This window comes from Protopterus annectens, chromosome 8.part0, assembly GCF_019279795.1.
Source record: "Protopterus annectens isolate FY-2018-M chromosome 8.part0, PAN1.0, whole genome shotgun sequence".
NCBI classification, from domain to species: domain Eukaryota; kingdom Metazoa; phylum Chordata; order Ceratodontiformes; family Protopteridae; genus Protopterus; species Protopterus annectens.
Window position 1 is genome coordinate 130,264,664 of NC_056741.1, and position 72,089 is coordinate 130,336,752.

Below are 72,089 nucleotides of genomic sequence, written 5' to 3' on the forward strand. Positions count from 1 at the left end.
CATTAATCACACTGGCCTGCATTAGTAGTATGGTCACTTAACTGTGGTTATATACTACATATCTATATATCTATACCACGGCCCTGACTAATACGTTGCCTTCATTAATAGTTTTGTTTAAATGAATGAAATACCTGTCTGATGCATGTTCAGATTAGCATGGAATTGTAGTGCCTATTCCTGATAACTTCTCTACAGTTGTTTTTATGTATATTACCATTAGCTATTGGTATTGTTTGTTTTCAACACTTTGTTGCTTTACTTGTTGATGCTTGCTTTTAAACACAAGCTTCATACCTGCCTCCTACCACTATTAGGTGCCAAGGTGTTTTTATGTTACCATAGTTCTAATTCCCTCTACTTTTTCTCCTGTTCCCCAGCTCTCTTGCCCTGAATTTACCTGTGACCTTGCCTGGGAGGACACCTGACCTACCAAAGTATATATACTCATCCAATTGCTCAAGCATCCATCCAACTCTGCTGCCTCTCAGAAAAACACAAGAAAGTATGTGCATCTACTGCTAACCCTTAAACTACTGTTAGGTTTCAGTACACTCCCAACTAGGAAAGCCAGCAGCCTACACTCCCCGTCTTTCTGTCTCCCCATTGTTCCCCCTCACCAAATTCCCTGAGTACTTATTTTTCTGATAACTTCTCAACAATTGTTATTAATTGATACCTATTAGCCCTTACTAGCTCCCTTCCCACTCCAGTCCCACTTAGTCCAGAGATTCCCCTGCTGGGCTAGGTGCACTTCAGCATTTGTTCTCTCCCCTCTAATATAGACTTCTATTGAACTCTCTTCTTGCTTTATCTCTATCTTCCAACTTTCCTTAAACTCTCTCTCCCTCTTAAAACTTAGTGTTCACTCCCCCTTCTACTCCAGCTTCCCTCCACTTACCCTTTGCCACTTACCCTTCTGCTGACAATCGCTTCACTGATAGGTTCTCGATCTCCTCTTGCCCTCCTGGGTTGTGTATCCTGCTCCGTTCGCCCTGCGGGCTCACTCTGCTCCCCTACCCTGCCCCCATATCCCACCCGCCCCTGACACCTCTACCTATACCCCTCCTAAACCACACCCACTGCCAATCCACACTAATCAACCTCCAATACTGCAGTAACACCCATCTCCTTTTCCCACCCAAATTGAAATATTTTCTCCTCCCCAAGATATCTCCCCCAGCCAATAGGTTACCACTTCTACCTCCAACACATACACAAAAACCACACCCTCTCTAATCCCTACATAACCCTCCTCTCTCTTACTAATTCTAGGTATTTATCAGCTTCTCTATATATAATTGTCTCTTATTTACTTATATAACTCTCAACAATATTACACCTCTTAATACCCTATCTCAACATGCTCCCAAAACCCTCAATCATCTCCTTTTCACTTCTACTACTTCTTCATCTAACCTATCTTCATTACCTCACACAATTCACTACTTCCTACCACTCACAATCCTTCCATGTAACCAACCATCTTAACTCATCTCACTCACACTCACACTTGCATATCTCTCCCCATCTTTATCCTATCAATAACCTTCTAGTTTTCCCATACAAACTATTCACACCTCAAAAACACTCCATCCCCACAACAACCAATAAATGTCTCAGAATCATAATAGATCCCAATCCTTTCAGTAAGCTGTTCAACTACCTCTCTGACCCAATCTTTCATCTGACCATCAGTATATTATCAGGTGATATTCATCCCAACCCAGGTCCCCCCACCCCAACTACCATAAACAAGTCCATATTCCTTACTTAATTAAACTCCCAAAGTATAGTTAACAAAGTCCCAAACCTCCACGCCTGGCTCATACATAACAAACCTGACATCCTATCAGTTTCTAAAACCTGGTTAAAACCTCATATAAAAGACTCTGAAATAACTCCACCTAACTATTCTATTATCAGAAAAGACAGAGCCCATAAAAAAGGTGGAGGAGTAGCTCTCATTTACTCATCCTCCCTGTTAGTCACTCCCTACACCAAACCTATTCCACACTTTAATAACGCTGAACTTCTCCTAACTTTACTTCAAGTTAACAAACACAAGATTTGTCTAGCTTCCTCTACATCCCCCCAGGAGACAATATTTCTACACTTGAAGACATCCTCTCCTGGCTCTCCAACAACATTAGCAACAAAACTATTATCTTAGGAGACATGAATATTAACTGGGCTACCATTCAGTCTCCAACAAACTCTCTCAACATCAACCTCTACAATTTTTCTCAACTAATAAACTCCATAACACACCCCTCAAAAAATCTTTCCACTGGTAGTATTCTAGATTGGATCCTAGTCTCCCATCCCCACTATTTCTCTGATAGTGGCACTCTTCCAGATTCCCTCAGTGACCACTTACCCATCTTTACTCACCGTCTCCCCTCAAACCTACATTGCACCCATAATTACATTACTACCTGTAACCAAAAAAACTTTAACCCAACAACCTTTTCAAACTCCCTTAAGTCAATAAACTGGAATTGTCTAAAACATCATCTCTAGATAGCAGTTCACCACTTTAACTCAACATTCTTAAAAATACTTGACTCCCATGCTCCCTTAAGGACAAAGCGAATAAAGATTAATTCCATGCCACGGCTGACCAAAAATACACTAGCATCTATGCGGCACAGAGATAAAGTCTGGGCACACTACCAGAAAAACAGAACCCCATTACTTCATATGAATATAAAACACTTCGAAATAAAGTTAAAAACTCATCATCTCTGATCATCAAAACTACTTTTCGACACTCCAAAACAATAATAAAACAAATCCTCAGAAATTCTGGAAAGGTATTTCTACCCTTCTTAACCCCAGCAAATCAGATACCCTTCCCAGACCCAAATATTCGAGATTCAGATTTAGCTACCCAATTTAACTCTTTTTTCATTGAATCTATTTCTAAATTAACCTCTTCATTCTCTACCACCACCACATTCTCCAACATATTCCCACTCTCCACTAGCAACACTCTACCCTGCACTACTACATGTCCCTCATTCCCATCAACTAACTCTATACTATCTACCTCTTCTCCATCTCAAACTTTCTCGTCATCTTCACTACCCACTAACACCCACTTTTCCCACTCTCCTCTATTCTCACTAAAACCAATTCCCACTTCTACTATAATGAAACTCCTTAGGAAACTAAAGCCATGTACAAACGCTCCTGATAACATCCCTTCTTACTTTCTCAGTATAGCTGCTGATGCAATTGCCTACCCCATTAGCATTTTAATTAATCGATCTATACATGAATGTATAGTACCTCAAATCTGGAAACATGCCTTTATCATACCCTTACATAAAGGTGGCAAAAATAACAATGTAACCAATTTCCGCCCAATCGCTATCCTGTCTCCCATTTCTAAACTCTTAGAAAAGTGTGTCCAACTTCAACTCCTACCACATCTCTTAGATAATAACCGCCTAACACACTCACAACATGGATTCAGACCAAATCATAGCACCGTGACAGCCCTCCTCTCCTTCCTTGAAACTGTAAACAAAGCCCGTGACTCTGGCCAAATTGTATCTACCCTACTTCTTGACCTCTCCAAGGCATTTGACACCATCTCACATAGCCTGCTTTTAACTAAACTTTCCGAACTTAACCTAGGTCCTTCCTCTTTGACTTGGTTCTCCAGCTACTTATCCAATAGATATCAAGCAGTAAAATGGAAGAAAACCACCTCCTCACTTCTTAATACCCCTACCGGAGTTCCACAAGGCTCCATACTGGGTCCCCTTCTCTTCAATATATTTATAAATGATTTCCACAAATCTATCCCATTCTCAAATATCATCCAGTATGCAGATGATTCAACTATTATCTGCTCTGCCTCATCCATTCCCACACTTCTAAAACTTACACAAGATGCCTTTTCAACCACTGAGCAATGGATGAATGATAACCACCTAGCTCTCAATGCTTCTAAAACCAAATTAATGGTATTTACCCCCACTAAAGCCACTCCTTTCAATATGAATACATTCTCAATCATGAGTCAAAATAACACACATCTGGAACTGGTGACAGATACCAAGTTACTTGGGGTCCATATTGATAACCAACTAAAATTCAACTCCCACATACAACTAAATATCAAAAAAACCCACCAAAAACTAGGTATGCTCTACCGACAAAATCATTACCTTACACCTGCAACTAAAATCACTCTTGCTACTTCCTTTCTTATCCCCTCCCTTCTCTATGGAGCTCCACTCCTAACTAATCTACAGTCCTCTGTAAAAAAACAACTCTCCTCCTGCTACAACAAAATTGCCAAGTTAAGCTACTAGCCATAGGTCATCAACCCACCACTGTCTCTCTCTCCAAAAACTAAAATGGCTAGAGCTACCTAATCATCTAACCTACACACAATTAACTCTCGCCCACAAACTCATTCTCAACCCCTCCCTTTGTCCCTCACTTTCTTCTGCCTTTAAAATGCATCTGCCAAATAGAGTATTAAGATCTCATAATCAAAATCTATTAGAAGTACATAAACCAATTCATCCCCCTGGAAAAAACCTACTATCCTACGGCCCAACACGCCTCTGGAACTCCCTTCCACCTTCCATTCGCACAATCCCTAACCATTTGATTTTCAAAAGATCTCTTCATTCGCACCTAGCATCCCAGTGGGAATGCTCATGCTCCCACCCCACATAATTAACTCTGGCTACCTCATCTTCCATCCTTCCCCTGATTCTCCAGTAATTCTTCCTTTTTCCCTAACACTCACACTCTGTTTCCTATGTAATTTGCAAAAATGTACTACTCTGATATAATGTACTAGACTGCACTTCTTAAGTTTATGCATCATAATATGAATTTACTTCCAGTATTACTTTGTAATGTTACTTTGTTAGTCTGTATCATCTATATGATCCATCATAAGTATGCAGAATTTCTAATGTATGCTGAACTTTTTTGTAATTATTTGCTTGAGCTTTTTGCATTGTATAACTATCATTAATAACCTACTGTATTGAGATTGTTATGGAGCTTTTCTCCCCAGGACTCCATTGAAAACAGGTTCATTTTGGCCCAATGGACTATCCTGGTAAACCAACTGCAAATAAATAATAAAAAAAAAATCAGTGTAGGCTGTATGCATCATCTTGCCTTCATCCCCAGCTGAAGTGACTGCCGCCAAGAAGTTGACCAGGTTGAATGAGTAGGTATGACATACCCTTCACAAAAGTAAACTGTGTGGGATCATGAGTCAGCAGATTCCCATATCCTTGTTTATTAGGTGCACGATGATGCATTCCATAGCTTCGCATAACAGACTTGTCAGGCAGTTGGGGCAGTATTTCCCAGGGTCTGTAGTAACACCTCACTTGTGAAGAGAGGTGACTGTAGCAGTGCACAATTCAGTAGGAATAAAGCCTGAGGTGAGGCTGTTCTTGAACAGGGCACACAAGTAAGGTGTCAGGTCACTCTGTAGTTCATGTAGAATACAGCCAGGAATATTTTCAGGTCCCATAGGAACTCTATTCTTGGCCTTGGACAATTGTGTTTTAACCTGTGCTGCAGTAATACTGTGTGCCTGGTGGTGTACTGCTATTGTGATTGGTGCTTTGGGGGAAGTGAGGGGTAATGTTTGCACTCAAGATGCCAGTCAGTATATTGGCATTATTTGTTGGCTCAGTCTGGGAGGTACCATTGTCTAGTAGCACAGAACAAATCTTGGTATTGCCATGTAGATTCTTTACATAACTGTATGAGCCCTTGTGGTTGTCTTTACTATGTGATCCAATTCTGTTCTCACAGCTAACTTTGTAGTATTTGATGAGGGATCTCTACTTTTCATTGAGGCTGATAAGGGTTTATTTCTTGTCTTGGGACTTCACCTTATTCCATATCGGTTCCCTCCTTCTGTTGTACAGTTTCTTTATGACAGGGGACCACCAGATCAGATTCCTTGTTTTGGAGGTGAGGCTCCTGGTTGTATTGGGTAAGGTGGTATCCATGCATTTGTGTACATATTCATAGTGCATTGTTGTTTGATTCAGCTGTCATGAAACTAGTCTCCATTTGCATGGCTGCTGGGAGGTTAGCCACCTCTGATTTTATGAGGCCATAGTTAGCTTTGGAAAGGCTTTTCATGGTGGTTACCTGTGCATGGGGATAGGAGGGCTGTGGATTTCCAATAGTGATTAATTTGTGTTCTGATATAACAAGGGAGGAGTTTACTATTAGTGTAGAGCAACAGTCACCCATGTTAGGAAGGACCAGGTTGATGTGATGGGTATGTGCATTAATACATGAATAGCTTTCCCAGTTAATGGTGGGGTAGTTAAAGTAAACCAGTATGATAGTGTAAAGTTGGATACTAATATTCTCCAGGGTGCTTATGGTCATGGAGTGTGAGTCTTGGGACATGTATGTATACCTATAGCAGGCTACAACCTGAACCACTGTCTTACCCAATGTCAGCTACGTGTGCAGGATCTGTAATGCACAGTGTTGGTCTACCATCCTGGAGGTGAGTGCATCCTTTATGAATATGAAAATACCACCACCTTTGGAGCTTCAGTCCACATTCTGCAGCCAATTGTTGTGGAATTAATTATAGGCTGGTACTGTAGGGGTGCTTCCTGCTGCCTTTAAGCAGGTCTCTGTTATAGCACAGATGTCATTGTTCCACATTTTAAGGAATACTTCTAGTGACTGCATTTTCAGATTTAGAATTCAAGTGTGCAGCAGCATGACCCTCTGATTGCATGTCTTTGTAGCTGTCATATATTTCTGTATATTTATGTGTATATATATATATATATATATATATATATATATATATATATATATATATATATATATATATATATATATATATTTCTATACACACATATATATATATATATATATATATATATATATATATATATATATATATATAATATATATATATATATATATATATATATATATATATGTGGCTATAAATGTGGATCTCTCTCTCTCTTTCTATATATATGTGTGTGTGTGTGTGTGTGTGTGTGTGTGTGTGTGTGTGTGTGTGTGTGTGTGTGTGTGTGTGTATGTGTATGTGTGTGTGCGTGTGTGTATTGTGTATAGATTTCTCTGCATATATGCATCTCCATACATATATACAAGTATATATAAACTACCTGACTCATTCTACAGACTCCTTTCCCTGCTGTTGGATGACTGTACTAACTGATATGTTTGGAATGTCATCACTATTTTGTAGGGCTCAGATGGTGTAATGGTACATTGCTTTGATCATAGTTTACAAGGCTCTGGGTCCAGGACTTGGCAGGTCTTATTATTTTGTTGTAAGGCAGATCAATTCTGCTGTGGAGGGAGGGATAAGAACAATAATTACAAGATGTCCCTAGTTTGGACCCCTTCACCCCCATTTACACAGCCTTTGGTCAGATCTGTTGCAGTAATACATTTTCCCTACTGTTGAATGACTGTGCTGCATGGTATGTTCGAAAAAACATCAGGCATATTTACAGCTGAGATGGCTTAATGGTAAATTGCTGTGACTGGTGTGTGTGGGGTCCTGCGTTCAAGACTTGCAAGGGCTGATTATTTTGTTACTGGGCAGAACAAGGGCTGTTGGATATAGAGTGATTAAGGCACTTTTAAGCAGTTGTAAGCGGGTTTGTGTGATGGTAAACAATGCTAATTTCCTGCTTACAGACAGCCTTAAAAGTGCTTCATCTGTGTAGATATTGCTTAGTGCCATACAAACAGGCTTAATCCTTCTTACTACTGCGTAAAACAGCATAATCCCACTTACTCTCATGCTAATTGTTTTAAAATAAAAGAAAAAAGGGGTGATAGGAAAGTGGTGAAAAAGGGGGCATGCAGAGGGAAAGACCATAGGGAAAGTAGCTAGGGATGTGCAGGATGGGTGTAGGGAAGGTCCTTAGCTGTCCATTTCTTCAACAGCAACAGCTGTGCATATATACTAAATTTGAGGGTATATTTAGGCACTCAAACCCCTGAGAGAGGAGTGAGGACAATAATAATGTGTTGTGAAGCCAATTAGACCAGATTACATGCGTCCAGTGGACACTTGCGAAATGAACTGCTATGTATGGGGCAACATGTTTTTAAGGAACAGATTGCTCCTTTTTTTTTTTTTTTTTTTTTAAGGTAAGAGTGGGATGTTTGGGAAGGATAGTGGGTATATTTGGGGAGGCAGGTTGGGTAGGAAAACAGACAAGACAGCATACAGAGGCAGTATATGACCCATGTGGGGGGGTAAACACCTTGGATGAGAAGTGTTGTTTGGTAATCGGAAGCCCATGAGCCCCAAATAGATACAGTGGGACTGAGGTCCCCATGCATGGGCAGTCACCACTGCATCTTCACAGCCCCAAAGGTGGCTGTGCTGGGGGCTGAGCATGAGGGGCAGGTTGACCCTCTAAATGCACCACGCAGCCCTCAAACTGGTATAGCAGATCTTCAAATTCCTTGTGGAGCTTGCTACATACCAAACCCCCAAACCTGGCTTCAGGTGACAGGATCCTGTCTGCACCCATGCCCGGGAGGGGCGAGCCCCATCCTCTGAGGTGGTTCCACCTGAAGGTGGTGCAGGACCAGTGGACGAGGAGGTCCTGGGGTGGGTCTCAGATGTGATATGTCCAAATGCCATGGCGAGATGAGGCGGGAGAAGCAGATCCACTGGGATCAGCCTTGTCTGACGTGCTATGGTGTTGCAGTTTTAGAACATATGTTGGTTAGTAATGGTTAACACATTTCAGGATTAGTTATAACAGCATGCATGAGTATTCCCATTAACCCAATATAACACATTTGGAACATTTGCCTATCAAACAGAACATATACATATATGGAACCACAGTGGGTATTACACCAGCATGCAGGTTACATTGATAGCAACAGGCCACCGATGATGGTATTTGAACAGGGAACATAAACTGAAATAAATTTCAATGTTTTTAGAACAACAGGCCACATACCAGCAATAGGTTTGATGGAAAACATACCCATTCATTTATGTGTTTACATTATTTGTTAAGATATGGTGTGGGGGGAGTGATGTCTGTTAACAAACGTAGATTCTTGCAGTGGTCACAGCTTTAATGATCATTACCCTTCTCATTACTCTACAGGTATTATTACGACTATAACCATGGGTTGGGCAGTGGTATATTTGTATACAGTATAATTACAGTCTTCTTATAGCTACTTTGAACTTTCTCTTACATGCTAGACCTGTGCGGGGAATTTTTGTAAATACTACATGACTGTTTCTACCCATATTCCCATGGTCAGGGTTACATATGTGAACTCATACTCTGTGTGTGTGTGTGTGTGTGTGTGTGTGTGTGTGTGTGTGTGTGTGTGTGTGTGTGTGTGTGTGTGTGTGTGTGTGTGTGTGTGTGTGTGTGTGCGCGCGTGTGTGTGCTACTGACACACTCTGCCTTGATTTCCATCTGTCACCCTGGTTGTTGTTAGCAGGGACCTGTAGCTCTGACAGCATGACACCTTTAAATATATCTTGAAGGAGACCACTTGGTGTATGCACTTATCTTGCTGTCATTTGCAGCCTTGGGCTTGGAACATGGTTGTTGAAAACAGTGTAACTCCAGCCTTCTTGTAGCAACTTTATACCTTATCTTATCTGGGAGACCTGTGGACGGAATGTTTGTTAATACTACCTGACTGTTTCTACACATTTTCACAAAATTATGCCTACAGCTTACTGCCACTCCCAGGATTCGAACCATGGCTGTTTCTGCTAAAAATATAATAAGTATGTGTTTCATCAAAGGGAGCTATTGAGACACAGTTGTTTCCTTCTTTGAATGATTTCTTTCTCATTCTCTCTGTTTTGTACAATCTGACTTTGTATTTACAACATTACATACATGTTCACATCACACAGTGTGGAAAACAGTGGTTAACGCAACATTATTATATCAGATCTTGGTGCATGACATTTGTAATATCAGTTAATCTCGTGTTGTAAAGGTACTAACTTTGTCAGATGAGACTTGATAGTGTAATGCTTTCAGAGCTATAGTTGCTATGTATAACCTGTATACATTTCAAATAATACCATACCAGAGTAAATACAACCAGTCCAGGGTTTAGATTTTTATTCATAGGCATTTACATTTTATTAATATATGACCTATATGAGACTATTACTGTAATATTGTCTGCTTTATTCAGTTTAGACCGTACCCAGTTTTAATAATGCCAGGTGATATTCTACTCCTTTATATTTATTTGGTATGTATAGCACAAGCTAGATTGTTACTCACCAACCTCAAAATGCAGCCTTTGCAACCTACTGGCATGGGCTTCATGGTTTGCAGCCCGCTCAGCTGGAGGCGTAATGGAAATAGAGAAACATTTATGCATACCTTTCTATCACATACACAAGCTGGACTTTGGTAAACACTTATTGTTATTGCTATGAATACTTACACACTGCTGGGACATCACCCCTCTGTCTTGTTTTTGGAACCACTGTTCCAAGAGCTCCCTCTTCCTCCACTTCAAGTAGGCATAGTAGTACTGGACCTGCTCACCAGTCCGAGGGATACCAGTGGCACTGGTGAGATCACGGGTGAAACTTTCCCAGGCTTCAACTGTGTATTGGGAGTCCTGGTACTGTTCCTGCAGCAGTCTCACTTCATATTTTTTTTATGAGGAGTTCTACCATGACCTTCGACTCCTGTATGCCCCAGCGCTGGACCCTAAAGTGCATGCCTTTACCAACGCTTGCCATTCTGCCTACAGTGGGGTGCTATAACCAGTTATGAGTTGTATTCCCACCTGCAAGGTTTAAATAGGGCTAATTTCCTGCCCTGTACCATGATTGGACAGTTTTGAAACTGCTGAGCTAAGCTAAACATCAGGCATACACACTTAGCAAGGCTGCCCATTGCTTAATAGGGTAGATGCTAAGCCCTGCTTACCAAGGCACAAATCCACTTGGATATGCTAAATATTGTTTAAACTTTTAATTTCAGTGACACCTCACATTTGGAGCTGCTACACTACCCTGGTTAACATATACATAATATATTCACTACCTATTTATAAAAAATACATTTTGGATGGGTTTCACATATGAAAATGTATGGCCTGCTGTGGAGCTCAAAATGTGCCTGATTGCATGCTAGGCGAATGCTGTAATAACTACGCTATTCTAAATTCACTTTTTTTTTGTGCATAGTTCTACTTCTTTCAAAGTTTAAATGCTGCTATGCATAACTGAGTGATGGGCAAACCCACGCAGCTACACTTAAACCTTATTCCAGACTAATAAAAAAAAATAAATTAAAACCTTTAATTTTTTAATTTACTTTTTGGCTTTGTCCAGATTTCTTAATCTAACAGGTTGGGAGATGTACGTTTTAGACTTCATACCCTTCGGATGATTCATGCTAATGCAAAACCTGTTATTCTATCAACTTTCTAAATTTGTACTAGCAATATTTATAAGTTGTCCCCTTTCTCCAGCTTTTACTCTATTGGGTTGGGAGGTGTGCATTTTAGACTTCATACCCTTCGGATGATTCATGCTAATGCAAAATCTGTTATTCTGTCAACTTTCTAAGTTTGTACTAGCAATATTTAAAAGTTGTCCCCTTTTCTCCAGATTTCTTACTCTAGTGGGTTGAGAGGTGTGACAAACGATCTCTAGCTCTTTTTAAATTGCTGTATGGCAATTCTGGTGTGCAGGGGACGTGTGTTTTGTGAGAGCATTGCTATCAGACACACCCCCTGCACTCATACATAGAGCCATGTCCGTATTACAGCATGGCAGTGCACCTTCATGAATATACATGGCACACTGCTGTCCTGTATGGTAACAGTCCCTTTCATGCAGGAATAAGTTATTCCTGCATGGAAGTTTGCTGAATCCCTGGGATGATCAATTAAATAATTGATCAAACATTTAAGAATATTAAATCAGATATTTCCAGTTTACATACTGAATTTAAACCAAAAGGTGAAAAAGTACCAAACTTTAAAATGTAAAGTTTTCTTATGTAACAATTTATCTTTAAGTAGAATATTTTCCCCAAATGTAACTCTCATCTGCTAAAGAATAGTAACCGGTAATAATGAAAAATCACTCTGATGGTACTGTTTTCTGTTAATTTCATATTTCTACATTCTATGTCTGTGATTTTTTCCATGCATACTTCTTCCCATTTTGTTCTCTTATCCCTTTAATACTATGGATGGTGTTAAGAAATAATGATAAAGCAATTGTGCTGTGAGAAATAGCATGGTGATAAATAGCATGGCTGAAGTGTGTCACATACCCTGATGAGGAGTAGGCCTGCGCATATATGAATAGATCCTGCACATGCCAGGTACAGCACTACATAGCAAAAGCCTGGCAGTCATGAATACTGAAATCACAATGTTTGCTGGTCCCACTGTAACAGATCATGTTACCAGATACCAATCGCAAGTGGGTCATATGTTCAACACTATGCATGCTGAAGGATGCATGAAAGCACTCCATACATGCCAGACAGGCTCAGCTTACAACTAATGCAAAGGTTATGTATCAACATGCCCACTAATTTTATTTTAACCATGGGAATGAAGTGAGATGAGACGACAATCAGAATGAAGAAAGTGCACGCAGCTGAACATGCACAAGGACATGCGTCCAGACAGGATGCCATGCACCTGTGAAGATCAGAGAAGCGACTTTTGTGGCAGATATTTTGCAATAATTAGTAAACACAAAGCAGGATTTTTGCCAAGTTAAAAATTTAACAGCACACGGATAGCAACATGTGATGCATGTTTGATGGTTGTTAATGCTAGTAACATTAATAATGAAGTTTATTTGTTAGAAAGTTTGTTATATTCCCACAAGATTAATGGTGCTATTGTTTGTGAAACATGGTTAAAGAACTGTGACTGGAAACCAGTTCTTTCAGGGGTATATATATTTTTTTACTGTAATAAATATTCTAACAAAAAATCAGGTGGATGTGTTATGATAGGAATTAAATATAGTTATGAGCGCAGTGATTATTACATGGTCAGTGATAACACCAATACTATAGACTATATAAATATGACAGTAATGACAACCCTGGCACGTATAACAATTGTTGGAGTGTATAGACCACCAACGTGAAGTGCAGATGACCTAGAGGAATTCATATATTTTTTGCTGAAACACAACAGGGAAAAATAATAGTCACTGGGGAATCAAATCTACAAGAAACAGGTTGGAATAATATTAATTAGACAACATCAGTAAGGAAATTATGTTCAGGAACAACAATTGCTTCAGATTGTAAAAAAAATAAAAAAAATAAACTACCAGCAAATGGAACATACTAGACATTTTTGTATTCCTAAAGAACTTATTGTTACTTCATGTCAGGTTATACCACAGTTGATGTGCAGAGATCATGAGATTATAAAGGTTAATTTGTTGCTACAGAATTATGCATAGCTGAAATCTAAACCAATGACCAGCAGATTAATTACAAACTATATGTAAGAAAAACAGTCGCTATATAAAAGTAATTGGACAGATGCATTCAGTAGAAAAACTGTAGAAGGAATTTGGAAATGTTTAACAGCAGAATCTAGGCACTCGGTATCAGGAGGATATATTTCCATAAGAATGAGATATTCAGGGTGAGAGAAAAAAATATAAGATATGGAAAAAAGCTCAAACTACAACTTTAAAACATAAACTAATACCAGATATTTGAAATTTCAGACTTCATACCCATCAGAAAATATATGATATCACATAAACTGTTATTATATCAACTTTCTACGTTTTTAAGTGCAATGTATACAATAGATCCTTATGTTAGGGCCTTTGACACCCTCCTTTCATTTTTTGGCTCTGTCCAGACTTTTTTGCACTAAGATGTTGATATGGTTCATATTAATTCAGCTCATGTTGTTACTCAGTTGAAGAACTTTGGTCCATAGATTGAAATTTTTAGTTCTATTATTTAATATTTTCCTTATAATTCTATACTCTTTTAAGATCACTTCTTTTAGGAGATGTGTAAAGTCATTAAATTGGAGTGGCTCAGAACTCTTCCGCTTTCTAGTGATTATTTTCCTTGTGATTGCAAGAATAGTCTTAAAATATAAAACTGGTCTTTTTTTTTTTTCTCAAACGGGAATTGCAATAGTAAACATCACCTTACTGACTGATAATGACACATTATTATAACCAGAATGTTGTACAGAATTCTTAACATTTTGTTGGTAAGTTTTAAAAATATATATACAAATAAAATATTGGTTCAGTTAACTCTAATATTTTGATTAAATCTCCAACAATAGGTTTTAGATTAAATATACATACAAATAAAATATTAGTCCAATTAACTCTAATATGTTGATTAAATCTCCAGCAATGGTTTTTAGATTCCTTAAATACTTTTGAAATGATATGAGGACAAGCAAATGTCCTATGTAAACTGTTCCAAGTGTAAATTTTCCAGTGATGAACTAAAAAAAGACTTGCCTACTGGCGTTAACACTGAAAGTTTAGAGATATTACCAAAACTATTTTTCCGGTATTAAATATGTCCATAACTTATTACAAATGTATTCTTTATAATATAAGATAACTTTTTACATGTCAAATATTGTTATATGAGATTTATTTTTGTAAATATATTGACAAAAATATATTAATAATTTAGGTATATCAAACCAATTATTTTATGTTATATAGCTGAAAAGTTTACAACAAATAAAAATGTGTAGATTAATTGTTCTACCAAACAACTTCACAAAGTGCAAAACCAAATGAACAACAAAAACAAAAATAAATAAAATAAAGAAATTAACTCTTCCCAAGCAAGACATGTTTATTGCCAAAAACATCATTTACTTAATTGAATTCATTTTGTATCACATACAAATAGAATGCCATTTTTAAAACAACAAATAAATCCTTTATCATTCCACTCAGTTCATTTTGGGTATTACACCTGATAGGTAAGTCTTTTGTAATAGCAGATAGTACTAAAAAATAAAACCAAGAGTTAAAATTATTATGTGATAATGAAAAATATTAAAATTTTTTCCTTCAGGATTAAACTTACCTATCTCGAGTTGGTTGGTAAATTAATCTTGTGTTGTAGATAATTATATATTAACAACAAAAAATTCCAGTTTAGTAGTAGTAATTCTTCAGAATGCTTAACTTTCTTAAAATTAATAAATGATACACACACACACACACACTGAGAAAAAATGCAAAAACTACAGTATCCTGAAACATCACAACAAAGAAACCTATATATAATAAGATATTTCTAATCTGTATCATTTGAAATTAATGAAAAATTACTGTTAATTGAGCAATATTAACAGAAGTCTCCAAGTCTGGTAATTTGATTCTTGCTATACTGCAATGTTTTACTTGATGTTTATATACAATTTTAGCTTTCCTTGAAAACCTTAAACACTTTAAAAATATGTTATTAAGCTTTTTGACTTTTTTAGTTTGGAGAAGACAGAACTGTAGTTTGAATAATGTAAGGAGTCTTGGGAAGTAATTCCATTTTAATGTGTTGAAGTCACATTTTTAAATGAATAAATGTGTTTATTCGGTACAGAAAGTAGCTTGTTTATTTAGTCTGAAATTCCTTCATAATTTCTATTTCTAGTTTATTTCCAAAAGTTCCTTAAAGTAATTCATAAATATATTAATTCTCCAGTTTCTTTACCAAAATGTTTTAGCCTATTTTTAATTTCGACCAAATATTTTCTGAAATATTTAAGAATGTTCCAGATTATCTGAATTTGCCTGATTAAATTTGATAATGTTCATTAAATGTCATCAGCAAATCACATTACTTTTAAATAATAACTTTTGCCAGATTTAATGCCTTGAATATCTGAAATGGATCTAATTGTAATGTCTAAATTTCATTTCTTAATGCAATTAATAAAGGGTAGCTTGGGCAACCTTGTTTAGTTATTTCCTTTATCTTAAAATAAAGTCATACAAGCTCTAATTTAAATAAGCTTTATAACTTTAGTAAATATTTTAATTAATTTGATGAATTCCTCAGGAGTTTGTATAATTCTAATATTTCAAATAAATACTCCAATTTAGTTGAATCAAAAGCCTTTTCAGTGTTTACACTTATCAAGACTTCATTTTATTTTTGTTTACTAAATTAATTAATGTTAATATTCTTTTAATATTATTATGAGTTTGTCCTTTAGGTATAAAACCAGCTTGATTTTTATCTATCAGAGAGTGAAAACAAGATTTCAGTATATCTGCTAATACAGACATGAACATTTTATAACCATTATTTAAAGAAAAATAACTAGGTTCATCAGCTGTAGAATATGTGGTGTTATTATTGCTTTTTAATATTGGGGTAACCATTGCATATTTCCAAGATGGAGGTAAGTATGATTGTTTCAAACTTCTAACAAACTTGATGGAAAAGAGATATTAAGTTTAAAGGAAACAATTTATACATTTCAGGAATTAAAATATATATCCTTGTAATTTTGTTAATTTTAAGTTCTTTAATTTGTGTACTGATTTCGTGTGTAGAAATTAGTTTAATGGGTATAGCTTTATTATCTTCAGAAAGATTAAATTTAGTTTATGAGCTTTCTAGTTAAGTTATTAAAATACATTCTAAATTCAGATACTGTACCTTCAAGACCTGCTATATATTCATTATTTCTTTTATTTTTAATTTCCTTCACATGGGTAGATATAGATTTAGTTTTAATTAAATTATGCATACCTCCTGGAGTCATTCTATACAGGTTTCTAATCTTTCTAGGGCAATTGCTGACTTATGAGATAAAATACAATTATAATCTCCATTCATTATTTTTATCTGATTGAAGATAGAATTATCTCCATTATGGAATTCTTTATTAGCTGTTGCTAACTTTCTTGTTAATCTATTATGTTTTTCTTGAACTTTATTTTTTTTCATGTCAGCTTATTACTTTACCATATAAATAAGCTTCAAAACAGGCTCATAACATCAAAATGTTTACTTCTTTACAATTGTTACAATCTAGAAAAAGATCAGTTATCTGTAGAAGTCATTACAAATCTTCTAATTGGTTAAATAAGCCACAATCCCAAACTCTTAAAGCTATTTTTTTAATGGATGACTCCATTAAAAAATCAGAAAATTATCAAGCCAGATATGTGTTTAATTTTTAATGTTAAATATTGCACGATAATGTATTTATCAATTCTCAGATCTGTGCAAAACATGTGAATAATCAAACTATATAAAGAAAATAATCTTTATAAATAAGTATCATAAAACTGAAGATTTCACATCCAATAGGGTATGGACTCCAGAATGCCAAAAACATTGATATACTCTTACTCCTTAGCAAAAAAAAAAGCCTCAAATGAATAAAAAGCTCATTAGTAAAAGCAATATATATATATATATATATATATATATATATATATATATATATATATGTATGTGTATCATCATCATCATCATCCCCTTTTTCCCATTTGCATGGGGTCAGGGTATCATATTAACTGTCGCCAACTCTCTCGATTCAGTGCCACTCTCCTGCCTTCTTCAACACTCATGCCTGACTGTCACAGCTTTTCTTTCACACAATCCATCCACCTCTTTGCTGGACGCCCTCGCTTCCTCTTACCTTCTTCCTTTCTGTCCCAAATCACCCTCACCAGATTGTCTTCTGCTTTTCTACACGTGCCCATGCCATCGTAATCGGTTTTCTTTGATCTTTTCTGCAATTGGAGCTACTTTGGCTTCTGCTCTTATGTCCTCATTTCTTCACCTGTCCCACAGTGTGCATCCTACCACCTTTCTCAGGCACTTCATTTCCATCACCTCTAGCTTCTTCAACTGTTCTGCCTTTACTGCTCAGGTTTCTGTACCATACAGTAGTACTGGTCTCAGCACTGTCTTGTACACCTTACTTTTCAGCTTCTTTGGCATTCTTCTGTCATATACTACACCTGATACTCTATGCCAGTTGGCTGCAGCCCCTCTGATTCTAGCTTTGACCTCTTCATTCAGACTACCCTTCTCCTCAACCACCCCTCCCAGATACTTGAAGCTGTTTACCTGTTCCACTATCTTCCCATCTATCTCTATTCTCAGCTTCTTCTGATTTCCCCAATCTGCTGCCATTACCACTGCCTTACCTGTGCTTAGTTTCATCCCATGTGCCTTCAGATTTGCATTCCATTCTCCTATCCTTTGCTGAAGTTCTAGATCAGAGTCTGCCTGTACTGCCACATTGTCTGCATACAGCAACTTTGTTGCTCTGACCCCTCCAACCTGTCTGCTGATGTAGTCCATTACCAGTATGAACAGCAGTGGGCTCAGAGCTTAACCCTGGTGTACACCCACTCCCACTGGGAACCCCTCAGTGAAGCCAAACACTGTTCGTACTTGAGTCACTGGGTCCTTGAACATAGCCTGTACTAATACTACCAATGTTTCTGGGACTTCAAACCACCGCAGTACTGCCCAGATCAGCTTTCTTGGGACCTTGTCATATGCTTTCTCCAAGTCTAGGAAAGCCCAGTTTGACTCTCTCCTCTTCTCTAGTTTCTTCTCAAGTATCTGTCTCACTGCAAACATCGGGTCAATTGTGCTGCATCCTGATCTGAATCCGAACTGTTCATCTCCAATCTTACATTCTACTATTCTGCATATCCACTTATCAATCACCCTCTCCAGAACTTTCATGCAATGTGGTAGGAGTTTGATGCCTCTGTACTGTCCACAGTTGTGGATGTCCCCTTTGTTCTTGTACACTGGCACAAGTATGCTTATTCTCCAGTCATCTGGAATACGCCTTTCTCTCCACACTGCAATTAGTACCCTCAGGAGCCATTTCTCCCCTAGCTCACCCAGCATCTTTATCATATCTGCTGTGACCTCATCTGAGCATGCTGCTTTCCTTGACTTCATTTTCCTTAGTGCTGCTCTTACTTCTTCTAAGCTGGGCTCCTCTTCTACTCTCATTGTAGGCTGTTTCTGGGGCAGTACCGCTTCTGTGGGGTTTTCTTCATTCAGAAGCTGCTGGAAATACTCCTTCCATCTGCCTTTGATGTCCTGTGGGCTGGTAAGCAGGTTGTTGTTGGAATCCCTTATGAAGGGTGTCTGACTATCTTCTTTATCTTTCTGTCTTTGCCTTGCAACCTGGTGTAGTTTCTTTGTGCCCCTTACTGAGTCAATTTCCAGAAGCTGATAGAGTGCCTCTGATGCCCTATTCTTTGCTAATGCAACTTCTTTCTTAGTTATTTTGTTAGCCAACCAGTAGTCCTTCCTAGCTTGGTCAGTCTTTTCAATCACCCACTTCTTCCTGCACTCTTTCTTTCTTTTGATTACTTCCTGCACTTCTGCATTCCACCACCAGCTTTCCTTATGTACCTTATTTCCGTACCTGGCTCGGCCACATATCTTTTCTGTAGTCCTAACACATGCTGTTTTTAGGCGCTGCCACTCTTCTTCAACTCCACCTATTTCCTCCTCTTCTTGGGGTGCTAGAGCCCTGAGTAATTCCTTGAACTGCTGTACTTTCTCTCCAGTCAACTTCCAGGTCTTCAGCCTGGTCTCTGTTGACCTTAGAGCCTTCTCTGACCACTGCTTGCAGCTGATTGTGGCAACTACTGGTTTATGCTGTGAACTGACCGTTTCACTGGGGATGACTTTGCAATCATGGATTCTACCCCAGTGCCTTTTCCTTACTAGGAGGAAGTCTACCTGAGTTGCATGTTGGCTACTCTTGTATGTAATCTTGTGACTGTCTCTCTTTCTGAGCCATGTGTTGGCTACTATCAAGCCATTTGCCAGACAGAAGTCTAGAATGGCTTCTCCTTCTTTATTCCTATTGCTCCACCCATGTGGACCCAGGCAGTCCTCATATCCTATGTGCATTTAAGTCACCCATTATCAACACCAATTCCTGTTGTCCTGCTTTATCTAGTAGGGCCTGCAAGTGCTGTCTGAATGCACTTTTTTCCTCACTATCACAACCCTGCTGTGGGGCATAGGCTGAGATTATGAATACTGTCCTATCATTACACTGGAGTCTGATTGCCATGAGTCTGTCATTAATTCTGATGATATCCCTCACTGACTTCTGAAGCCTCTGTCTCACCACAATTCCTACACCATTTCTAGCCTGTCCACCACCTGAGTAGTAGAGTCTGGATCCCAAGCCAAGTGGCTTTGTTGCACTGCCCTTCCATCTCATCTCTTGGATACATAGGATGTCCAGCCTCCTCCATATTATCATGTCATCCACTTCTAAGCTGCGTCCTGTCAGTGAACCTACATTAAGTGTAGCAATTCTTAGTTCATGTTTGGCAGGTTGGTTGGTTTTATGTCCAGCTTTCACTCAAAAGAGCTATCCCAGGTAACCCAGGCTGGGCAACTCGACACCGGCCAGCCAGTAGACTATTGACCCAGGGCTGCTGGGCTTTTACGGCGGGCACACACTGGCCAATAGGGGCACATATACCCCTCCCACCATTAGCATGGGTCCCTAGCATGGGTCAGAGAGTAGGCCGGGTCCTCAACTCACTTATCACTGGTAACTACCCATGCCCATTTTTTGGTGACAGTCAACATGACCGAATCACCTAGAGCCATATTTTACACCATCGAGTGGCTAGCCCTGCCACGGCGCACAGTTTGTGATCCGTGTTCTCCTATCTTGAGGATACTGCGCACCACAATAGATGCCCAAAGCGGTTGGTCTTTTTACAACTCTTCCCCCATTGGGCACCATGTAGATCTGTGCTGCTGCCCACAGCTCCATTCATTGGTGAGTTTCAGATGGAAACACTCAGCATGTTTTTTGAACATGGGAGAAACCCCACGGAGACACAGAGAGAACATGTAAACTCCAAACAGGCATTAGTCGGAGGTCAGGATCAAACCTTGTGCATTGGAGGCAAATACCTTAACCACTAAGCCATCTGGTCTCTATTATCTGATTGAAGATATATACACTCACATAAAATATAATACATATGATCAATTAAACAATCAATCAATCAAGCAACAATAGTGAATTAAATATTTCCAACTACATTCCAAATTTGAACCAAAAGGTGTCAAAGTACCAAACTTTAAAATGTAACAGATTATCTTTTAAGTAAAATATTTTCCCCAAACTTAACCATCATCTGCTAAAGAGTAGTAACATGTAATAATGAAAACTTATTCTGGTGGTATTATTGAAAGTGCAAGGCAATAGGACTTTATAATCATTGCTTCTTAATGTCCCTAACATGTTCTTGAAGCTTCAATTTAACACTCTTTTACTTTCTTCTATATAAAAAAGATTACAAGGGTATCTGGGAGCATAAATAATGTTCTCGTAAATGCATGTGAACTTATTCACGTTTAAACTTAATATTATTAATTTTTGTAGAGGAACATAGAGTAAACTGACAAATAGAACATCTCCCACAAGGGAAGATACCCACTACAGGATGGTAAAGGTGTTGGTAAAATGAAGCAGTGGGGGAAATAAAGCTGCTATGAACCAACATATTCACCCCAAACTCAGTCATATTTGTAGGAAATAGAAGGAACCTTATTAAATATCACAGAAAGTTCATAGTTTCTTACCAAAAATTAAGTAAAATAAATTGCCTTGTCACTAAAAACATTTTAAGTTGTAACAAAATATGTCTTCCTTTTGTCCATCCTATTATCAACCTTAATGTCCTTACTTAAAATAGTCCATTTTTATTGAGATTCTTATACATATTATTAATATTACCCCACTCCTTCATAACTCTACAAAACAATTCCAAAATCAAATCATTAGTATATTGTCTAGTTATAAACATATTCACACTACTTTTAACTTCAATAAAAAAATCTGATTCATTATTACATTACCTCCATAGATGTAACAACTCCCCAGAGGGTAAAAATGAGATTAAATGGGGGATGGCATATATTCCCATGTTGGTACTGTCTAACATTCACAAATTTTCTATATATAGTTGTTTTTAATTCTCCATTTCTTAAGATGTGCAACTTTAAATCCAATGAAGAGACTTCATTGCCCAAATGCAAACCATCAAAATTCAAATTATATTTATTATTTTGTAAGTACTTGACACATTTTCAGCATCATAGTAACCATCATTACAGATAAATATTAAATCATCAATGTACCTAAAATAATAAAAAGTTTGTCTTCATAAAATCATGCTTGTACAAATAATTAACCTCAAACAGGGCCATTGTTAAATTAGCATACATTGGGGCAAAAGGAGCCCCCATGTCTGTACCTGAATCTGGTGACAGATTTTGTTATTAAATACAAAAAAATATTAACAAGACAAAAGTGCAATAATTCAATCATATAATTAAAAAGGGGATGGTCACCCACAAAATGAAGCAGACCCTGTATACCATGGACACATTTGATACTAGTATAAAGGCTTTTAACATCTAGTCTTACCCAACACATGTTTGTGAGCCATTTAAGTTCGGAGATCTTATCCAAAAAATCAGAGGTATCTATGATGTATGAAGGAAGTTTAATAACAAAAGGAAAAAGATACCCATGTAACAAAAGACCAATATTATGTAAAAAAATACTTACAGGCCAAAGCAATAGGATGGCCTGGGAAATTACATAGGCTCTTATGAACTTTAGGCAAGCAATAAAAACTAGTAATGCTACAACCATAAGTATTAAAATTTTTATACACATCTTCTTTTGTGAAATGGCTCAACCTGTACTGTTTGTCCAAAAGTTTGTTATACTGTGCCAAAGCCTCATTGTAAATCTCAACTGTATTTTTTCATAAACCGTTTGCTCCTTCAAATGTTCATAACACATCTGCATATACTATTTGCATTGCATAACAGCTATTTTATTCGATTTATTTGCCGGCTTAAATATCAGCTCATGCATTTTGCATAAATCCTTTAAAGCTTGCCATTTGGTTTTAGTCAAATTGTATATGAACTTTTATTTACATTGCATAAAATCTTCAAAAGCCTTTTCTACAACATAATTAAATATCACAGAAAATTGCTGTATGCAATCATTACTAAACAGAGGTAAGAAAAGGCTTTTATGGTTAATATGAGATGTATTTTATTTATTTATTTAACATTTGTTAACTGGGAAAGTCCATCTTGGAATGAAGTCAATTTTTAGAGGAGGCCCAGGGAGAAACACTCCTTATGCATGTTTTTGTAATGTTCTAGCAAACAATACGCATTGGTCTCAGACGCAATATAAATACACACATAAAATATAAAAAACATGGTCAATTAAATAACTAATCAAACAGTTAAGAATATTAAATTAGATATTTCCAGTTTACATTGTGAATTTAAACTAAAAAGTGTCAAAGTACCAAACTTTAAAATGCAAAGTTTTCTTATGTAACAATTTATCTTTAAGTAGAATGTTTTCCCCAAACATAACTCTCACCTGCTAAAGAATAGTAAACAGCAATAATGAAAAATCACTCTGACAGTATTGTTTTCTGTTAATTTTATATTTCAACATTCTATGTCTGTGATTTTTTCCATGCATACTTTTTCCCATTCTATTATCTTATCCCTTTAATACTATGGCTGGGTGTTAAGAAAGAATGATAAAGCAACAGTGCTGTGATAAACAGCATGGTGATAAATAGCATGGTGATGAATAGTATAGTGATAAACAGCATAGTGATAAATAGCATGGTGATAAACACCATGGTGATAAACAGCATGTTGATAAATAGCATGGTGATGAATAGTATAGTGATAAATAGCATGGTGATAAACAGCATGGTGATAAAGAGCATGGTGATAAACAGCATGGTGATAAACAGCATTGCTGAAGTTGTTTCATATACCCTTATGAGGATTAGCCCCACACATGTATGGATAGATCCTGCACATGCCAGGTACAGTACTGCATAGTAAAAGCCTGGCAGTCATGAATACTGCAATCACAATGTGTGCTGGTCCCACTTTAACAGATCATGTTACCAGACATCAACCACAAGTATGTTCAACGCTATGCATGTTGAAGGATGCATGAAAGCACTGCACACATGCCACACAGGCTCAACTTACAACCAATACAAGGATTATGTATCAACATGCCCATCAGTTTTATTTTAACCATGGGAATGAACTGAGATAAGACAATGATCAAAATGAAGGAAGTGCATGCAGCTGAACATGCACAAGGACATGTGTCCAGAAAGGATGTTGTGCATCTGTAAAGATCAGAGAAGAGAATTTTGTGGCAGATATTTTGCAATATTTAACAAACACAAAGCCAGATTTTTGCCAGGTTAAAAATTTAACAGTACAGAGATAGCAACATTTGATGCATGTCAGATGGTTGTTAATGCTAGTAGCATTAATAATAAAGTTAATTTGCTAGAAAGTTTGTTATATTCCCACAAGATTAATGGTGCTATTGTTTGTGAAACATGGTTAAAGAACTATGACTGGAAACCAGTTCTGTCAGGGTATATATGTTTTTACTGTAATAAATATTCTAACAAAAAATTGGGTGGATGTGTTATGATAGGGATTAAAGATAGTTATGAGCCCTACAATTATTACATGTTCAGTGATAACACTAATACTATAGACTATGTAACTGTGACAATAAAGTCAACCCTGGAACATATAACAATTGTTGGATTGTATAGAGCACATACATGAAGTGCAGATGACCTTTAGGAATTCTTATATTTCCCACTGAAACACATCAGGGGAAAATAATAGTCACTGGGGAATCAAATCTACCAGAAACAGATTGGAATAATATTAATTAAACAACATTAGTAAGGAAATTATTCACAAAGTATGTTTAGGAACAACAATTGCTTCAGATTGTAAAAAAAAAAAAAAAAAAAAAAAAAAAAAAACAAATACCAGGAAATGGAACATACTAGACATTTTTTCTATTCCTGAAGAACTTATTGTTACTTCATGTCAAGTTTTACCAGAGTTGATGTACAGTGATCATGGGGTTATAAAGGTTAATTTTTTGCTAGATATTTCTGCCAAGCTGAAATCTAAACCAATGACCAGAAGATTAATTACAGATTATATGGAAGAAAAACAGTCACTATGTAAAAGTAATTGGACGGATGCATTCAGTGGAAAAACTGTAGAAGGAATTTGAAAGTTTTGAAAGATAAATTTTTTTTTGAATTCAAAAAATAAAAAAAAAATATTTAACATCAGAATCTAGGCACTTAGTGTCAGGAGGATATATTTCCATGAGAACGAGATATTCAAGGTGAGAGACAAAAAATATAAGATATAGAAAAAAGGTCAAACTACAACTTTGAAATCTGAAATAAAGCATAGTGTGACACAAGATCAAGAAAAATTTGAAGAAAATGTATATGAAGATATTGAGCATAATACAAAGCTATTTTATAGATTTATAAGATGTGAAAGGAGTAAAGACATAAAAATTGATAAACTGTGTGTAGATTCTCGGTTAAAAATAGTAAACTTAAAAACCAACTATAAACGCTCCAATACCCACGGGTTATTCTTTAAGGGTTACCTTTAGCCCCTATTTGCATTAAATGCTGTGTTAGTTTTAAATTAGTGCTATTTCAGATGTCATTGACTGTCAGCTTTAGACCCTTAGAATGAAGTACAACACCATAAATAGTAGGTGTTTGTTTGTGACGGTGTGCATCACCACAACACAAATAACACTAATACAAGCTTTACCCTCAAAACAGTTTCCACCACTTCAATCAAAAGCATGCTCTCCAAACTAAAAACCTTATCAACAGCAGCCGACCTACTCCCCAGCTATTTCTTGAAACTTACAGCAGATGCTATTGCTATCCCAGTCCCCACTCTCATAAACAGATCAGTTGTTGAAAACTATGCGCCCAAACTCTGGAAAATATCCTATGTTACACCCATACATAAAGGTGGGACCTCCACTGAACTTAATAACTACAGACCCATTGCTTTACTCTCCCCCTGGCCAAAATCCTAGAAAAATGCATCCATACCCAGATGCTAAACTATCTCCTAGACTGCAACATCCTGTCACCTACTCAGCATGGTTTCAGACCTGCCCATAGTACCACTACAGCTCTCCTCTGCTTCACAGACACAGTAAACCGTCTCAAAAATGAAGGCCTGCAAGTGTCAACTCTTTTTTTGGATATGTCCAAAGCATTTGACACAGTCTCACACCAAATCCTGCTAAACAAACTAAACCAATATCATCTAATTCCACTCTTACCTGGTTCCAAAGCTACTTAACTGACAGGTACCAAGCTGTGAAATGGGAACATTCTCTCTCTCCTCATCTGCCCATAACTATAGGAGTCCCTCAGGGTTCTATCTTAGGACTACTACTATTCACAGTCTTCACAAATGACCTCCACACCTCCACACAGCATGCATCTATAATTCAGTATGCAGATGACACTACCTTAATCTGTGCTGCACAAAACATTCAAACCCTCCTGCAAACAACTCAACTAGCATTCTCTGACGTTGAAAACTACCTTACCAAAGCCCAACTTATCCTCAATCTAAAGAAAACTCAGCTTATGATTATAACCAGTTCTAACAAAAACACTAACAGTCAATTCACTATCTACTCCACAAATGCTACTCAAATTTCTCCACGGGCACAGGCTAAGCTATTGGGAATAACCATAGACTCCCACCTAAAATTTGATAGTCATCTGAACTTAACTATTAAAAAAGTACATGCCAAACTGGGGTCACTCTACCGTATCAAACCATTTCTTACCAACAACACAAGATCAGCCATTGCTCGCTCCCAACTTCTATCCACCCTACTCTATGCATCTCCCATTCTGACTAATCTCAACAAAACTGAACTAAGCAAAATGGAAGCTTGCTATAACAGAATTGCCCACTTTGCTGCAAATTGCTCATATAGAACTCATCACTGTACTGCTTTAAGACAGCTCCACTGGCTTGAACTGCCCAACCTCCTAACCTACAATAAGCTCTGCCTCTGTCATTCTATCTATTACCTCCCCAATAAGTGTCCTGCCTTCAAAAACCTAGTACAACATCACTCAGCCAAAAGGCCTCTTAGATCATCAAGCAAACTACTACTAGAAGTCACCAACAGCTACAATAGCTTTGGAGATGCACTATATAGTAGTTTGGTGGCTAAAAAATGGAACTCTGTCCTTACTAGCATTCAAAACACATCATCCAAAGCCTCCTTTAAAGACCTCATCAGGCAACATCTCAAGCAAAGTTGGCAATGCCATGATTGCTCCCCAGACTAGTGAAAGTGGATAACATATACATACTAAATCTAGAGGAATTGATAGTAGTTTTTTCAATCTTACTCACAAACACTGGCTAATCTACAATGTATGTACTGTACCTGTGTACTATGTATGTATTATATTCCAAAACGTACCAGATAACCACAAACTGAGAAATTACAAAAAACTAAGCAGTTGAGCACTCCCAAAAGCCGATTTATTAACCAACAATAACGTAAGCAAAGCACAAACTAAGCTTTCGGTGAGCTCAGTGTCTCACCTTCATCAGACAACATTTACAAGCCAACTAGCGTATTTTATGTACTGAATTCTTAATTGGTTAATTACATTCAGTTGTGCAAAGACCAAATCAATTATGTATAAAAAAGTTTAATACAAATATCTTGTTTTAAAAACCTAGAACCATCCTATTAGAATTACTTTAAACACTTCAACAAAAAGCGTTCTGGTTCATTAATGTTAAATAAAAAAACACTTATAAAAACCACATATAAAAAGTTCTTAAAGAGAGCATTTTATGTTTAGAAAACTTTATATTTAGCGAGCAGGAAAGAAATAACTGTCCTGCTGTTAACGATGTGGCAAGCCCTTCCATTAACAGATTCCTCAGCCACATTGATTTTTTTTAGAGACGAGGATATGGAAGAAAGAACTTTGAACAGTCAAGAAAACGTAAGTGACTTGTCCCACACTATTAACAAGTTTGATTCTAAATTGTTCAAGTGCAGGAAACTTCAGCTTGAAATCTCTTACTTAAAAGAATGTGTAACTAAGAAGCTTGTTCCAAAAGGGTTACGTCAGTGGCATTTTCCGGTTGGACTAATAGAGGGTTCACAATTTCATAGGGACCTGTTAGCCCTGTTTGATCAGCAGGGCTTTGAATATATGAACATTATGATTACACAGTATCAAAAAGATGTTGACTGTCTTATGGTTGAACTTGCGAACTTGGAGCAAGCTATTAAAACTGATTTAGAATTTTTTAGGTACAAGTATGAATTTTTGCGTATTTTTAGTAGCATTGATGCTACTATTAACAAACTTACTAGTAATAAAAGGAAGAAAATTCATAGAGACATTAACGAATATCATCTCCAAAAAGCTTATCCTGGACCACCACTATTGTCCAACAAGCTGGAAAGTACAAGTCTGGACAGAGTAAATCAATCTGATAAACACCATGTGTTCATGTAAATGAACATGTGATTTTCAAATCCAGTACTTAAGGTAACGGTTAGAGGGAGACACTGTTTTTATTTGTCTTTTCTGAAGAAGTTGGAGTGTGTCCGACAAAAGCCATTATCAGTGCTTAAAATAAATTTGTCTATTTTTTGAATCTATGGACTGTGGTCTTTCACAATTCAAACTAACCCATGGGTATTGAAGCCTTTATAGTTGTTGTTTGTGTGTAGATTCTAAAATTTATTCTCAGACACAACATATTATAGCTATATCTTTACAAAATCTTATGCAAAACTGTTTGGCTGTACAAAGGGGGTAATAAGTTGTCCTAGTGGCTTCCAGGTAACCTTAGATACTGAAATCAAATTAGATCATATTGAAAATAAACTATGCAAAATAGATCCAAATAAAGCAAATGGAGGAGATGGAATTAGTAATAATGACCTGAGAACACTTCAGCAATAACAGTACCATTATATTTATTATTTACTAGGTCGTATAGATATGGGGAGATTCCTCATGATTGGAGACATGCACTTATGAAACCTGTCTTTCTAGGACATGGGATTAGGACAAACCCAGAGTAATATACAGACCCTTAATTATACTTTTGTTTTGTGGAAAAATAGTGGAAAAGGTAATATTGGATAAGTTATTGTCAGAACTGAAAAGCTTGGGACTTGAAACTATACACTAGCATGCATATGTTAAAACTAGATTTGTTACCACCTGTAACATGATGTTCAATAACAATATAAGAAACGTTATGAATGAAAAATTATGCTGTGATATAATTTATATAGGACTGACTTCAGCACTTGACAGGTTCATACACAAAACACTGATTAATAAATTAGAAAAGATGGGTATTGATGTACTCTTGATAAGACGGATACCTGCATGGCTTACAAATAGGACATAACAAGTATCATACAGCAGTTGGACAGGTGAAATTACTGGTTACAGTCAAGGTGTGCCATAGGGCTCTGTCTTAGGCCCATACTTGTTTAGATTGCATCTTTCTTATCTTTTTCATCTGAAGTGTTCTACAGTTTGTATACAGATGACTTGAAGCTGGGTAAACTGATTACATATATTACAAACAGAGCATGTCTGCAAAAGAACTTGGCTAAAATGACCATTTGGGCACAGCAGAATAATATGGTGATAAATGCATTAAAATCTAAGCATATATGATGTAAGAGACATACATTGAAAGGTAAATATTTAATAATGCACACAGTATTTCTTGAAATACCTTTACTTTCTCTACAAACTGTCTAAAGTTTCTCTAAATATTAAACTATTGTGGTATACCTTATATCAATTTTTAATCAACGGTTTTGTATTATTTCTAATTTGTTATAATTATTTAAACTCCAAATGTTTTTATTTTCTCTTTACAGATTGTAAAATTATTGTTCTTAAAATATTTTGTAATAATCCAAAGCTTTTCTCCCCTGGCCTCTGTTGAAAATGTCCTTTTACCTAGTTGGACTTTCCCAGTAATCAAATGTTAATAAACAAATAAAATAATCATTGAAATTGTAGCTTTATATAAGGACCTAGGTATATGGGTAGATCCAGCTTTAATTTTTCTCTAATCAGATCAACCAATTGGTTAAAGTAGTCATAAAGCTATATGTTGTATAAAAAGATTTATAAAATCTAGGAGATCAGAAATGATGAAGTCATTGTTTGTTAGTTACATTAAACCCAAACTTCAGTATGGAATAACAATATGGAAACCTTATAAGAAAACAAGTGTGAGTAAACTGGAAAGAGTACAGTGGAAATATACCGAGAGCAACCTTAGATGTGAAAATGTAAGTTGTATGAAAGAGTAAACTATCTGATATTGTGCAGTGTCTCATATAGATATTTAAAAAGAGGCCTTATTCAGATATACAGGGCATTTAGAGACAGCTGCTTCTGGGAATGTTTGTGGTTATAAAAAGTAGTAGAGAATCATCAGACAACCTGTGCAGAAGATTTTGTAGGAATAAGAAGTGTACTAATTGGTTGTCTGACAGAGCAGCTGATGCATGGAACAGACTACCAAATTACATTAAAGCAAGTACTAGTTTAGATATTTTTAAGAACAGCCTGGGCACTTATTATAGGAACAACTATTTTGGTTTATTGGCAGGCTAGATGGGCATTAATGTCCGTGCTTGGAATATTAGCGTGTATGTATGTAAAGGGAAGAGTGGTATAGCTGTGGGTGAAGCACGGTGTTATTTTATATGAACTGGTGCCCTTTTTTACTTTTTGAGAAGAAGGGTGGAGAGGATGGAAGTATGGGGAAGTTCCAGGTAGGATGACAGGTAGAGAGATGACATCAGGGGCAAAAGCACAAACATGTAATATAGACAACGACAAACAGTAAGCAGAGCCATGTGTACTGATTTTGGGATTCCAAGCCTCTTCATTATCTAGTGCCCTATCGTATTTTAAAGTGTGGAACAGAAAACAAAACAGAAGATAAAGCTACTTATTTTTTAATAAAATGCTAACCCTTGGCTTGCTACATCTTAAAACACTCACAAACACATGAAGCACTAAAATACTTCAGTCCTGATCTCAAATATACTCAATGACATTTATTTCTAAATGCTGGTAATGTACTACCAACAAATCGCTGTCTCATAACTGCACCCCTAATACTTTGCAGCCCGGGTTTCAGCCCCTTCACCCTTCCATAGTTACATCTCTGCAGGGGAGGTGTTGATACAAATACAAAAGGGGGATCACAGAAGAGAGACATAGGACATAGGGTGGACAACCAGCGATGAGGAAGAATGGACAACAAAAAAGGGAGGGCAAGTGAAACAAAAGGAAAAGGAACACCATAAAGGGGATATGGTGGGCTTAGGACTGCCTGCCTGACTTCCAAACCATGCCTGAGGGGTGTCCAGTTAGATGTCATTTATTTCAGTAGCTGACATTGTGCAAATGTCTTGCTTCTAATATCCTAAGATCAGTGTTACATGGCTCTACCAGTCAGTTGCTGTGTCTGCAGTGCAATGGGCACACACTGTGCTATAGACACTGGTAAGATAGGCAGTAGATTACGGTCCTGGGTCATAGGTACCATTGTCTGGGACATTATCACAGTAGTTATGTCATGTTATTGTGCTAGGCAGTACTTACCACAAGGGTGTTGGGGAAGCTGAGTTAACAGGTTTGGCAGAATATCCAGAAGATCTCTTTCACCTAAATAGCACCACTGGCAAAGCAAACACCTATTCTAGAGACTGCTAGTACCATATCAACAGTACCAGATGGAGTGACACACACCTAACCCAATATATCCCCATTTGTGGAATGGGCTGCCCTTACCTATCAAACAGAATACTTTATTAGCAACCTTTAAAACCATTCTGGATAACTGATTGGGTGACTGGACATTTTTACCAGGATATCTGGAGAAAGTCTGCTTTGTTGGGGAACATTGTTCGATTCCTACCCATATTGAGTGATGTGGCTGAACTTCTTGAATAAAAACCTACAAACGTATGAGAAAAAAGTCATCAAGCACAAGGTGAGGCAGAAAATGTTATGGCAAATAAATGATGCAAATGGATATGACCGGTCAATGCTGCACTGGCGTGATGCTCCATGTGAGCAATAGGGCTGAAGGCAGCCACAGATAGGGTTACCACTGAGTCCAGTCCCACAACTGAGGACCAGCTAACAGAGAATGAGTATTTCTGTATAGTCCACAGTGGAGAAAATGACAGGACACTTATTCTTGAAAGTGGGTTATATGTGGGAGCTGGACTGGGCAGGACTGTCTGGGTGTCTATAGGGAATGCATAGGTGAGTATATGCAAATGATTGTCTTATAAGACATTATTGGCACTGCAGTCTAGTGTACTAAGATGGGACTATATGTATTCCTGTCACCTAGGAACATCTTGGCCACAACTGCGAATGCCTGCAGCATGTTACAACTGCCCATGTAGTTTGACATGCCAATGTAATCAGACTTTGCTTAGCACCTCTGTACACTGTACTCACACATGTTATTATATGTTTGTCACCCAGGGACATCAGACCTGCAATGAACATGTCCTGAACAGACTAGTATGTATATCATCATCATCATCAACAACAACCCGTTTTTCCCATTTACTATTATGGGGTTGGAGTGTCGTGTCAACTGTCACCATCTCGCTCTATTAACACTCCAGCCTTCTTCGATATTCATGCCTGACTATTGCAGGTATTCTCTCACACAATCCATCCAACTCTTTTCTGGATGCCATTATTTCTTATTGCCTTCCTGTCTGTCCCATATCTTCTTCAACAGATTGTCTTCTGCTTTTTTACACAGGTGCCTGAACCATTGCAATCTGTTCTCTTTCACATTTTATGCAATGGGAACTACTTTGGCTTCTGCTCTTATGTCCTCAATTCTTCATCTGTCCCACAGTGTGCATCCTACCACCCATCTCAGGCACTTAATTTCCATCACCTCTAAGTTTTTCAGTTGTTCTGACTTCACTGTTTCTGTACCATACAGTAGTACTGGTCGCACCACAGTTTTGCACAGCTTACTTTTCAGCTTCTTTGGCATTGTTTTGTCATATATTACACATGATACTCTGTGCCAGTTGTTTGCAGCCCCTCTGATTCTGATGTATGTGTCATATAGCTACCTACCTTATACATAGTAGTGGCTAGTTACACATGTATTGGCTTATTCAGTGAAAAGTTACCTGTATGCCTTCATAAGTTCCACTCAGAGAGGGTCTATCAGTATAGGCCTGCACTTGCCTGAAGTCAGAACTGTATAAAGAGGCTGACAATGATGGCATTGTGCAAGGGTACAGCCTGAATACACAGTGACAATAGCAATAGTGGTAACACTGGAGAGAATATTCCTCTGCTCCATAGCTATGAGGACAGTGGAGGTCAGTGATGCACCTCCTGGGTCACCTGTGTTTTATGAAAGATGTCTTGTCCAAGTGCATCTGCATGTGGTAGACATGTAGCAGAAGCACAGCCAACATCCAGGAGATGGGTTTGACTGGTGAGACAATGGTGCATGAGCTATTATCTGTAATGTGTTCTGCAGAGGAAGTATTATGTGTAGCGTCCTTGTGTTTGTGCGTCCTTGTGTTTGTGTTTGGGAGGTCTCTGGTGTTTACGCATGTTTCTGGTGAGGACCTCCACATATATAGGTATGTGTGATGTGGGTTTGGGTGGACTAGGAGGTGATGTGTGCATGCTGGCAACCCTCTCATTGTCATATGTACTGACTGATTTCGCTGTGATCTTACCATAACTGTAAAAAATATGTGAAACTTATTTGTATTAGTTCCTTATATTTCTATCTCATAGTCTCACAGGTTCATAGGTGTGTACTAGGCTATCTCACAGGTTCATAGGTGTGTACTAGGCTATCTCATAGGTTCATAGGTGTGTACTAGGCTATCTCACAGGTTCATAGGTGTGTACTAGGCTATCTCATAGGTTCATAGGTGTGTACTAGGCTATCTCACAGGTTCATAGGTGTGTACTAGGCTATCTCATAGGTTCATAGGTGTGTACTAGGCTATCTCATAGGTTCATAGGTGTGTACTAGGCTATCTCATAGGTTCATAGGTGTGTACTAGGCTATCTCATAGGTTCATAGCTGTGTACTAGGCTATCTCACAGGTTCATAGTTGTGTACTAGGCTATCTCATAGGTTCATAGGTGTGTACTAGGCTATCTCATAGGTTCATAGTTGTGTACTAGGCTATCTCACAGGTTCATAGGTGTGTACTAGGCTATCTCATAGGTTCATAGGTGTGTACTAGGCTATCTCACAGGTTCATAGGTGTGTACTAGGCTATCTCATAGGTTCATAGTTGTGTACTAGGCTATCTCATAGGTTCATAGGTGTGTACTAGGCTATCTCATAGGTTCATAGGTGTGTACTAGGCTATCTCATAGGTTCATAGGTGTGTACTAGGCTATCTCATAGGTTCATAGCTGTGTACTAGGCTATCTCATAGGTTCATAGCTGTGTACTAGGCTATCTCATAGGTTCATAGTTGTGTACTAGGCTATCTCACAGGTTCATAGCTGTGTACTAGGCTATCTCACAGGTTCATAGTTGTGTACTAGGCTATCTCATAGGTTCATAGGTGTGTACTAGGCTATCTCATAGGTTCATAGTTGTGTACTAGGCTAATTACCACAAGGGCACTTTTAAATCTAGCAATGCATCCAAATTCCCTGACAAGAGATTTATGTATTTATTTATTTTTCAATTTCCTTTTGGTGTTTTGCTATCTGCAAAAATATTATACAGGACATTTTTTGCATATCCTTTTTCCAAATACAAAATCTATTTTTTACTCCAAATGCATTGCTAAACTCTGGAATAGTCTCCCCTCACAAACAAAACTCTCTGACAAATTCAATAGTTTTAAACAACTGCTCAAACAACATCTTAACCAATCCTTGTCCTGCACATGCTCATCACAGGTTTAAAATGTTATGCTCACCATACAGTACTCTCCAAATACTTTTCTTAAACACAATACTTTCAACCTCTCAGTGATAGTAAGTTCCACCTCTGTAAAATCGTTAAATGTATAAACGTAACTGCTGTTTGTGGATAAATGTAAATAGAAATGTAACTACTCTTTGTTTAACTAGAATGTAGTATAATGCAATGTAACCAAATGGAGCTTTTCTCCCCAGGCCTCCTCTGAAAATGAATGTTACCCAGACGGACTTTCTGGGTAAACAAAACATATAATTATAAATAAATAGAGAAAAATATTTGGGGGTATAATACTCCCCTCACACATGTTTCTTGTTTTGCCAAACTCTCAAATCTTTTCCAAAATTGCCATTCTAGTTTCTTTGCTTCTATTTCTCATTCATTTTCTATCATCCCATTTATATGTGAAGTCCTCCACTGATATTACCATGCTATTTGTAATGGGTGGGTTTAACCTAAAGGTGCCTGTCAAGCGTAATGGATAATGTCTTTACCTTATAAATAGAACATTTTGCAATATCTGTTCTAGCTGTACATAATATTGTTCTATATATATTGAATATCTAGTCTGCAGGTTACATCCATGGACTGTTCTTAACAGCATAGCTAAATAACAGCCCTTCTTTCCTGTGTTGTTAAGCCATGTATATCAGCAGTTAGAAAACACCATTTACCCTTCCTTATTGTGTTTTATTTCCTTTTTATCTTTCTTGTTCCTTTTTCACACTTTTTTATGTTTCCCTCTTCAGTATGTATCTTTTTAAATGTTTTGAATCTCTTTTTGTTCTACCGGTCGCAGCAATGAAAACTTATTTCATGCTCCTTGTGTTCGCGTGTTATTGATCATTACTGTCCATGCTTCTCACTTTATATCACTGAAGCATTTTGTTCTTAGACAAAGGATTTTAACTTGTATCATCTTGTGCTTGTTTTCCATTAATTGCTTATTATTTTCCTTTACCACAGTCTGGTCAGCACGGCTAAATAAACTCACATATTAAACATTTTCTATTAAAGGTATTTGTACCAAAATGCCATGTTACATGTTGAGTACAATTACATTTACTATATGTAGCAGCAAATCAACCTTCTATTGCAAAAAACAGTTCTTTGATTTCTATGCATACTTATTCTTCTTCTACAGCTTGGAAATATGTCAATATATATATATATATATATATATATATATATATATATATATATATATATATATTTGCACAGGCTGAAATGGTTATAGACCTTGGAAAAGGATTACATTTATTCAAAGTTGTTTTTCTCTTAAATCAGCTCCTATAATACATATCCTTTTATTGACCAAAATTTTCTTTAAAAAGTGTTTTCTTCTACCATTATTCTGGGATTATTCAGTTTCATTATATTTGAATATGAAATGGCCATTATGAAAAAAAGGGTTTTTGTGGGAGATGTCATATATTTATCGTACTCTTAATAGCTATACACAGTAGCTGGATAAACATTGGGTGTTTACTTACCTCAGATAAAAACCAAATTGTGAATAGATTGATATTTGTGCTGAGTGCAGTAGGACTTACATTCACAGAATGTTTTTTGTCATTGTAATGAAGATGATAGAATTAACCAGTTGTCAGTAAGTCTGTAATCTAGAAGATCAAGTCACCTCTCCTTTTTGCATTTCCTTGTTTATTTTTCTGATCAGACTGAAGCTAAGTCCTGATTTGTATCATTCAATGTATGATCAGTTTTACTTCTCAGCTATCTATTGAGGGAAATAAATACTGTGGGAAGACATAGCCAGGGAATTGTTATGGCTAGGCTTATATAGGCCCTAGGGTCAAAAGCCTAGTACCAGCCTATGAACCTATAAACCATAATGATTCTTAAACATCTGGCTTTATTAGTAACCTATTTAACTAAATTTTTGAAATATTATCAACTTCTGTTAGACTAGTGGAAGATCTTTTCTCAAGATGCTCTTTAGACGACAAACAAAGCCAAATGCCTATAAAACATTGAAACTGTGTGCATCTATAAAGTAAGTTAAGCAAATAAAGGACAGATCCTTATTTTATATAATGGCAATACACATCTCTTTTTTCACTAGGTCATGCATTTCTGAGTCTGTTTAAATAAGATAAAGCAAGTGGTCTAGTTTTATGTGAAACAATAAATTAGGGAGCAAGAGGAAACCCTGGTGTATTAACTCTGCCTACATAGTCATGTCATCCAAAGATGAAATCCATTTCCTGAAACTTATCTTTAGGTCATCTTTTGTACAGGATCTATAACTGGTTGGTGGGATCTATTAATAAAGTTAGAAATGCTCTTTAAATGCATGGCCATTTTTAGGCCTAGAGTTATTACACGATAAATTCTTATATAAAAAAAAGCAGGTTGTACTTAATGTATTAGGTCATCTACACAATGCTTTATTTTAACAAAGAGAATTTGGCTATAAACATGCTACCATAATGTACATCATCACTCCTTATTCACTTGAATTCAGTTATAATTGCTGTTATATGCAAACCATGATAGGGCTTTAAAATGTGATCAATTATTGGATCACAGCTCTGCTGAAAGGAGTAATTATTTGCTCAGTTTATGCCTTCTTCAAGATTATGGGTAATGGTAGCTATGTGTACATTCAGATCTCCTAAAATGGCTACATAATGGTATTCTGAAAGACATTCTACCATGACTGCCAAGCACAGAAACTTATAAACACAATCTGTAAGCCACTGTCAATGAAGAACTTGCTGCAGTGGTAGTCAGAAATGACTTTCTCCACCATATAAAGATTTATTACAGGATAAAATAGGATGTTTTGGAATCATTTAATGCTTTTGGTATATATATATATTTTTAATTTTAATGCATGTTTAGCAACCATTTGAAGTTTTGCAAAAATCATACAAAACCATACACACAATTATGTGGCCCCATAATTTGCACTCTTGCTCTGTATACAACATTGGCCAAATACTCAAACTAAATGATATTTCAGATATACAGTTGTAATAAAACAATGTGATAATTCTTTAACATTTAATCATCCCCCCATGATTTCTTTCCTAAGCACCCCCCATTAAATGAGAGCAGTAATAATAAAATTGCACTACACTCAAATTTTTCTATCACTCTTCCTCATAGAAGTCTGTACTCCATGCTTAGCTCAACCATGCTCACATAGAATGTTTACCCTCACAAAGATCCAAAGAACAACATACTTAAACTATTTCCCTCTACAACCTCTCCCTCATAGTTTCACGAACATGTACAAAGCCGTATCTCTTGGCCACCTGGCTCACACTAAGAATTCTTCACATAATGGGCATTTATTTTCTAAATGTTGCTTCTCACATTTGCTAAGAATCCTATTGTTGATGCTTTTAAAATTAATCTCAGCAAATTACCTTTAGATGCATTTGTATGCTGCCAAAATTTTTATAGTCCACATTTTGCAATAATCCTGGCTTACCTCATGCAGTTCTACCAAACCATAAACTATTACCATATGTTTACAAACATCATGCAACACTGCATGATGTGTGCAGATTGTCATTGAATCTGACCCATATTTATCAATAAGTATAACACAGACACCTCTGTTTTGTTTAGGATTTTGCTATCATCTCTCTCTTATATTCTGATTTCATCAGAATGCTTCCAAGTTCAGCTCTTACATTACTGTTTATTTTTTATAATTCAATAGTTTTAAACAACTGCTCAAACAACATCTTAACCGATCCTTGTCCTGCACATGCTCATCACAAGTTTAAAATGTTATGCTCACCATACAATACTCTCCAAATACTTTTCTTAAACACAATACTCTCAACCTCTCAGTGATAGTAAGTTCCACCTCTGTAAAATCGTTAAATGTATAAACGTAACTGCTGTTTGTGGATAAATGTAAATAGAAATGTAACTACTCTTTGTTTAACTAGAACATAGTATAATGCAATGTAACCAAATGGAGCTTTTCTCCCCAGGCCTCCTCTGAAAATGAATGTTACCTAGATGGACTTTCTGGGTAAACAAAAACATATAATTATAAATAAATAGAGAAAAATATTTTGGGGTATAATACTCTCCTCACACATGTTTCTTGTTTTGCCAAACTCTCAAATCCTTTCCACAATTGCCATTCTAGTTTCTTTGCTTCTGTTTCTCATTCATTTTCTATCATCCCATTTATATTTGAAGTCCTCCACCGATATTACCATGCTATTTGTAATGGGTGGGTTTAACCTAAAGGTGCCTGTCAAGCGTAATGGCTAATGTCTTTACCTTATAAATAGAACATTTTGCAATATCTGTTCTAGTTGTACATGATATTGTTCTATATATATTGAATATCTAGTTTGCTGGTTACATCCATGGACTGTTCTTTACAGCATAGCTAAATAACAGCCCTTCTTTCCTGTGTTGTTAAGCCATTTTGATCGGCAGTTAGAAAACACCATTTACCCTTCCTTATTGTGTTTTATTTCCTTTTTATCTTTCTTGTTCCTTTTTCACACTTTTTTATGTTTCCCTCTTCAGCATGTATCTTTTTGAATGTTTTGAATCTCTTTCTTCTACTGGTCGTAGCAATGAAAACTTATCTTCATGCTCCTTGTGTTTGCGTGTTGTTGCTCATTACTGTCCATACTTCTCACTTTATATCACTGAAACATTTTGTTCTTAGACAAAGGATTTTAACTTGTATCATCTTGTGCTTGTTTTCCATTAATTGTTTATTATTTTCCTTTACCACAGTCTGGTCAGCATGGCTAAATAAATTCACATATTAAACATTTTCTATTAAAGGTATTTGTACCAAAATGCCATGTTACATGTTGAGTACAATTACATTTACTATATGTAGCAGCAAATCAACCTTCTATTGCAAAAAACAGTTCTTTGATTTCTATACATACTTATTCTTCTTCTACAGCTTGGAAATATGTCAATATATATATATATATATATTTGCACAGGCTGAAATGGTTATAGACCTTGGAAAAGGATTACATTTATTCAAAGTTGTTTTTCTCTTAAATCAGCTCCTATAATACATATCCTTTTATTGACCAAAATTTTCTTTAAAAAGTGTTTTCTTCTACCATTATTCTGGGATTATTCAGTTTCATTATATTTGAATATGAAATGGCCATTATGACAAAAGGGCTTTTGTGGCAGATGTCATACATTTATCGTACTCTTAATAGCTATACACAGTAGCTGGATAAACATTGGGTGTTTACTTACCTCAGATAAAAACCAAATTGTGAATAGATTGATATTTGTGCTGAGTGCAGTAGGACTTACATTCACAGAATGTTTTTTGTCATTGTAATGAAGATGATAGAATTAACCAGTTGTCAGTAAGTCTGTAATCTAGAAGATCAAGTCACCTCTCCTTTTTGCATTTCCTTGTTTATTTTTCTGATCAGACTGAAGCTAAGTCCTGATTTGTATCATTCAATGTATGATCAGTTTTACTTCTCAGCTATGTATTGAGGGAAATAAATACTGTGGGAAGACATAGCCAGGGAATTGTTATGGCTAGGCTTATATAGGCCCTAGGGTCAATAGCCTAGTACCAGCCTATGAACCTATATACCATAATGATTCTTAAACATCTGGCTTTATTAGTAACCTATTTAACTACATTTTTGAAATCTTATCAACTTCTGTTAGACTAGTGGAAAATCTTTTTCTCAAGACGCTCTTTAGGTGACAAACAAAGCCAAATGCCTATTAAACATTGGAACTGTGTTTATCTATAAAGTAAGTTAAGCAAATAAAGGACAGATCCTTATTTTATATAATGACAATACACATCTTTTTTTTCACTAGGTCATGCATTTTTGAGTCTGTTTAAACACGATAAAGCAAGTGGTCTAGTTTTATGTGAAACAATAAATTAGGGAGCAAGAGGAAACCCTGGTGTATTAACTCTGCCTACATAGTCATGTCATCCAAAGATGAAATCCATTTCCTGAAACTTATCTTTAGGTCATCTTTTGTACAGGATCTATAACTGGTTGGTGGGATCTATTAATAAAGTTAGAATTGCTCTTTAAATGCATGGCCATTTTCAGGCCTAGAGTTATTACAGGATAAATTCTTGTATAAAAAAACAGGTTGCACTTACTATATTAGGTCATCTACATGATGCTTTAGATTAGCAAAGAGAATTTGGCTATAAATATGCTATGATAATGTACATCATCACTCCTTATTGACTTGAATTCAGTTATAATTGCTGTTATATGCAAACCATGACAGGGCTTTAAAATGTGATCAGATACTGGATCACAGCTCTGCTGAAAAGAGTTATTATTTGCTCAGTCTATGCCTTCTCCAAGATTATCGGTAACAATAGCTATGGGTACATTCAGATCTCCAAAAATTACTGCATAATGGTATTCTGAAAGACATGCTACCATGACTGCCAAGCACAGAAACCAATAAACACAATTTGTAAGCCATGTCAATGAAGAACTTGCTGCAATGGTAGTCAGAAATGACTTTCTCCACCATATAAAGATTTATTACAGGATAAAACAGGATGTTTTGGAATCATTTAATGCTTTCAGCATATTTTTTTTTAAATTTTAATGCATGTTTAGCAACCATTTAAAGTTTTGCAAACATTATACAAAACCTTACATACAATTATGTGGCCCCATAATTTGCACTCTTGCTCTGTACACAACATTGGCCAAATACTCAAACTAAATGATATTTCAGATATACAGTTGTAACAAAACAATGTGATAATTCTTTAACATTTAATCCTTCCCCCATGATTTATCTCCTAAGCACCCACACCCCCAAGAAATGAGAGCAGTAATAATAAAATTGCACTACACTCAAATTTTGCTATCACTCTTCCTCATGGAAGTCACTGTACTCCATGCTTAGCTCAACCATGCTCACATAGAGTGTTTACCCTCACAAAGACCCAAAGAATGACATACTTAAACTCTTTCCCTCTACAACCTCTCCCTCATAGTTTCACGAACATTTACAAGGCCGTATCTCTTGGCTACCCGGCTCACACTAAGAACTCTTCACATAATGGGCATTTATTTTCTAAATGTTGCTTCTCACAGTTGCTATTGTTGATGCTTTTAATATTAATCTCAGAAAACTACCTTTAGATGCATTTGTATGCTGCCAAAATTCATTTATAGTCCACATTTTGCAATGATCCTGGCTTACCTCATGCAGTTCTACCAAACCATAAACTATTACCATATGTTTACAAACATCATGCAACACTGTATGATGTGTGCAGATTGTCATTGAATCTGACCCATATTTATCAATAATTATAACACAGACACCTTTGTTTTGTTTAGGATTTTGCTATCATCTCTCTCTTATATTCTGATTTCATCAGAATGCTTCCAAGTTCAGCTCCTACATTACTGTTTATTTTTTTCCCTGAATGCTGCTTTAGTCTCCTTTACAATTCTCATTATCTTGTGAGAATGATCCAATGTTTTAATTTTTTGCTAATACTTTAATTGGTAATTTCACACATAGCTGTGCAGTTCCTAGGATGCCACATGTAAATGTTTCCATGCTGTTTAATTGTACTTCCATTATGTGCATTAATGCATTCCTTAGGCATTTTTGCAACAATAGCTACCTTAAGATCAAATGCCCTGGTTTCTGTAAGATGTATTTTTTTTTATCCAAACTATCCACTGTAGATTTGTTAAGTAGATATATTGATTTGATCCTTTTTTTTTTTTTTTTTTGCCTATGTGTTGACTGGGTAAACCCACTGGATAAACTGTCCCTTTTCAGGGGGACCCAAGAGCACTGACTGGTTAAGTGGCTTGTTCAGAGTAACAGGCATTAGTAGGTAAATTAAGGTGAAAGGAATAAAACCCTGTACCATGGGAACAGAAAGCAGATAATTTAGTGTTCAGAGCTTTAGTCATTTGTGCTGCACTACCTGTACTCTCACTGCCTTCCTTCACACTGAAAACTCAGACCACTGTCCACTGTAATTGCCCTGGATAACAAGCAATGCCCATAGATGTTAGTATATCACTGGGCTGTAACAACCTGAAGTAAAACAATGTTAGTTTTATTATCTCATGTATACTCCCTGAAAATACACAATTATGCAACACGTGTAGATCATAAACAACACGTCCTTAGAAAATGTTACGAATGCCAAATTTTTCCATGAAGCCATGACAAGTTATTGAACTGTAGTTCACTAAAAACCTTAGCTTTAAAATGGACTTAAGTAACTGGAATTTTCAGCATTGCCAAAGAATGCCAAAGGGTAATAAAACAAAAATAAAGTAATATGAAAAAAACATCGTAGTCCCTCAATTAAAATGATAACTATAAGTTGTAGTTATGAGCTCCAGGAAAGGGAATATCTATCTTCACAAAAGTTATCTGTTTTTCCTGAGATGAGTCACCTCATAGATATTTGTACAGTGGGCACGCTCCTGACAAAGAGGAACAGAGGGATTACTCCTCTGCAAAATATTCATCGATATTTTTATTTTATTATCCAATGCCAGTTCTGCAAATCAATAGTTTATTAAATGTCAAAGATCTGAGAGTTGCTAATAAAAGGTTCATTAAGTTAATGTAGTAACATAGGAATGGATATCATTGTCCACAATAACGAGATTCCAAATGTAGAGAAAAGATGCTACAGACCTGAATAATAACCTACCTGTACATTAGACTGATGTAGATTTAAAAATTGTATCTTGAGCCTGCTTATGTGTTTTGATAGTGTTTTGTTGAATATCATTGACAAAGGTCATTGAGAGTGTCTCTAAATGGAAGACAAGCAGCAGATAAGTGGTGCCCGGTTACTTTCTGTGATTTATCTGCTTTTTATTTTTAAGATTTGATTATACAGTAATATAACATAACTTAGGATGTAAAATGAACTTATGTAAAGAAATAAAGCGGAAGGCCCGGAATCATGGACTGCACAAATTTCCACACAAATTCAGACTGTCAGTGTCCACGTACTGGCTGTGGATGACTTGATGTGTGAAGCATGGTCATGCAAAGGTCAGAATAATGCAGCAGGCAACACGTGCATAATAAGAAGGAAATGAGGAACCAGATGAAAACAAAGTCACATGGAGTTTGCAAATGGAGGAGACAAAAGAGTTGCTAAATTCAGAAACTTGGACTCAATATATGGGGCCTCACACTCATATAATACACAATAATTCCTGGTGTACAATGGCAGTGATGCTAAGAACTTGTCACCAGAGACAGTGCCACAATGTCACATGTCACAGCCAGCCGCACCATTGGAGGAGGTACAGACAGCACCTGTAATACTACCATTTCTATTAGCAACAGTAGGACTATATCTGACAGGGCAGGCATACTGTAAGGGGCCTGATAGAACTGTGCTGTCCGCAGAGCAGGCATACTGTAAGGGACCTTCAGAACTGTGTTGTCCACAGGGCAGGCATACTGTAAGGGGCCTGATAGAACTGTGCTGTCCACAAGTGAAATCAAGGAGGATAATTAGTCTGCCATCACTGTGATTAAAAAGTATATGTAGCCTTGACCATCTTCGCTATGGGAATCTTCCAGCAACATACAGGGGCAAATTAGAAATTTGCAGACATCAGCCTCGTGGATCATAAACCACTTTTCAGTATTATGTTATGATGTATGAAGGAGTGCATCTGATTACATAGGATAAAGGAGAAATACGATGTCATGCTGGTCTTTTATGATATAGTTTATTTCCCTGAGATCTTCGGTGCCACAGATTGTGCACTTGGTGCTGTAATGACCTCACCAGGCTCAGAGGGCTTGCAATATATTAGAAGGAAGAACTTTCACTCCTTGAACTGCCAGGTGGCCTGTAATGCCCAGGGCATTATTTATAGAGTTTCCATTCACCAACCAGGCAGTTCACTTGATTCACATATTTGACACACATCCAACCTATGCCAGTATTTATGTGGGAGATTTTTCATAGTGCCATCTGGTTGGTAGGGGTCTGCACATGCTTGATAGTCCATACACATAGGTATTATTCAAAAAGGGAGCAGACCACATATATATGTTGTTTGCAGCAAACAATGCCAAATCTGTACCAGAGCCCTGACTGATGACCCTAATCCAACACCCCTAGACTATGCAGGAAATAAGCAGTAACATAACCCTTGTATAAACAACAAACATAGCGGCACATGTATTTGAACTACTAAAGGGGGATGTCTTATATGTAGACACCTCAGGAGCATTGCAATACAGGCCAGACACATGCATGATCTTTGTAATGTGAGACACACCGTCCACCATGGCATCGGTCAAACAAATAGAGCAGGTGAACATTGTGGCATGTATAGACTTCCTTCTCAGTGATAGAAGCAGAAGGGCAAGGTGAAGTGTCAATGGCAGTACCACATCCTAGACCCCTACCTTAAGAAAATAAATAAACATTTCAATAGCTATATCTGGAATAATGGGAGGAAAAAAACAGGAAAGGATCCCAGAATGGCCTCAAGTTCCCTATCAGGGTAAAGAACACCTGACCAGGGTACTATTCTAAAGCCTTTCTACTTTCCCACTTATTTTCAATTGATCATAAATCGTTGCCACAATGGGTAGTGTTGAGGGAATGGATCCCTCATTATTTTAACCCACAGGCTCTAACATATTTGATCCTACAATCTATTTGTAAGATTTTTAACTGGCCTGATATTTGGGGTTCTGCTGTACCCCCTATAGGGCAATCCAAGATTTATTTTAGATGGCTTCCCTATTAAAGATTATGAATGGAAAAATGTGGGTATTAAATGGCTTTCAGACCCAACCACTGTCCCCTCTGCAGAGAAGAACATCTTAAAAAACAGTTTTGTGTGACTCTGACAAATCTGAGGAATTCAAAACAAATCTTTCTAGAAATATTTATGCCTTCACTATATGATAGGCAAACCCGTTTTTTGAAGCTTATACCTTATAATTCTATTCCTATTTGCTCTGATATTCATAAACATTTCAAATTTAGTCTTCCGACACCTAAGCTTATGGCTTCAATTTTTCTTCACACTCTAAAATCCCTATATCAACAGGAAACAGTCTCCCAAGTTCACTCTTGGCTCATGAATACATAAATAGACCAGCCTAAGAAAACTGTCCCTACATTAATGAATGATATTAGCTGCTTACAGCAGATCTCTTATGTCTTTGAAAAGTTATTTGTATTGATTCATGAGTATTGGTATCCAGCTCAAACTATTAGAAAGGGATTTGTGGAGAGTTCCTTCTTTTCAGGATGCAAGTGCCCTGATCCTACCCTAACAAGAAAGTTTTGGGATTGCCATCACCTTCAACAGGTCTGGTTCTGGACAACACCAAGTTGACAGTATATTAAATTGCAATATTTCTTGCTCAAAAATGAGAATGTGGACAGACCACCTCTCTAATTACAACCCCAAGACATTAGTGTGGTAATTATTTGTCAGCTGTTGTCAGTGTATATATAGCTCCTTTCTGGAAATCACCCTCTGTAACCTTTACAAAATCTTTACACTTTTGGATTATCACATGGTTAAACTGTTTACAGGTGTCTCATAATAACTTATGTATATTATTAAGTCTAACCAACCATAATACCCTCTTACAACTACTGTACAAATCTAGGATAAGTTCATACATGGTGTTAACTCAATGGAGAGTTGTCATCATAAAATATTACATATTCAGCAGCATGCTGAAACATATTAGTCATGACTCAAACTGGCTTGCTATTCCTTGATGCATATTGTTCATACTGTAATTTTTTGTAAAAATTACATTATGTACTACTATGTGACGTTTTGAAAGTTTGCCCTTTTCTATACCGATCCTTCTGATTTTGTATGTAGTTTACATAGTTCTTGATATTGCTGAGTTAATGTTCTTATTTTCCTGACAGATGTCAAGCTAATCCTAAACATCCTAGACAGAGCCATGTGCAATACATTGCAAAAGTTGTCTGATCTACAGTGATGGGAAAGTCAGGAAAGAATAAAATGAAGCATGTGGTATAACACAGTCTATGCCGTGTAGTGTATGTACTGCCACACTGTGCATTTCATGTTATTACACCCATACAAGATTTATGGTGGGCAGGGCACACTCTTCATCTTTGTACAGGAGGAAGGACACAGTGACAGATACAACAGGATAATGTTGGATAGGGTCACAGGAGGAAAACAAAGTAGCTACTTATTCTGGGGTATTGTGAAAGGTACATGAAAAGAGACATGGAGGAGCTCTCTGATCACGTAGCCCAGGCCGGTATGACCCTGACCCTGAGTAGCATCCTGCCCTCACCAAGAATGATACCACGGTATAGAGAAAAAAATTTATCAATTTCAACAGTTGGATAAGCTTCTGGTCTCACTCAAAGGGGATCCAGTGTCTGTCAGCCTGGGATGACATGCTTGACAAGCCACGCTGCTTCGCTAGAGATGGCTTGCATCTGTCACCCTTAGGCTTTCGAATAATGGCCAAGGCTCTTGCCACCCCCGTAGTACCTTTTTTAGGCAAGGCTCAAAAGACAAACCCACCACTATAAATAGCACAAGTAACAAAAATTGAGGGTAATGCTACTCAATTCCAGAAGTCTAAACCTCAAAATGCACGCACTCAAGGCACTCCTCAGTATGGAGAAAATTGATATATGTGCAGTAACAGAAACCTGGTTTAAGGCTCCAGAGAACACCCCAGCACTACCAGGCTAAAACTCATACCATACATTTCAGCCACAAAACCCAGACCGAAATACAAAAGGCGGGGGAGTATCCATATTCATCAAGGATACCAACCCCTCCAGGTTAGTGCCATAGCACGATGCTTCAGAGATCATCCACGTGCTAATAACAACCGGCAAAACTGCTATTCAAATTATAGCTTGCTACAGATCACCCACCATGTCCCAGGACCCCCACTCCGCATTCCTGAAAACACTGGGAAACATAAAGGTCCTACCAAACACCCTGTTATTGGGTGATTTCAATTACCCAAACATTAACTGGGAGAACTACTCAAGTACAAACTCCCTTGCCCAACATTTCCTAGAATTTATAAACTCAAATGCCCTGGATCAACTGGTCAACACCCTCACCAGAGGTAACAACATATTGGACCTGGTCATTACCAACATGGGTGACCGGTGATCCACACCGGAGGTCAACCCCTTGCTGGTTAGATCTGACCATAAACTAATCACTCTGGATATTCATATTCTACCACCACCCCCAGTCAAAGAAACCACCATAAAAAACTTTTCAAAAGCAAACTTCACATTTCTAAAGACCGAGGCGGGAAGTTTCAAAGCTCCCATGCTAAAGGATAACAAAGCCCAAGCTGCAAAATCCTTTACTATTGCACTCTTCAGGAACCAGCAAGAATGCATGGATTGTGCTATCCCAAACAAAATGAAGACTCACTCCTCCAAGAAAAGGAAACCAGTCTGGTGGACCTCTGCCATAAACAAGCTATACAATAGAAGGAGGAAACTAGCACAGAAAAGAGTAAAATACCAAGAAGGGAAGACATCCCTGATCAGTATCAGGAAGAAACTACATTCCCTCATAAAATCACCCAAGGCTAGCTTCAAAAAAAAATTGCCATGGACTCCAAAGATAACTACATGGCATTCTTTAGCTATGTCAAGAATCTAAGGGGCAATTCTCAGATCTGCTCGGAGTTAGTGCAGAATGGCAAAAAAAACACTGAACCGACCGATATAGCCAACATCCTGGCAGACAGGTTCAGTGCAAACTTTACCCCCTCTCACCCCCAAAAGGACCCATAACTATATCAAAAGAATGTAGTGTTCCTGAAATCAAAGACACTCAGGTTAAAACAGCCCTCTCCAAAGCCAAAAACACAGCATCAATGGGACCAGATGGTGTCCCAGGCTGTGTCCTACACAATCTCAAAGATGAACTAACCCCTCACCTAAACACACTGTTTAAACTCAGCCTTTCCACAGGCTACGTGCCCACAGAGTGGTGCACAGCAATGGTTATTCCACTCCACAAAGGTGGAGCCACAACAGACCCTGGGAACTATCACCTATAAGCCTGACTAGCTTGGTCTGCAAAGCTATGGAGCGCATCATCATGGATCTCATTAACAGAGACATCGGAAACCTCCAAGCACTAGATCCTACCCAATTCAGCTTTGTTAAGGGCAAATCATGCCTCCTAAAGCTGGTGGACTTCTTTGAGACAGTTACCAAGGCTATAGATGAGGGAAAGGTGGTCAACACAGCCTACCTAGACTTTGCAAAGGCCTTCGACACCATTCCCCACTCAGGTATTCTAGACAAGCTCACCAGCCTGAACATAAACCCCTACATCATGAGATGGGTTGCCAACTGTCTCACAGACAGAACCCACATGGTAAGAGTTGCGGGAGCTAGGTCTTACTCTAAATCAGTTACAAGTGTGTGTTTGTTAATATACTGTGTGTCTGTTAATTTACACTGAGACCACAGTAGCCTACTGATACAAGGTTATCCTGTTTTTCCACCTGAGAAATGGTTAAGAAATGACTTACAGTTTTAGAGCAGTCCTTGGTCAATTGTGATTGTTTCTTAAACACAAACTTGTCTTTGTTTTGGCTCATTAGCAGCAGTAAAAAGAACTGCCTGCTCACACCCTTGTTCTCCCCTCCCCCTTCCCTATTTCCTTCCTTAAGACAATCCCAAAGTTAATAAATATTACCTGTGGCAGACACCATTTTTAAAACTACAACCACCCTTGTCACTATCATATGTTCATTTATCAATTAACTCTGTTACCTGATTGTTTCCAGCCCCCTCATAAGAGCAACTAACAGGGTCTCTGCCCGCTTCGCTCTACACCCTGCCCCCTATTCCCTCCCACCCCCAGTGGTCCCACCTTTATTACATTCACAAACCCCTCCCATATTTCCAATAGCCAACCACAGCGCTAACCCAAAACTACCTCCTCCATCTTCCCACTACTATCACACCTCCTCAACTAACATACCTTACCTATGCTCACTGCATGCACTCTCCTTGCATATCTTACATCCTACCAAAGCTCCGTCATTCCCCCACTCAACCACTACCACTGTACTACTACTCACACCACCACTCATGTCTCACCCTCACTAAGCTCCCCTCCCACCAACTCAAGAATCATCCCTATGCACCCCCCACATATTCTACCAACTATATTACCAAAACATAAAGTATCCCTGCAACTTAACAAAGTAACCCTCCCACCATACCTATTACTCACAGAGCACAATCATAACATTTCCCTGATAAACAAACACATTTAAAAACTGAAAAAACTAATAACCTCATGCATATCAAAACTAGCCCTAAGTGGAGACATCTGCCCCAACCATCTCCAACCCCAATCCTCATAATCAGACTAGAAACCAAAACTTCTCCCATATTACAGCCAATAGAAAGCCAAGTGACTTCCTTCTACTAAGCCTAAATATTAGAAGTATATCCAACAAAGTCCACGGACTCCATGCCACCATAGACTTGTACTCCCCAGTTATAGTCATCCTGACAGAAACCTAGCTAAAACCTCACATTACCAGTGAGCAAATACTCCCTACAGGTTATGGCATACTAAGAGTAGACCAGCTAAACAAGAAAGGATGCGGTGTAGCTATAATATTTAAACAGCATCTAAACATCCAGATCTTAAAATCATCAGCTCTACAAAATAGGCAATGAAGAAATAATATATACCAACCTCAAAATAAACCAAAACAAAACCATCAGCATAATTGGATGCTACTTCCCACCTAGCCACTAGAAAACCTCCTTAGCTGGTCTATCCACCATCTCCCCCAAGAAACTATCATTTTAGGTGATTTCCATATTGACTGGCAATCCTGTTCTGGCAACCATCCAACCCATCATGTAAATCTTCATGGCTTCACCCAACTAGTCCAGTCACCAACCAGGATAAATAATAACTCCAGCAAGCACACTACCCTGAATTGGATACTAGTCAGTAAGAGCCCCCAGTCATATATAACAGGCTGCTTATCAGATAGCCTCAGTGATCACTCCCCAACATTCCTACTCAAAAAATACCTATACCAAGCTAAACCTGTCATCTACCATCAAATACGTAAAAAACTTAACTTTAACCCACTCACATTCATCTCATCCCTTAAAGAATGTAACTGACATCCTCTAAAGTACCTCAGTTTTAATGATACAGTTGAATTTTTTAATACTACCTTCCTGAGCATCCTTAATTACCATGCCCCCATAAGACTTTCCAGAACCAAAGCACAACCCTCCCCATGGCTACAGAAAACCACTAAGTCAGAAATGAAAAACAGCGATAAAGCCTGGGAACACTGGCACAAAACCAAAACCCCCTCAACTAGACAGAAATTCCTAGAACTACACAATAGAGTCAACAAGCTAATAAAACAGGACAAATTCCAATATTACCAGTCTGCCCTCGACTCCTCCCAACACAGCCCCAAACAATTCTGGTCCTCCATAAACTCCATCCTCCACCCAGGTAACGTCAGTACCCCTCCTCCTAACATCCCTCACTCCTCAGAAAATATTGCTACCTCATTCAACACACACTTCACACAAACCATACTATCACTAGCTAAACAACACCCCCCATCCCCTCCAACCCACACCTTCAACTAGTAATCTCCCCACTGCCTTCTCTTTTTCTCCTGTACCTACCTCCAACATAAAAAAAACTCTTAACTAAACTTAAACCCACCAAATTAGCAGCAGACAACCTCCCAAGTGAATACCTACAAATCGCAGCTGATGCTGTGGCCTACCCAGTATCCATCTTGATTAACCAATCTCTGTCAGAAAGTTAGGTTGCCACATTGTGGAAATTATCACATATAATTCCCCTCCACAAAGGTGGACCCCCCACAGAACTAACCAATTACTGCCCCATAGCTATTCTCTCTCCACTCTCCAAAATACTAGAGAGATGCATACACTCTCAGGTCTCAGACTACCTCCTTACTAACAACCTCCTTTTCCAATACTCAGCATGGTTTCCGACCAAACCATAGCACCAACACTGCCTTACTCTCCTTTACTAACACTATCCTTCAGTATAAAAACAATGGCTATCTCTCCTCTGCTACTTTCCTAGACCTATCTAAAGCATTTGACATGGTCCCACACAAACATCTTATCTCTGTCCTCAATAACCTATCCTTCTCTCAATCAGTCACCAACTGGTTTCAGAGTTACCTGTCTGACCGCCAACGATCCATTGTATGGCAGAATGACATATCTCCCCAACTACCTGTCTCCATAGGAGTTTCCCAAGGATCCATCCTTGGACCTCTACTCTTCTCTGTTTTCACCAGTAATCTAGCTTCTACCACCAAACATGGCACACTCATTCAATACATAGATGTCTCAACCATCATCTGCTCAGCCCATTCCCTACCCAAACTGCAAAATGTCACACAGGAAGCCTTTTCCTCTGTTGAAACTTGGTTATCCGATGCCCAATTAATACTCAACCCTAACAAAACTAAACTACTCATCTTCCAACCCATCCAACATACTGAAAACAAGTCTCACTTTAATATCACAGCAAAAGAAAACACCACTATATACCCAATTGAACACACCAAATTGCTAGGAGTAGAAAAAGACAATAGACTAAAATTTGACATTCACATATCCATGACCATAAAAAAGTCCACAAAAAACTAGGAGCGTTATACAGAAATAAGCAACTTCTCACCAAAGCAGCAAAGATTTCAATAGCAATTTTCCATCTTATCTCCACCCTACTTTATGCCTCTCCAATATATACCAACCTAAGGCAATGCGATCTAACCAAGCTAGAGACCTGCTACAACAAAATCGCCAAATTCGCCACAAGGGCATCCTACCATAGTCACCACTGTCTCTCACTTGTTGAACTGCGCTGGCTTGAACTCCCTCACCTCCTTCAATGGTATCAACTCTCACTCCTCCACAAACTAGTAAACCATCCACTAAATGTCCCATCCCTCCAGAATCTACTCCAACCCTATCGCACCACCAGACCACTAAGATCCAGCAGCAAAAATCACTTGCAGATCACTAAAGCCAATAACTCTGCTGGTGAAGCACTCTTCTCTTGCACCATAGCCAAACTATGGAACTCCCTCCCACCCACAATTACCTCCGTACCATCATGCACCCACTTCAAAACTTTACTAAAAGTGCACCTAAAAACATGCTGGCTATGCCCCTGCAACTCCCACTCTAATATCACCCACCCCATCCAACCACTACCTTTCTTTCCACTCTACTAACTACCTTGATTATAGCAAGCTCAGATGCTCATAAGTCTAGTACTTATTATACAGCAGGAACTTCTTATTGTAACATTTGTTAATGTCTGTTATGTACTTCACAGATAAAGATTTTAGTTGTCTACTGATGTACTATGTTCTTCATCTGTAAATATGTTGTAAGTAATTGCTATGTTAAATTGTTAATCACTATGTAATCCAATGTAACTACTGTCTGTTTATTTTAACTGTGGAGCTTTTCTCCCCGGGCCTCCGCTAAAAATGGACCTACGTCCAGTCGGACACTCCCGGTCAACAAATGTATATAAATAACTAAATAAATAAAGTGGCGTTCCCCAGGGATCAGTCCTAGGACCCCTCCTGTTCAGCATATACTTCTCAGAGGTACAGGCAAGCACAGGAGGACTATGGCTGACCAAGTTCACAGATGACTGCAAACTAGGGTCTATAATTGACTCTCTGGCTGACACAGACATTCTCCAAAAGGGTCTCACTGAGACAGATACCTGGTGTCAAAAGCATGGCCTCAAGCTAAATGCCAAAAAGTGCATAGTCATCCCCTTTGGAAAAAACAAAGTACCCACAAACTACCACATAGGCGGTAGCCCCCTAAATGTGGAAGACGTAATAAGGGATCTGGGGACTCAAGTAGATAATAACCTCTCCTTTGATAATCACATTGCCAAAGTGGTTAGAAAATCCTTCTATGTGGCCCACCTAATCTCAAAAGGGTTTGCATCCAGATCAAAAGAGGTCATTGGGCCCCTCTATGCATCACTCATCAGACCCATCATAGAGTACAATGCCCCATTTGGGATGTACCTTACAAGACACCTGCAACAATTGCAAAGACCACAGAAGTACCTCACCAAGAGGATCACTAGTCTCAAGCCGATGCCCTATGCAACTCGACTGAAGAAACTCCAGCTGTACTCGGTTGCATACCACCTACTCAGAGGTGATCTCTGCCTGACATACAAGGCCATGTCCAACCCAGAATTGATGGACATGCTCCACCTAAAGAAAACCATATCCCCTCGAGCCACATGCTCCAGGGATCTAAACCTCACCACAACAATAAATAGGATGTGCTGGAGGGATAGATTCCTGTCCCAGAGACTTCCCATGCTCTGGAACAAGATTCCAATCTATATTAGGCAGAGCTCCTTGCTAACCCTCTTCAAGAGAAACCTTGATGAGTGGATGGGAAACAGAAAGTTTACCCCAGGGATCATGTAATTGGCTCTGCTGGACAGAGGCACAGGGAACTAATCTAAGGGGGTGGTGAAAGCAAACACATTCCGGCTAGGCTTATAAATGCCTTCGGGCAGATAGCCTTTTACCTACCTATGATGAGCTTACAGTAGTACTTCACTCTCCTGGCTAGTGAACCTTTAATTGGTATTACCTCCCTATGATTACCATGCCAGTTCCTCTACATGTGTGGAAGAAACAGGTAAGTCAGTGGCTGTTTTATGGAGTGGGATTCACATATCTTATGACACAGTCTCCTCTTTATATGCACTTGATCACCAGCTGCAGTTAGTGTTATATACAACCTCTCCAAATTACATACTGTAGCCATGTGTCAGTATATGACCAGAAGGTTCACAGCCCTTGTTGTATGTCCTTCATCTGGTTTTATGTCTTCGTGGTTTGACACACCTTTTCCACAAGAAGATGGTACTATGCATAGCATTTAATTCAGAAGACCATTCATAGACTGAATCCAAATATCCAATTTCCCCCACATGCACTGTTTGTTTATGTGGCTTGGTCAAGATCACACAGTAGATAAATGAGGGTAGAGGGAATCAAACCCAGAACTTTCAGAAGTAGCTGTTTAATACTTCATAGTTGTAATCCTCTGCACTAACTAAAGACATTTTAAAACTAGTAACTTTAGATCTTCTGTTTAACACTCTCCCAACTGAGCTATTTTGGCTCGCTCAAGCCAGCATTAAACATGCACATTAGGGTGGCCACTCTGAATGTGACCTGCATGTTCATAGGTTCATAGGTTCATAGAGTTGTACTGTATGTATATGTATATGGGCTGTGAGCATCCATAGAGCCATATAGTACAGCTCTATACCCATATGATAACATCGCAGTGCAGATCTATCACAAAGTATTAGTACCACAATGCAGAACTATGTTATGTGACACATGATTCCTGCATCTGTATGCATTGGGCTACCATTTTGCCTCTTGAATGGTCCTTACTGATTGGTCATGGCTACTTTAGGGCATAAGGAATGCAAGGTCACAATGTGGTGGACCACAGAAATCAGGATTTGCCTCGTTCTCCTGCAAACCATCTTCAGAAAGAACTTCCTGGGCGCTTATAATGCCCTGTTCTGTAAAATGGATATTCAGCATGTGTTGGCTGAAATGGTGAATGATACCACTGTCTTCATTAATTCTGCTGAGCAATGTTGTTATATGTACATTAATGTGAGTGGTACCACCCTGACCTAATCTAGCAATTAGATGCTGAGTTTGTGGAGAGGATACCTGTATGCAATATATGCATTTTTTTCCAGTATCAATGCTTACTTCTGTCTTATCTGGTGTGTATGTATATGTATATGTATATATGTGTGCATATCTCTGTCTATCTAGATAGATTCACACTCACACTCACACACATACACACACACACACACACACAGTGAAATGTACATAGTTTATTTTTCAGAATCAGAGGAGCAACAATGGCTGAATATGTTTTGGTGCTGCAGAATGCAATATCACCTATCCTGGTAAAGGGGTGTGTATGATATCCATGTCAGCCCATTTACAACTGTAATTACATTTGCAGCATGTTTGTAGTATATTTTGTTCCTCTTGTTTCTTCCTTCTACAGGTTCAGTTATGGGACAGGTGTATGTGAGGCTGAGGTCATCGTAGTCTGTCAGCTACTACCTCAGGTGCTGGTTTACCATTAGCCATCCAGTCTGCTCTCAGCTGGGAGATGATGGTCTCCTGCTGAAGATAATGTCTAGGAATCACTGGTACCCTTTCTATCTGCTTTGAAAGATGAAAGATGATGACTTATCTCCTGAAAGTGGACCAGAGGATGTCTAGCTGTCTCCTAGCATCAGAGGTGGGTGGCCATGGTTGCCAAAATATAACTACTAGATGCCTGCCTTTAAAATGCTGAGTATCTTCTGGCATTGCTGTTAGAGTCAAGCAGCTGGCAGGTCCTATCCATTAGGCTAACAGAATGAAAAACAATTCGTAATATTTGTTACCCAGGTCACTGATGCTTGGTTTTTTTCATCTATTGACCAGCCTGATATCCAGTCATATCACAGCAGCCAACCTTATTCCCATTCCAGTATTTTTTCTGCCCTTTTGTGTTATTCTCCATTTGTTGCTATTTGTTCCCCAATTCCCATCACCTTTTGCCTGACATCTGTATTAATGTGCCCTTCCCTATCCCCCCGACACATTGTGTGTATTATCACTCTGTCTGTATTTGTGTTCTATTTCTGTCTGTTTGCCACTGCTGTTAGCCCTTCTGTCTCTTCCATTCACAGACATCCATAACTACCTTCCCTACCTACTTTTCATTTGCAAAACACAACAAAGGGGTTATTTCCCAGAAAAACAAAATTGCTTCACCTTTTCTCCACCTTTTGCACCTTACAGTTACCCTTCTACATTTTCCCTTTTTTGCTTTCTCCAGTTTCTTACTATCATATCTACCACATGTCCTCACTGTTTGTATATTGAACGGGGTGGCCACTTTCCTGTACTTTTCCATGTTGATGTATCTGCAGCTGTTCTGATGCCCTTCTTGTGTGAGCTTGGAGGTAGATGCAGCTTTCACTATATTATGTGGCAGAAGATGCATTACAGAGATGGACTGCCATGCTTTCTCTGTGGCATTCATCATTTTGTTCACACAGGATACTCAAGCATAACAGCTGCAGTACAGCAGCCTATTGTTGTTTGTCCCTGTTAATGCTGCTCCTCTTTTTTCCTTATACAGTCCTTTCCTTGGTATATGGGCAAGTTTCACAGCATCATACACATCTGATTAACTCTGTACCTCTTCTCATTATGACCTCTCAACATTCAGTGCTGTGCAGGCACTGCTTGTTTTTGAAAAGTAGCATAATACACTTTACAATATATGGATTTTTCTGTTTATATTTTTCTAAATTACTTCTTATAGTTAGAAGGATGCGCATAAATAAATTTACTGATTTGTTTTATTAAGTTTCAATGTTAAAACACTTTGATAGAATCATTGCACATTAAGTCTAAAATTAACATAAGATTACTGTGTGATGTTCATATACCATACAATGACACACGTTTGCCAAATGCACAATTACAGTAGAACTGCTTTGCACATTGCAGACATTTGTGCATTAAATGGATGGGGAAACAGATATTTCTAAATGCAGGTTTCACCAGATATTTTAATATTGTACTGGCGCCATTACTAGTTTGTATACCACATATAGTAAAGAATTTACTTCTATTCCATTATACCCAATTGTCAATTACATGTGGAGGACAGGGGTACATACAGATTCTGTTAACCAGTGCTAACTTTGGTTAGTCAGTTAGCATGAGAGAGACAAGTTCCAATTCAGAGATAAGTTAAAAGGGGCACCTCATTCACAGCTAATTACTACATCTCTGTGTTGAGGTCTATGCTGTCAGACCTGACATCTCTAGCGTTCTCCCTGACAGCCCAGAAAATGTCATTGCACAGTCGCCCCAGCGCACACACACACACACACACACACACACACACACACACACACACACACACACACACCATGCACTTGCAGATGATCATGCATACTTGCAAACGTGCACACACAATTATAGAAATTCAGACACACACACACACACACACACACACACACACACACACACACACACACACACACACACACCTGGGAAAGGCTGGCACAGGTTTATTAGCTATGCCCCCTTCTCCCTAGACTATAAGGTATGTATCACTACCACCAGGCACTCCCCAGTTAGCTACTCCAAGGCCCTTAACAAAGGGTGTCCAATTATACTGTGTAATATTAATACTAATACAAATGGTAGAAGTTCACCAAGATGGCTAGGTCTTCTGGAGTGGCCCACACAGTGTCACCAAATAAATATAAGTAGTCTCAAAGGTTAGATACTTTCTACAAGGAGCAGCCACAATAAAAGTTTTAAATATATTTCATAATAAATAAAGAACATGAAAATATTGAATATATATTTACAAGGACAAAGTTCAAATCATGAAAAATATTGAAATTAACATTGATGGCCAGACTCATACGAATAAAGCAAAACACTCTCTGAACTAAGCTTCACTATATTCCTGGCTGAATCTAAGAAAATGTTAGTGTTCCCCAGTTAAGTTACTTACTACCATAAGGCAAGATGATGCAGTTGAGGGTCTTTCTAGTCAGACTTCCCAAACAGAAAGATTTCTCTTTGTAATATCTAAAATATAATTTCCAAGAGGGCTGGCAGAATGACCTCATCTGGTCACCTGACAATAGGTTGTCACAGTATTCCCCTTTGAAGCTGAGACAGGAACTTAGCACAGAAGGCCACAATACACACCCAAATGTTTATGGCAGTGCCTAGGACCTCCCCTCTTTTCGCTCACCTAATGCAAAAAAAGGCTCTTTCCCAGTCCTATCCTCTCCTGTCCTATTCAGCACTGTGTGGTGCCTTTTAATGTTTTAGCAACATTTCCGTTATTTTTCTTAAAGTTAACCTTTGCTGCCCCAGTGTCCTCTATTAAAACATATTCATTTAATTCAGTTGCAATAATACATGTGCATTTCTTTTTCATTTCAGCAGGATGCACTGTTGATACATTTTAATACAAGCAAACCTCACAAATACATTTTCAGCACAAGCATCTGTACAAAGCAGTTTGATATATAAATGACATACAGTTCTAACACAAGTGTAAAGCAAGCATCTTGTATAAATCAGTTTGATATTCAGGGTTCCTATTACCTGATTGAACGTTTAGTTTAGTGAATACCTAAATGTCGATCTGGAAATAACGAAAGCAAAAAACTGCAAACAGCCGATTTAATGCAGGGAAAGAATTCCCTTGGCAGTTATGCAGCTTTTGCCTCTGTCCCCACTGTAGAGTGATCTCAGAGCTGGTATATTTTGATAGGGGGTGAGGGGGTGAAGCCCTCCACTTCATTTTGGTTTAAAATTTTTATTTTTTTTTTGCAGCCCAGAGAATTCATTCCCTGCATTAAATTGGCCATTCACTGTTTTAATTTTAAGATGTTACCAGATCAACGTTTAGGTATTCACTAACCTAAACTTTTGATCAGGTAATATAGACATGATATTCAAAGGACATATCATTCTTCACAAAACTCCAGCAGGCTATGCTGTCACTTGCCCATATCATCACATCTACCCATCCAAGAGTCAAGCTAGTTTTTCAAGTGACTCTTGAGAACCCTTGAGAAATGTGGCTTGAGTGGAATAAGTCTATCTGGGAATACATTACCCCATTCCCTTTCTTGACAGCCCATCTGTGTTGGCATTGCTGATGCCACAAAGGTATTGTGCCATCATGTCATATGCCTGCAATCCTAAGCTCCACTTTAATAACTAGCCATTTTGCTGACTGGCTCTGCATAGCCACGTTAAGGGATTGTGTTCTGTAACTAGAGAGAATGTATTCCATACAGATACGGCTGGTTTCTGCATTGCCCATACTATGGCTAGACATTCCTTTTCTACAGCTGCATAACATTCCTCCCTGGGTTGGAGTCTATGGCTGAGATATACCACTGGGTGCTTTTCTCCCTCTGAAGAAATCTGTCTAAGTACAGCACCCACCCCCATGGTTTGAAACATCAACCTGCACAACAAATAATTTGCTGCAATCTGGACTGGCTAACACAGGGGTCCTCCCAAAACTCCTTTAAGCTTCTGGAATGCCTGCTCACATGCTGGGGTCCATGCTACTTTATCTGGCCTGTTATTTCTTGTCAGATCTGTGAGGGGAGCAGCTATGGTACTATAACTGGGGACAAACTTTCTGTATTACCCCATGGTCCCTAAAAAATGCCCACACTGCTTTTTTGGTAACAGGGGCAGGCCATGCCTGAATACCATCCACTTTGGCAGGTTCTGGCCTGATCTTACCAAGCCCCACTCTATGTCTGAGACAGGAGACCTCTGCCATACCCATCTAACACTTACTGGGCTTAATGGTCACTCTAGCCCTCTGTAGTCTGCCCAGCACCACTCTGACATGCTGAAGGTGTGCTTTCCAGGAATGGCTGTAGATGGCAATATCATCCAGGTAAGCAAAGGCATAATCTTCTGCTCCTGCTAGGATATGATCTACCAGCCTCTGGAAAGTCACTAGGGCATTTTTTTCATTTCAAAGACATCTTTGTGAACTCACACAAGCCAAAAGGAGTCACAAAGGCTGACCTCTCTCTAACATTGGGAGTCAAGGGCACCTGCCAGTAGCCCTTGGTAAGATCAGTAGTGGTCAAAGACTTAGCCCCATCCAGCTTCTCTAAGGCTTCATCTATCCTAGACATGGGGTAATCTTCTGACTCTCTGTGACTATTTAGTTTCCTGTAGTCCACACAGAACCTGGTGCTGCCATCTTTCTTTGTTGCACCACTGGGGAGTCCCAAGGACTTTTGGATTAATCCCAGTTCCAGCATGTCCTGTATCACCTCCCTCAGAGTCTGTCTGATTCACTCAGGCACCCTGTATTGGGCCTGCTTTATAGGTCTTTGTGACCCTCTATTAACATGGTGCTGCACCACATGGGAGCACCCTGGTTTCCCAGTGAACATGTCCCCAAACACCTGTAACACTGATCAGATTTCTCTAACCTAGGTAGGAGTTGGCTGCTGGGCATTGCTACCTCTTCCACTGAGGTGTCAGTCCGAGCCTTACTGAGGAGATCAGTCATGAGATTCCCCTCAGACTCCTCCTGCCATCCACTGCAAATACTCACCACAAAGATCTCCCTGTCATGGTAAGGCTTCATCATGTTAACATAGGTTCATAAGTGTGTACTATGCTAATGGCCCTGGAGCCTTTACAAGCCTAGCCCATAGGATTACCATGGCATCATGCAACCTGACCTTAGTTCCCAGTGCCTCTGGCGAGAAGAGCCACTGGAGTGATCCCCGGGGTGAATTTTCTATTTCCCAATCAATTATCAAGATTTCTCTTGAAGAGGGCCAGTGAGGTGCTCTGCTTGACATGTATGGGAAGTCTTTTCCAAAGCATGGGCAGTCTCTGGGTTATGAACCCATCCCTCCAGCGTGTTCTATTGATTGTGGTAATGAGGCTGAGGTCTCTGGAGTGTGTGGTGCAGAGGGATTGGGATTTCTTTAGGTGTAGCATTTCTAACAGAGCTGGGTCAGACATGGCTTTATAAGTCAAGCATAGATTGCCTCTAAGTAGGCGATATGCAACAGAGAATAGTTGGAGTTTTTTGAGTCTGTCCATATAGGACAAGTCTTTAAAGCCTAGGATCCCCTTTGTGTGCTACTTTTGTGGCCTCTCCAGTTGCTGTATGTGTCTAGTGAGGTACATGCAAAATGGGGCATTGTACTCGATGACTGGCCTAATGAGGGAAGATTAGAGGGAAACAATGACCCCTTTCTTCCTGGATGCAAAACCCTTAGTAATAAGATGTGCCACATAGAAGAACCTTCCGACCACAGTGGCAATGTGGTGGTCAAAAGAGAGGTTGCTGTCAACCTATGTTTCCAGATCACTTATAACTCCTTCTGTGTTCAGTGGACTACCATCAATGTGGTAATTCAAGGGAACTGTACCTTTCACAAGGGGGGTGATGACACTTTTTTTTGGCATTGAGCTTAAGGTCATGGTTCTGACACCAGTCATTGGTCTCAGTGAGCCCTTTCCGTAGGATGTCAACATCACATGGAGAGTTAATAATAGCTCCCAACTTGCAATCGTCTGTGAACTTTGTCAGCCAGAGTCCCTTTGTGTTGGTCTGGACTTCAGAGAAGTAGATACCAAACAGGAGAGAACCCAGGACCAAACTCTGTGGAACTCTACTCATGACTGGTCATGCATTTCTTCTCATTTCAGTAGGGTGCACTGTTGATACATTTTAACACAAGCAAACCTCACAAATACAATTTCAGCCCAAGTATCTATGCAAAACAGTTTGATATACAAATGACATACAGTTGTAATACATTTACAACACAAGCATCTTATATAAATCAGTTTGGTATTCAAAGGACATATCATTCTTTACAAAACTCTAACTACCTATGTTGGCACCTGCCCATATCATCAGACAGGGTTTAATTCCATTGCTCATCTTTTGTATTCTGGAGTAAATCAGTTAATCAGATGGTGATTTGAGCAGACTGGGAAATTGAGCCAGGCTGTACAATTGCCTCCTAGACTTCATGCTTAATAACTACCTAGAAACCTGTAAATAACCACCACCAGTGGAATACCATTGTGGAAGAGGGGTCCCTGAATTGTTCAGGCTTACAGTGACATGGAAACCTTCATCGTTAAGGCCTTTGCATTGTGACAAGTCTTTATGAATCCTTTGCATTGTTCTGTTCAAATCACAGGTTTGGACAAGTAAAGGGAAATGCAGAATAGAAAGAGAAATATAGATCTCTAAATGTAGGTTTGACAGCATGTTTTAACAATGTAGTGAAAATAACAGTACATTTTACAATATATACTGTAATAAAGATACTGTTATTCCATTATATCCATTTTCCTGTATACACTAACAGTTGCAGTACTTTGGACAATACACATGCTTACTGTAGAGAGATGAATGCAAATTCACCAGGCAAATGTAGCTTTCCTAATGCAGGTCTAACAGTACACTCACTTTAATCCATATTCTATTGAATGTACTGCAGCTCCATGATGCATATTTTCAAACCATGCAGTAGAGATGCTTTGGCAATACAGAGGTATGTACAGTGAAATATAGCTTTCGTACTGCAGGTTTCAAAGGATTTGTTAATATTACACTGACAATATGTGAAACCCTTTCAAAAAACATGTTCACAACAGGTTGCACTAAAAGATGAAGATCCATGAGCAGGCATGCTGAAAGTGAAAACTTTAGGAAAAACAGAGGGCAGGATTCACAAAGCCTCCGTGTAAGAGTTACAAGGCTTACACGGTGGCTGCAGTTAAACAGTGTGATGTCAGCATGCCATGCATATGCATGAGGGCATGCTGAATCACACCTAAGGTTAACACGGTCCATGTAAGACAGTAGGGGGCATGTCTGTAGGGCGAGCCCTACATACGGACACGCCCCCAGAAGAGTAAAAGTCCCGAAAGTAAACCCCCATGACAGAGTCCGTGTAAATGTGAATAAACACAACACAACACATGCCCCCACAGACTATGAACATAAAATGTATAAATGAACATGTTATATTTTTTTTTATAAGTTGTAAAGATGTTTGCCCATGAGTGCACTCGTTTGCGCAGGCGTGCCCGGCGCTTAGCCACAGTTAGCAGTCAGTGTAAATGCATATAAGAACTAAATATGCAAAGTAAGCCAAGAAGCAATAGCGTAGCGGTAGAGACGTTGGCTGAAGAGGAGGTTGTCATGGTTCGAGCCCCCACAACATCAAATTTTATTTTTAGTGAAATAAGCATGAAACAATTCCTTGACATATATGTACATATATAAAATTATATTTTATGTAAAATGTAATGAAATGGGCCATGTATTTTGAAGAAATGTGAAATAATAAAAAAAAAAAAAAATGTCAGATGTGCCTATAGCTGAGCTACACTCTAACAAGTTGAGTATATCTGCCAGTAGGTGAGCAGTGTTTTAACAGGTATAAAATGAGTGCCCGTAGGTGAGTAGTGGTTTAACAGGTGTAGAAGGAGTGGCCGGGGTTGAGCAGAATAACAGCACACTGAAACTGTGTGCCCGTAGCTGAGCTGAGTGTAATATGCGTGCTGACAGCCAAACGGCACATAAGCCAGCGTGACCTGTTTGCGCTGAGCTGCGCATCGCGCCAACAAGCTAACCGACGGGCAACGTTGAGCAAGCTGTATCAAAACTGCCTTTACACAGACACACCTCCTAGCCTGTGTAGACAGTCATAAAATATAAAAAGCAATGGCCAGGCTCAATCTCAGGATACCATGCACCATAGTCAAAGTACTGAACCACTAAGCCATGACAGTTGCTCTTAGAAATGCAGTAATAGCATATATATAGCAATGAATGGAAAGAGGAGCATGACAAAGCAGGTTTTGCGAAGCTGATACAATTCCAAAATGACCAATCACAGATAAGTGCGGGGAAAATGGCAGGACTGTGGCTGACCAAGTTCGCAGATGACTGCAAACTGGGCACCATAATCAACTCTCCAGCCGACACAAGCATCCTCCAAAAGGGCCTCATAGAAACAGACAACTGGTGTCAGAGCCATGGCCTCAAGCTAAATGCCAAAAAGTGTATAGTCATCCCCTTTGGCAAAAACAAAGTGCCCACAAATTACCACATAGGTGGTAATCCATTAAGTACAGAAGAAGTAATTAGGGACCTGGGGACCCAAGTTGATAGCAATCTCTCATTTGACAACCACGTGGCCAAAGTGGTTAGAAAAACATTTTATATAGCCCACCTAATCATGAAGGGATTCACATCTAGATCAGGAGAGGTCATCATGCCTTTTTACTCATCCCTCATCAGGCCCATAATTGAGTACAATGCCCCTTTTGGGATGTACCTTACCAGACACCTGCAGCAACTGGAAAGACCCAAAGTACCTCACCAAGAGGATCAAAGGGCTTAAACAGATGCCATAAGCTGCCCGGTTAAAGAAATTCTAGCTCTACTCAGTGGCATACCACCTGCTCAGAGGCAATCTGTACCTGACGTATAAAGCCATGTCCAACCCGGAATTAATGGACATGCTGCACCTCAGAAAATCCAAATCCCATCGAGCTACGTGCTCGAGAGACTTGAACCTCAGCACTGAAATAAATAGGACATGCTGGAGGGACAGATTCATAACCCAGAGGCTCCCTTCACTCTGGAATAAAATCCCAGTCCAGGTTAGGCAGAGTCCCACATTGACTATCTTCAAGAGGAATCTTGATGAGTGGATGGGAGATCGTAGGTTTACCCCAGCTATCACTTCTGTGTCACTGTTAGACAGAGGCACAGTATACTAACCTCAAAAAAAGGCATAGCAAAATTAATTTAAAATGGGTGGCGAAAGTCAAGCACACTTTGGCTAGGCTTATAAATGCCCTAGGGCAGATAGCCTAGTATGAACCTATGAACCTATATATAAGCCCCATAGGTGAGAATACACAGCATAGCTGATTGTGGAACCTTCTTGCAGTTAGGATGGCAGGTGTAGGAGAGGGTAGTTGCTTCTGAGCACAGAGGTGGGGCGTTGAGGAGTCCAAATATATGGTTTGGCTCCTCATCCATGATCATGAGGCCAAACTCATGCAGGGCCAGGTCCCGTTGGGAGCATATAGGGCTGAGGCATGGGACCAGTAGGCACATGATCTCACCAGTGCCACAGGAATACCAAGGACTGGTGAACAGGTCCGTCACCACCATGCAGACCTGAAGAGATGGAAGCAGGACCAACTGAACCGTTGGATCCAGGAGGCCCGGCAAATGCCCAACGCCCCACTACTGAGTAAGTTACATGTAATTATTTATGTAAGAAATTAACCTAGCTGATATTATGGAGATGTGTATTCCAATATTACTTCATTTATATTGCAGCTGCAGGTGTCCGTTCTGCGAACCGTCGAGCCTATGCCGATAGGCTGGTGCGGTTGTGCCACCAGGCAGGTCAGTAATTCTCTCCCTGTAACTGTAAAAAAATATAAGTATGACAGCTTGCAAAGGAGTGCAGTGTAGTCACTTATTAATAAAAAGTGCAAGTAACAGTGTAAGAGAGTTTGCAAGTATTGTTTGATTACAAAAGTGTGATGCAGCCTGTAATCACAAAATAAAAATGAAACAAGTCTGAAATAAAGATGTTCCACCTGTAATATAATAGTACATAACCTGCAGCAGGCTGAAAAGTACAGCTACAGAAGCTGAGTAAAACACATGTGTGAATATATCCCTCTGTTTAAATTCTGAAACATGACACAAGTGAGACTGTTGGAAAGGATTGTTATAACTAAAAGTAAAACATGTCAATAAAGCCTAGAATTAAGTACCATCCTGAATTGTAAAAATAAAACAAGTGAGAGAGTGTGAGAAAGAGGTATAAATCCACCAATAAAGTGGTAATAACTCCTGAATAAAGTATACTGCAGCCAGTAGAGAATTAAATGAATGTGAGAGGCAGAAGCAAACAGCAACATGTGTTGAAAACAGTACCACAGCTGGAATGTGTATCCCAAAATCTGGATATGTTGTTCTCAGTTTGCAATATGCAGATAGTATGGTTGTATGAAATACCAAACATCCACAGTTGTCTATAGCCATATAAAGCAAATGTAGCAGGATGATGTAGCTGAACAGAGACAGATATGAATGTGTATGAATAAAAATGAAATGTATATTGATGTAGCAGTAACATTCCTATCACCATCATGAATAAGTTGTCACAGAGGAAACTGTAGACAGACCTGTAGTGTGTATATATCTGCAGCTAGTAGAAATGTACAGCATATGTATAGGTATTTGAAGTTTGTTAATTAAATTTATCTTCACCCTACCCTATAACCACAAATAATCCATTCCACATGAAATGGGTATGTGTATTCACAATTAACACCCCTGGACAATTGTCCTGTTGGTTCATACATATTTGCATGTACATTGATGCATGTGCCCTGTTCATACATCCAAACCTGATGGCCTGTTGCCATCACTCAACCCTGCATGACGTTGGAATGTGTACTGTTGTTCAATTTATGCATGTGTTATGCTTGCTGTTCAACGGCTTGAATTTATGAGTGTTTGGTTAATGGGAATACTAATGCATGCTGTTACAACTAATTGTGAATGGTATTGTACGTTACTAACCCAAACTGTCACTAAATAATGCAAAACATAGGACGACAGGGAAGGCGGGTTCCAATGGACCCACCTCAGCTGACGAGTGCACCTGGCATTAGTGCCACCTGCGGGTTGAAGCGCTGCAGGGGATGGGGCTCATCCCCCCTCTGCAAGTGTGGCCAGAGGAGAACATCCACTCACCTTCCGTAGTGTCCGGACTGTGGTGCGTAGGGAGATCCGGCACGCTATGCTTGGGCCCCTACGCCAGCTTGAGGCACTGGTGGCACAACTCACGGGCATGCCTGCTGCCTGGCCTACACAGCCCCCAGCACAGCCCCATCCTGGGCAGTGAAGGCACAGTGGCAACTGCCCATGGGTGGGGATCTCAGTTCCATTGTTGCCATCTGTGGGCTCATGGGCTCGAGATATCCAAACATCCATCCCTGTCAATTGTGTAAACCCCCCCCACATGTGTCATACACCACCCCTGTATGCATCTTGTTTGTCTTGTCTGTTAACCTCCCCTACCTACCTCCCCAGCTATACCGACTTCCTGTACCTGACATATCACTCTCACCTGAAAAAAAAAAAAAAAGGGCACTCTGTACCCACAAAAAATTTACGCCCCATACATAGCTGCCCATTTTGCACACATGTCTGCTGGACATGTAAACTGGCAATTACAATTGGCTGTACAACAAATATTGTTGTCCTCACACCTCTCTTAGTGGTGGAAGGTTTACAATTTCACACCAAATTACAAACATATGCACAGCTGTTGCTGACGAAGAAATGGGCAGCTATGGGCCTTTCCTACATCCCTCCTGCAAAACCCGAGCCTGTTTTCCTACTGTCCTACCCTCTTTGTGCCCCCTTTTTCACCACTTTCCTATCTCCCCATTTTCTTTTCTTTAAAAGAAAATAGCACGGGTTTGCGCGAGAGTAAGCACTTGTATGCAGTAGTAAGCGGGTGTGTGCTTCTGTGCGTGAAGCTAAGCGACAGTGCGAATGCGTGACCTCCGCGCAAACCAGTGCTAACCCGCTTACAACTGCTTAAAAGTGCCTTAGTCACTCTGAATGACAAGGCCTGTAGTTTTCTCAGCAGCAAAATAAAATACCTCCCACAGTCTCGAACCCAGGATCTTGGAAACACTAGTCTGCATGACTTACCACTAAGCCATGACTGCTATATAAGAACATTGTGCTGAAAGAAATATATCATAAAATAGTAGGGATTAATGTAAAGGGAATATAGCAAGTCTAGTACTCAAAGCATGTCATGTATATTTACTGTCAAATCTAGTGGATTTGTAAAATAGTACTGTGTGCTGAGAAACAGTCATGCTAGTTGGTAGCTACTAGGTAATAATGTCACAGTAGCATTTGGCAAGCCACACACATACTCAGAGCAGGATAAACACTGCCATAGTTGAATAGTTAAGAGATCAGACATAGCACCTGTGACTGAGTTACAGGGATGTCCCTCATGTGAAAACAAATGTCAACTGTGCCCCACTGACACCCTGTCAAATGTACTAACAGTAGGCAGAAAGGTGTAACTACACATGCAATGGTACCTATGACTGACTGAAGGTATGCACCACCTGCACGGCACAAATGGTGTACTAATACATATGCTTGAAATAACCCACAGTCACAACTACAGAATATCAGAAGATGTCATTGGAGTATCCCACTGCTATGTACCATTCCATGAGGCTACAAAAGATGTACTGGAGAGTATCTGAGGCCTGCTCAGCAGCATGATCAAATACCCTTGTAAGTGTCAAGGCCCACACCATGGCCAGACTACACTGCATGGAGTAACACCCTACCACAACAAACACATAGGAAATCACTGCCCAAACAGATTTAGCAAGCATTACAAGCTGTGAATGTAAATGGAAAATAGGAAAGCCATAGCAACACATTACAGGAAAGACACCTAGCAGGCATACAAGGAGTGAATGTAAAGGCCAAATATTGAAGTCATAATAACAGATTGCAAGAGCCACTGCTATATACCAGTTACACCACAATCCCCACAGGAACGCATACATACCCATATACACAGTATTACTAGTCGTAGGTGTCAGTTTACATACACACAGTGAAGAGGACACTGGAGGAAGGAATACTCAGCTTACAGAACAACATGCATTGCAGTGTCTACAACACAGCCTGAAATATGTGAGACATACCAACCCTTACACTCACAGAACAGTTTCCACAGCAAACCAGCATGGTCCCCACCCTGATAATCTGAAAGGGCTACGCCTACCTAACAGACCTTTTTATAGCACAGTCCTGTAATCACAGTGAGACCTGCAATCACTACACAACAGGCTGCATGCAATTAGTAAATGCTGGCTAACAATTGGTGCAGAGGCCATCACATGGACATGTGCAGATACCTACAAAAGCATCCTGTACTCCTAGTCCACACATGCAATACTTTCATTGCACCCACTGGAGGTAGAGAGAGAGAGAGAGATAAAAAGAAAGAAAGAAAGAAAGAAAAAAAGAGAGAAAGAGAAAGAAAAAAAAATAACCTGTAACAACAAAACAAAGAGGCTGACAGCCGGCCAACTAACTGCAAGCCTATGCAAACAGCTGCAACAAACACAGGTAATGTAAAGTACTACTATAATAGTCTACATACTGTGAACCCTCCAGATGTGTTATTGGTCTGTATCTATGTATATGAAGATGTGCATAGGGACGGGGACATACTGAAACTGTCACTGAAGGCTCTACATACATATGTATGTGAAGGTAGCTATGTGCACATAGCAATGTAGGTTGTAGTGCAATGTACAAGTAGGTTGTACAGTAATGGATGTTCAGTAGTACGTTACTGTGTGTATACATATGTGGAACTAAAAAACTAAAAAGTATATATATATATATATATATATATATATATATATATATATATATATATATATATATAACATGTGTATACATCTGTATATCGAGAAATGTATGTATATATATATATATATATATATATATATATATATATATATATATATATATATATAAAATAAGCATATGTGTATACATAGATAGAGAGGGATGTAGAAATACATAGACATATATAGTTTCACAGTGTCATAGTTTAGTACTAGGCTATCTGTAGACAGTGTATAGAATAGATTTATAAACTTGCGCCTCTGTATAGTAGTGACACAGTGAAGACCCCCGTACATAATAGCATTAGTTTACTGTGCCTCTGTCTAGTAGTGACACAGAGATGACCCCTGGTGTAAACCTATGATCACCCATCCACTCGTCAAGAATTCACATGAAGAGTGTCAGTGAGGGTCACTGCCTAACATGAACTGGGATCCTGTTCCACAGTATGGGAAGCTGTCCCTACAGTATGTCCTATTCATATGTGTGCTGAGGTTTAAATCTGTAGCTGTTGTGGTTCTGATGGATTTGGATTGTATGAGGTGGAACATGTCCATCAATACCTGATTGGACATGGCCTTGTACATCAGGCGCAGATCACCCCTACGTAGGCCGTATCCTTTGGAATAGAGTATGAGTTACGTTAGTCTGGCAGCATATTTAAGTTGTTGGAGACCCTTGATCCTCCTGGTGATGTACTTATGGGGTCCTCCTAGCTGTTGCAAGTGCCAGGTGAGGTACATACCAAATGGGGCATAGTACACAGTCATGGGCCTGATAAGGGAGGAGTATAGGGGTACAATGACCCCTTTTGATCTGGATGTGAATCCCTTCATGATAAGGTGGGCAAGGTTGGAAGTCTATCCAACCACTTTGGCAATGTGGGTGTCAAATGAGAGGTCTTTATCGATCAGTGTCACCAGGTCTCCGATTACTTTGTCTGTACTCAGTGGGTTACTGTCTATGTGATAATATGTGGGTACCTTGTCCGTCCAAAAGGGTATGAGTATACATTACGTGGCATGCAGTTTAAGGCCATGACTCCGGCACCAGTTGTCGGTGTCCGTGAGGCCTGTCAGTAGGATGTATGTGTCAGCTGGTGTAGCGACTATGGCGCTTAGTATGCAGTCATCTTTGAACATTGTCAGCCACTACCCTCCCTGCTTCCATATCTTTGAATTATACCACTTGTGACTGGCTCTGAGTCTGACATGGCACCAGTGAGTTTGACTGTAGGGTTTCTATCCGTTAGCCAGTTTGCAACCAATCTTGTGACATATGGATTTACATTTCAGCTGTTGATCATGTCTATGATGCCAGAGTGCGGTATTGTGTCGAAAGCTGTAGGCAAGTCCAGGTAGGCTGTCTGGACCGCTGTGCCCTCGTCAATGGCTCTAGTGACTGATTTGAAAAGGTCAACCAGGTTCATAAGGCAGGATCTGCCCTCTACAAAGCCAAACTGGGTGGGATCAAGTGTCTAAGTCCCCAATGTCTCTGTGTATGAGTTCCATAATGATCCTTTCCATAGCGTTGCAGACCAGGCTAGTTAAGCTTATGGGGCGGTAGTTACCAGGGTCTGTAGAGGTGCCTCCTGTGTGGAGTGGGACTACTGTTGCTGTATGCCAGTGTCCAGGTACATATGCTGTAGTAAGGCTATGGTTGAATAGCATTTAATGTGCGTGTGTAGCTCCTCTTGGAGTTCATGTAGCATGCAACCTGCGATACTGTTGGGTCCCATTGATGCTGTGTTTACAGCTTTGCTGAGGGTGGTTCCCAGCTGGACATCTGAGATGACAGGGAGGTTACAGTCAGCTGGGATAAGTAATTCCTCATGTGGGGGTGAGGGAGGG